The sequence below is a fragment of the Lipophrys pholis genome (genome assembly GCF_963383615.2).
Source record: "Lipophrys pholis genome assembly, chromosome: 5".
Lineage (NCBI taxonomy): Eukaryota > Metazoa > Chordata > Actinopteri > Blenniiformes > Blenniidae > Lipophrys > Lipophrys pholis.
This window is the reverse complement of record NC_137628.1, coordinates 29057151-29125380: the sequence shown is the minus strand read 5'-3', so window position 1 is coordinate 29125380 and position 68230 is coordinate 29057151. Positions and strand designations below refer to the sequence as shown.

The 68230-nt window shown below is 47.8% G+C and overlaps 8 protein-coding genes across 12 annotated transcripts in view; 2 read left to right on the top strand and 6 right to left on the bottom strand.

Moving 5' to 3' along the window:
- Positions 1-966, bottom strand: part of acyp2 (acylphosphatase 2, muscle type) — a gene marked incomplete at its 5' end in the record, with an annotated part of 1187 nt that extends 221 nt beyond the window's left edge. The window contains 3 exons of one of the 2 annotated variants that reach the window (XM_080464467.1): positions 390-499; positions 719-735; positions 831-891. In XM_080464467.1, coding sequence (XP_080320593.1) covers positions 390-499; positions 719-735; positions 831-885 — 182 coding nt within the window. Of the gene's footprint in view, positions 1-389; positions 500-718; positions 736-813 lie in introns of both variants that reach the window. The other variant, XM_080464468.1, reaches the window with a different exon arrangement.
- A 1556-nt stretch (positions 967-2522) lies between these two features.
- Positions 2523-6837, bottom strand: LOC308110332 (equilibrative nucleoside transporter 1-like). The gene is made up of 12 exons (XM_080464572.1): positions 6522-6837; positions 6200-6281; positions 5614-5786; positions 5361-5500; positions 5030-5164; positions 4825-4922; positions 4611-4674; positions 4461-4528; positions 4160-4268; positions 3978-4063; positions 3598-3797; positions 2523-2788 (listed from the first exon to the last, which is right to left on the bottom strand). The coding sequence occupies exons 1-12, from the start codon at positions 6545-6547 to the stop codon at positions 2677-2679; spliced, it is 1293 nt and encodes a 430-aa protein (XP_080320698.1). The 5' UTR covers positions 6548-6837; the 3' UTR covers positions 2523-2676.
- Positions 6838-9056: 2219 nt separating this feature from the next.
- On the bottom strand, positions 9057-14690 carry LOC308110254 (VIP peptides-like). The gene is made up of 7 exons (XM_080464444.1): positions 14624-14690; positions 14085-14219; positions 12985-13047; positions 11138-11242; positions 10497-10628; positions 9623-9711; positions 9057-9230 (listed from the first exon to the last, which is right to left on the bottom strand). The coding sequence occupies exons 2-6, from the start codon at positions 14195-14197 to the stop codon at positions 9645-9647; spliced, it is 480 nt and encodes a 159-aa protein (XP_080320570.1). The 5' UTR covers positions 14198-14219; positions 14624-14690; the 3' UTR covers positions 9057-9230; positions 9623-9644.
- Positions 14691-15929: 1239 nt separating this feature from the next.
- Positions 15930-30358, top strand: LOC308110250 (signal-induced proliferation-associated 1-like protein 2). 3 transcript variants are annotated; one of them, XM_080464439.1, is made up of 21 exons: positions 15930-16218; positions 21077-22263; positions 22733-22851; positions 22962-23150; positions 23245-23371; positions 24835-24923; positions 25446-25600; positions 25686-26286; positions 26383-26657; positions 26750-26944; positions 27199-27237; positions 27356-27423; positions 27612-27703; positions 27770-28032; positions 28268-28357; positions 28804-28873; positions 28946-29102; positions 29193-29306; positions 29584-29662; positions 29732-29813; positions 29908-30358. In XM_080464439.1, exons 2-21 carry the CDS (start codon positions 21213-21215, stop codon positions 30049-30051), a joined length of 3999 nt encoding a protein of 1332 aa, XP_080320565.1. In that variant the 5' UTR covers positions 15930-16218; positions 21077-21212; the 3' UTR covers positions 30052-30358. The 3 variants fall into 3 exon arrangements, with proteins under 3 accessions (XP_080320565.1, XP_080320567.1, XP_080320566.1); XM_080464441.1 differs by having other exon boundaries at positions 16083-16218; positions 29587-29662; positions 29908-30352; XM_080464440.1 differs by lacking the exon at positions 15930-16218 and adding an exon at positions 20615-20647.
- Positions 30256-34481, bottom strand: LOC308110251 (reticulon-3-B-like). Its single transcript, XM_080464442.1, has 8 exons — positions 34354-34481; positions 31834-31984; positions 31705-31761; positions 31471-31609; positions 31046-31115; positions 30923-30969; positions 30782-30840; positions 30256-30670 (listed from the first exon to the last, which is right to left on the bottom strand). The coding sequence occupies exons 1-8, from the start codon at positions 34439-34441 to the stop codon at positions 30622-30624; spliced, it is 660 nt and encodes a 219-aa protein (XP_080320568.1). The 5' UTR covers positions 34442-34481; the 3' UTR covers positions 30256-30621.
- A 438-nt stretch (positions 34482-34919) lies between these two features.
- On the bottom strand, positions 34920-58847 carry sos1 (son of sevenless homolog 1). Of its 2 annotated transcripts, XM_080463860.1 has the most exons (27): positions 58085-58802; positions 57168-57293; positions 55814-55945; positions 55569-55733; positions 55161-55370; positions 54916-55059; positions 54730-54840; positions 54330-54428; positions 52352-52479; positions 47927-48588; positions 47205-47286; positions 46959-47075; positions 46768-46871; positions 46475-46697; positions 46274-46393; positions 46031-46193; positions 45830-45947; positions 45572-45744; positions 44749-44865; positions 44398-44671; positions 37293-37473; positions 37026-37205; positions 35625-35711; positions 35468-35545; positions 35335-35388; positions 35212-35256; positions 34920-35109 (listed from the first exon to the last, which is right to left on the bottom strand). In XM_080463860.1, the coding sequence occupies exons 1-27, from the start codon at positions 58169-58171 to the stop codon at positions 35076-35078; spliced, it is 4014 nt and encodes a 1337-aa protein (XP_080319986.1). In that variant the 5' UTR covers positions 58172-58802; the 3' UTR covers positions 34920-35075. The 2 variants fall into 2 exon arrangements, with proteins under 2 accessions (XP_080319986.1, XP_080319985.1); XM_080463859.1 differs by lacking the exons at positions 34920-35109; positions 35212-35256; positions 35335-35388; ... (2 more) ...; positions 37026-37205; positions 37293-37473 and adding exons at positions 41340-43572; positions 43673-43794 and having other exon boundaries at positions 58085-58847.
- gemin6 (gem (nuclear organelle) associated protein 6) lies at positions 37273-39758 on the top strand. Its single transcript, XM_080463861.1, has 3 exons — positions 37273-37280; positions 38700-38942; positions 39053-39758. The coding sequence occupies exons 2-3, from the start codon at positions 38812-38814 to the stop codon at positions 39462-39464; spliced, it is 543 nt and encodes a 180-aa protein (XP_080319987.1). The 5' UTR covers positions 37273-37280; positions 38700-38811; the 3' UTR covers positions 39465-39758.
- Positions 58848-59856: 1009 nt separating the features above from the next.
- On the bottom strand, positions 59857-65547 carry tmem178a (transmembrane protein 178a; the record flags this gene model as incomplete). Its single annotated transcript, XM_080462698.1, has 4 exons — positions 59857-61902; positions 62125-62262; positions 63112-63225; positions 65010-65547. 4 exons carry the CDS (start codon positions 65545-65547, stop codon positions 61661-61663), a joined length of 1032 nt encoding a protein of 343 aa, XP_080318824.1. The 3' UTR covers positions 59857-61660.
- Between the last annotated feature and the right edge of the window lie 2683 nt (positions 65548-68230).

The window sequence follows — 68230 nt, the reverse complement described above, 5'->3', positions numbered from 1 at the left end:
GTCTTCTTCAAATTATATTTCTACTTCAGTGTCTTCACAGAGCAGTTGTGCTTCACTTTCTTGTCTTTTTTTTTTTAAAACTGATCTTCATATATTTAAATTGATAAAGGTATTCAAATGTGTTTATATGTCTGTTTATTGTCAGTCTTAATATTAGTGATGGTATATTAATATCTTCATGGTTATATTTTATAATATTTGATGAGTTGTCAATGTAGTTGTTTCTGTTTTTTAGCATCAGGTTGAGCGTGCATTTGCCATTTTGTTTTTACTGTTTTATAATCTTTATTTGTTTTTCACATTTTTTAGTCAGTCTCAGTTGAGCTGAAGTGTCTCCTCTCCTGGTTGGTTCCTGTGCACTGGATCGTTGCTGACGGTGTCAGACTCACATCTCCTCCACCCGGTCCTCAGCTCCCTGCATCTGACCCACAACAGTGCCCTGCCGGGTGTTCTTCACCCAGCCGCTCAATCCCAGGCTGCGACCGTGATCCTCTGTGTACTGACACACACACACACACACACACACACACACACACACACACACACACACACACACACACACACACACACACACACACACACACACACACACAAAACTTTGATATTGTCCTGGTTGGAATTTTGTGTGTGTGTGTGTGTGTGTGTGTGTGTGTGTGTGTGTGTGTGTGTGTGTGTGTGTGTGTGTGTGTGTGTGTGTGTGTGTGTGTGTGTAGCTTACCATCCTGAAGCAAACACCTGGACAGGTAGAACAATAGAACAAATTCACGATCAGATCTCGTTCATAAATATGACATCGCGCGCACACACACACACACAGTCATATGACCTACCCTGCACATTCCCAAATATCTCAAAGTCCACTGAGGTCAGTTTGCTTTGAGCCATGAGGCTGCAGACAGGCAAACAAAATAAAAGCAGAGACAGAAACATGTCACTCAAACTGCACTTTATTTTTAACTCTGACATTCAACACTCCGGCACCTCCCACCAAAATAAAAGCTGCTGGGCTCAGCCGAGGCACTGAGGAACACCCAGAGGAGTTTTTACTTTGAAGGTGAGACATTCTGCTGTCATTAGACTATGACACTGTGGATTTCCTGTATATACTTGACAAAATAAAAGTCAATCTCAAAACATGTTATAAAAACAAAACAAAACAATAACAAAGAATGAAAGAAGAAGGTAAACATTTTTTATTGGGAACAACTTGTTCTCACTCCATCAGCTTCATGCTTCGTTTCCACGACAACATTTCAAACCAAAACACATAATTTCTGTGTTTTGGTTTCAGAAAGTTTTTGCATTCACACAGCAATTTGAAAACGATGTCCATTTCCACTGAAATGGCAGAAATACTAAAAATGGTGTTGGCGCTGGTGGCTGTTTTCATACTGAAAGCACACACATGCAGCAGAGAACAACGGTCTCTAAACATTAACAACAGGAGAACCCGGACATTCTAGTGAACGGACCACCAAGTTCGATTGTCATTACGGTGACTGTCAAAATAAAACTACCATGTCGAGGAGAATACACACTGGGAGTCATGAAACCACGGAGAAACTTTGTTCTGATTGGCTCTACTGAGCATGTGCAGAAGAACTTGTTCCTACGGCTGTGGTTAGCATGAGCAATGGCAGTGTTTCAGAAAAGCTGCATTTTCCCAAGTTTCCAACGAGATGACGAGTCAGAGCGTTTTCAAAAAGCTCCACCTTGAAGCCACTTTCGAAAGAGTTTCAATTTCAGTGGCTCCGAGCACCGCCATCGTGTAAACAGACACACAACAAACGTTTTCTCCTTTCAGTTGTAAATTATTATTATTTCAACAACGCATGAGGTCTCACGGTGGTCTAAAGCAGCTATTCCATTAGTGGAAGAACAATCCAGCGCTGGAGAATTCTGCTCCTCCGTGAGAGGATGATCCACCGTCGTGAGGCAGGTTAGTTTCACCTGCTGGTCATGTGTTGTTGCTATAGTAATCGTACGCGAGGCCTCAGTCTTCTCCCACTGCCCTTTCCCAATGAAATGTTTAGTTTATATTCCCTCGTGTGTGTAAGTTTCTGTGTGGCCTGCAGGAGGCGACGGTGAGTGGATGACGTGTGTGTGTGTGTGTGTGTGTGTGTGTGTGTGTGTGTGTGTGTGTGTGTGTGTGTGTGTGTGTGTGTGTGTGTGTGTGTTATACATATGATAATGTCTATATACATTCTAACACTTTGCCTATTCTCTGTCTCACACCAAGTATAAGACAGAAAATGTTTTTCACAAAAATATATTAGTTATTGTTAACAGATATTAACGTCTGTCCTGCCCGTTAAAAACGTTTCATGTGGTGTGTAACTGTTTGTTTCTGTATCTGTTTGTCTGGTGATTTTACACTGAAGCTTATGAAAACCTTTCATTTGTCTCAAAACATAATCAACAAAAATTTAATTATCTATAGTTTTATGTTCAACTTATTTCTGTTTGTCAGGATTCATCATCAAAAATTAAAAGGGTAGAGAATCATGCCCCACCGCCACCACCCCCACCCCAAAAACCACCCATATATTTACTGCTGCTGGCGCCCCCCAGAAGAGCCTGAACCACACTCCCCTGTAAAACTGAATACAAGAACATGGACACACAGATCTGATGACTGCTTCCAGGTCCAGAGGTGAGTTCACCAGCTGCTTCTGGTCAGACCAGCGCTCTCACGAGGAAGGACAGACCCGCCCCTAGAGCCAGGCCCAGAGACAGGAAGAAGGCCATGATCGCTCCGGCTGTTTCAGCTTCATGAGGAAGGACGTTCCTGGAAAACAACCAAATGCTCATCAGTTCTTTCTCATTAAACATATTTTAAACTCTGTCTAGTGCACACTGAGCCTCCACATATATGTAGTCTGAGAATTTATGGAACCAGGTTCATGTAAATAGTCATCATTGATAACAGTCAGATGCAGGAATGCTGATTGAATAATCTGACACATGGTTATGGACCATGAGGCCGCCATGTTGTTTTGTGTCCCCCTGGTAGTACAGTCATAGTTCGGCTCTCCGATGGTTGGTATGAGGGCTCTGTCTTATTCACAGCAGTAAAACTAATTTCTTTCAAAGCTTGACAGGTTGTGTGTTTACAGCTGAGTAAGGAGAGAAATACTGAGTCAGCAATGAGATGCTGAATCAGCTGTGAGATGCTGAGTCAGCAGTGAAATGCTGAGTCAGTAATGACACGCTGAGTCAGCAATGAGATGCTGAATCAGCTGTTAGATGCTGAATCAGCAGTGAAATGCTGAGTCAGTAATGACACGCTGAGTCAGCATTGAGATGCTGAATCAGCTGTGAGACGCTGAGTCAGCAGTTATACGCTGAGTCAGCAGTGAGATGCTGAGTCAGCAGTGAGATGCTGAGTGGGCAGTGAGATGCTGAGTCGGCAGTGAAATGCTGAGTCAGCAGTGAGACGCTGAGTCAGCAGTGAAATGCTGAGTCAGCAGTGACAAATCTGAGTCAGCAGTGAAATGCTGAGTCAGCAGTGACATGCTGAGTCAGCAATGGGAAGATGCTGAGTCAGCAGTGAGAAGATGCCAAGTCAGCAGAGACAGAGAGAGTTTGCTGACTCACTTCGGTCCGTAGCACATGCAGAGGCTGGCCAGGTATCCATTACTGAAAGCGAAAACCACCATGAAGGCGATGAAGATGCCATCATGGTAGAAGTAGACGGGCAGGTGGTGGCGAGGATGAACGTTACACAGCATGAAGAGCGGAATGAAGACCACACGACACGCGATGGACACTGGGAGGATCAGACTGTCTTTATCTGGCTACACACACACACACACACACACACACACACACACACACACACACACACACACACACACACACACACACACACACACACGTTAAATTACAACTGAAAATTTATAAATTCAAACACACTGTAATGCTGGGGCAGTGTTGGCACCCAGTAAATCAGATTTTTTTGTTTTTAACAAACTCACCCACATACAGAAGGCTGTTAAGCTCCGCCCACTCCAGTCACAAAGGTTGAAGAGCAGGAAGCAGCTGACGGGGATGAAGTACAGTTCTGCCAATCAAAGGCGAGAAGCGTCAGCCAATCACAAACAGCCACAGGTAGATCATGTGACCTTCACATGAGTAGAAGAAGAAGAACGTGACCCACCCCAGGAGCCTCCGTCAGCGAGCGAGGACCGTGTGTCTGCAGTGACGGCCGGAAAAGTCCCGATGGTGACGGTGAAGGTGAAGCAGACCGACAGGGCCAGCAGCCAGATCTGAGGGTCAATGGTCACACCAAGGTCACACAGAGAAACTGTCTTGATTTCTCATTGAAATGAAGGAATTTGATCAACAGTACTGATTCTATGTGATAAATGCGGTTTACTGTTGGTCTGCTGTTGACTGTATTTTTATTAAGTTCTAAAGTTTTGTCTGTTTTCGTCTGGAAGCTGCTGCACGTCTCCGACCTTCTGAAAGATTTTCAGCATGGACACCTTCTGTGGTCTCGTTTGATCGTCTGCTGGGTCCTTACCGTCTGAACAACAACAATAACAACAACAAACAACATCAGTGTTCGCACACGTCTGTCATCATCAATCTGCGTCGTCTGTTTTTACCTTTCTGCTTCAAACTGACGGTGTTCTGCTCCTCTTCAGTCCTCCTCTTCCTCTGCTGGTAGAACTGGAAGAACTCCTGCACACAACGGCATCGTGTGTGTTTGTGTGTGTGTGTGTGTGTGTGTGTGTGTGTGTGTGTGTGTGTGTGTGTGTGTGTGTGTGTGTGTGTGTGTGTGTGTGTGTGTGTGTGTGTGTGTGTGTGTGTGTGTGTTACCATTTTAGGCAGCATGATGTAGGAAAGGATGGAGAGAAATATGACCCCACAGGCTGTGATGAAATATCCAAATGCTGCATCATTAAGTTCAGATCCACCTGAAAGGAAGGAAGGCAAAGAAGTTACTGTTTGTTCATTTATTGATTGTTTATTGATTGTTTATTGATTGTTTATTGATTGTTTATTATTGATAAAACATTCACACTTGCGATGGCGCAGATCATGGCTAAGGCAGCAAAAGTGCCAGCGAGTCCTTGACCACTCATGATGGGAGTCGTGTAGGAAGCTGGCAGCAGACCGGCCATCCCAAACAGACTGCCCTGCAGCACCGCGCCGAAGGCTGTAAACAACAAACAAACAAACAAACCGGTCAACAAACAGACTGCCCTGCACCACCGCACTATGGCTGTAATGAATGAATGAATGAAATGTTTATTACAAAGAAACAAACAGACAGTTTGAGTTACAGTTCTATAGTAACAATAATGTTATGAACAAACAAACAAACAAAAATAAACAAACACTGCCGAGCTCACAGTTGATGATGATGATCTTCACCATGGTAACCGAGAAGAAGGACAGTGGCTCCATGGGGACTCTGACGAGGATGACAGTGACGATGAAGACCAACATGATGATGACCAGACTGCCCATCACACGGAGGCGCTGGGGGATCCTGATTGGACGACAAGCAGGAGCTCTGTGATTGGCTGAGAGCCGGCTGAGGCCGCAGGTTCGCAGCTCTGTGATTGGCTGAGAGGCGGCCGAGTCAGCAGGTGAGGTACTCACAGCGAGTGCAGGAAGGAGGTGAGGCAGGTGCACAGCAGCAGCGGCAGCATGGCGCACAGCGTCATCACGTTGTTGAACTTGGCCTCCAGAACGCCACGGGAGTCGCCCGCTGCCTCCGTCTGATTGGCTGATCGGTCCACCAATGAGGGCTCCTTCAGACGGCTAGTGAAGTACTTTGGAGGGGGAAGGAAGTAAAAGTCCTCAAAACAGTAATCTATTACTCATCACAAATCATAAACTCTTTATAGTTGAATGTAATCTATTACACATTGCTTAACACAAGTAATCAATGAATTGATTTATTCTCTTCATTTTATAACGTAAACTTACAGGTAATGCCAAGTCAGAGATCAATGATATCAACATACAAAAAAGTAATCGATTACACAATTTATTACAAGTAATAAATTACAACTGTACACATTGCTTTTTGTAAAGTAATATATAACATGTTCCTGCACAGAACATGATCTCTGACAGACTGAACGATAGAAGGTCACTGCACAGTTTGCAATCTTGACTTTCAAATGTAATCTATTACATCCTGGAGACTGAGAGGGTCACAAAACAGGAAGTGACGTCATACCGCCGTGGCCGTCATGAAGAAGTTCCATGGAAGCAACGTCCCCAAACCGAGCATGAAGAAGATCAACCAGACGGCCAAATACCTGTGTGTGTGTGTGTGTGTGTGTGTGTGTGTGTGTGTGTGTGTGTGTGTGTGTGTGTGTGTGTGTGTGTGTGTGTGTGTGTGTGTGTGTGTGTGTGTGTGAGAGAGAAAGAGCGACAGAGAGAGAGAGAGAGAGAGAGAGAGAGAGAGAGAGAGAGAGAGAGAGAGAGAGACACAAACACACAAGTTACAACTACAACTCACACACACTTAAAAGTAGTAATCAGTTGTTTGGACTCACTTGTCTTTTGGTGAACTGACTGACATTTTCCTTCGAAGGCTGAAACCTGAGAACCAGACCAGGTGAGAAGCAGACCAGGTGAGGACCAGAGGACCAGACCAGGTGAGGACCAGAGGAACAGACCAGGTGAGGACCAGAGGACCAGACCAGGTGAGGACCAGAGGAACAGACCAGGTGAGGACCAGAGGACCAGACCAGGTGAGGACCAGGGGAACAGACCAGGTGATGATCTGACCAGGTGAGGACCGGACCAGGTGAGGACCTGACCAGGTGAGGACCAGAGGTGTGGATCTGTGAGGGTCCAGGTAGATTCTGCGAATTTCTGTGGATTTTAATCAGGAGAAACGCTGAAATAAGTTTAAACATAAATAATTATTTCAGAACTAAAGTCCTTTCGACACGGTGACACTGTATTTTAGAGCTTTCAAAATAAGAGCAGAATATTCTGAAAGGTATCGAGCAAACCTTTCTGTGTTTCTTCTCTTTATAAAATGTAAACTGAGTCAGATCTTCCTGCTGAGTCAGTACGCAGTTCAAGGTCACTCAGACTGTTGACCCAAATGTCTTCAGAGGGAAACCAGGACGGCGTTTCAAGACATTCAGGCTTTAATGAGACGGACTTTATTGTCCTGGACATCTCAAAGCAACATACATAGCAGCTGTGTTCCGGGACAGTGGGACTGATTGTTAAATCACAGCTTTTCACAGATTTTAACACCTTTTTTTAATGGCCGCCTTCTTTTCAAAGCCCCCGCTCCTCAGACACTGAAGACTGCAGCTTTAAATGAGCCTCTGACTGTTGACAGATTTATTAAGATAAAACAGGACATTATTGGAGATCGTCTGTGTGTCTACACGTATATTCTCACAAAGTGACGGCAGTGAAAGTGAAATCTGCTGATTTGAGCTGAAACAAGCCTGACGCTACAGATTGAGCAACGTGGTGCGCTCCCCAGAGAAAGTGAGTCAAGTGTAGTGAGTGTGTGTTTGTGCGTGTGTGTGTGTGTGTGTGTGTGTGTGTGTGTGTGTGTGTGTGAGCCGTGAGACAACAGCAGGTTTACCTCCAGACGTCCTCCTGCCTCAGGGCTGCTTATCGGCTGCTATCGAGTCCCGAGTTCGACGTTTTCCCCGCTGGTTCTTCCTCCCTCAGTCACTTTGTCTGTCTCTCGGACCCTCTCCTCTCTGCCGTCTCAGCAGAATCACTTCTGCTGACCTTTGACCTCTGTCCTGTGATATCAGTGGCCGGGTGGACTTTGTTTGTGTGTAGTGGCGAGGAGGAAATTTCAGATCAGGACAACATGAAGCAGAACGGGGTGCAGCCGTCGTTTCACTTCCAATCACCTGCATTATTTGATGTGAACTAAAACCTGGAAACTCGTCAGATCCCCCACAGTTCTAAGTTGACGGCTCTCTGATCTTCCAGTGTGACCATTCACAGTGAATCAGAACTCTGTGTGCTCAAATGGAAAAGGATGTGAACACGTGTCCTAGTTTAGATGATTTTAATTCTTTTTGAAGTGGTGAACAGCATGTTTTTATTTCCTCTGAGAATACAGACCAGTGAAATGATTTGGTTAGGATTCACAGAGTGAAGAGTCTGAGTGAGGGGTGTCAAACATGTGGCTCATGGACCAAACCTGGCTCCACAGGGGGGTTCGATACGGCATCAGGTGGAATTCAGTCACAGATGCTGCTGTGCGTCATTTGTCCACTGGGGGTCGCTCTTTCTCATCTGTAGGACCAAAGCTGAACCACTCAGCTTTGGACGTCTTTGACAATATGGACAAGTGTGTGTGTGTGTGTGTGTGTGTGTGTGTGTGTGTGTGTGTGTGTGTGTGTGTGTGTGTGTGTGTGTGTGTGTGTGTGTGTGTGTGTGTGTGTGTGTGTGTGTGTGTGTGTGTGTGTGTGTGTGATTGTTCCAGAGCTGAAAGGTGGTTTCACAATAGTCTATTACTACCTATTACTATCCCTAATTGTAGCACAACTGTCGACCCCATATTCACCCCCAGTGGACTAACTTAAGTCTCCCACAAACTGCGCGATTCGCGGCCGTCTGAGACGAAAGATCGAATTAGAATCGTAAAAAAAAAAAAAAATCCTGAAATTGGTCGTGCTTTCAGATGGCCGAGATTGTGTTTGATATTTGAGGAGTCGCAGTGGCGAATCCGAATACGTCATCTTATAAGGAACCAAGCCGAGAATCGAGCAGTCTGTGGAGCCTTAACTTGGCTATGGTGGGACTCTCAGCTGAAGTGGGCAAATATAGAGATTTCAGCTTGTTGCTGCCTTTTTTTCTGATGGTGCTCTTGTCGAGAAGAATCATTTTAACTCGTCTTCGTTTCAAGAATCTATTAGATATTCCAATTGAAACTGCTTTCATGGATACAATTTCACTTTCCTCCTTTCTCCTCCAGATTGAATCAATAGGATAAGATACAGAGTTTGTTGGATTTGTGATCCTAATAATGAAATGACATCCTCTCAGATGTCTTATTTCAATCTGTGAGGCTTTACTGATCAGGATCAATCTGCCTGGACTCTGAATCACTTTATTCAAACACAACATTTGGGATCAAATCCAACATTATATCAGGATCAATCACAGGAACAACACAGAACATCTCAAACTGAGAGAAGATCAAAAGTCATCAGTGGAAGGTCACCGTCAGATACGACAACACATCTCCAGGAAGGACGAAGTCACGGGGCCTGAAACAAATGAAGAAACATTCATGTCTTTTGACGGCGAGACATGGCGTGACACAGCTTGACATGGCCTGACACGGAGTGACACGGCGCGACATGGTGTGACACGGCCTGACAGTGTGACACGACATGACATGGCGTGACACGGCGTGACACGGCGTGACACAGCCTGACACAGTGTGACACGACATGACATGGCGTGACACGGCCTGACACAGTGTGACACGGCCTGACACAGTGTGACACGGTGTGACACGTTGTGACACTGTGTGACACGGCCTGACAAAGCCTGACACAGCGTGACACGGAGTGTCGTGGTGGCGTGGTGGCGTGACACGGTGTGACACGGTGTGACACGGTGTAATATGGTGTGACATCATCTAAAAGTGACCTACTACAGTCAGCTTGCTGATAATGTCATGGATCCGAGTCTTTGGGGGTCCGGGCTGAGAAGGGGTCCTCCATGAGGGCAGGGTCCTCAACACTGCACGCACGCACGCACGCACACACACACACACACACACACACACACACACACACACACACACACCCACACACACTCTCATGGTTCAACTCAGTCACAACATTCAATACTTTGATTCTCAACGATATTAAAGCCTGAAGAGAGACGAGAACTTTCAGTGTCGCTCCAACATGTTCAGCTGAACAATCGCAGTTTGTGAGAGACTCCATCTGTATCACCATGGAAACTGTTTGGTTCTGATTGTGAGCAGGTACACACAAAAAGTAGTTACACACTGAAAGTTGGACTCTGAATCGTGAGGCAGTTTCTTGGCTGTAAATGAGTAAAGAAATAATTTGATTTCAAACCTGCACACAATACAGCTTCCATAACATAAACAAGTGGATGGTTTGAAAAGGGGATGGATGAAGCAAACGCTTGTTCAGGTGAGGAGACGTTCAGAGTCGCCGATTAGATTCGCCTGAGGATTGATGGGAGCTGTTAGCAGTAGCTGATTCTCCTGGACAGCAACAGCAGAGAAACATTGATTGTCTGCTTTTGCTGCTCAGTGAACTTCTATCATGGCCGCTCAGCTTCCCTCCAGCAATACAGCTGCTGAGCAAACATCTGGGAAGAAAGAACCAGCAGGGACCCAAGACTCTCAGTTCATTCTGTGAAGTCAGATTGTGTTATAACATTATCACACACTGACATCAATATTGTTTCCCTACGCTGATATATGATATTATATGCATGATAAAATGTGCTTTTCAAAAGTTGGATGTTTAAACATCTGAGTGTCGTACCTCCTCTTCCCCTGCAGGATGAAGCTCAGGTACTTCTTGGCCGCCATCTGTTTCCTGAAGCGACTGTACTTGTTGGTGAAGACGGCGTCAGAGTGGCGTTTGACAGGGAATTGGTTTTCTATCTGGTCATCGCTGCACAGAGGACACATGCAGTACAGTGTTATACTCAGTTAAACTTCAAGTGGTGAAAGTGTTTCTCCATTAAGGAACAAGGAAAGTTTCCTCTGTGGTACAAGACTAACCTGCTTTGTGAAGATTTAGACTAGTTTCTCTGCATATGAGCCCCAGATCGACCCTGTGGTCTAAAATTAAGTTCTAAATGAAGTAAATCTAAAACCTCTTCATACCATGAACATTTCTTTCTCCACCTTTAATGACCTTGGAAACAAGTTGTCCCACAAAAACACTTCTTCCTCCTGCCTTCATTTTGGACTCTGAATCTGTCAACAAACTGTGTTAGCGTGTTAGCATGTTAGCATCTCAGAAGAGTGTTAGGCTGTGTAGCTGTGATGGCGCCTCCTGCAGGTCACACAGGGACTGACACAGGAAGTATTGCCAAGAGAAAATACAGGACTTGTTTCAGCTTTTTATTCAAATATATTTTGGATCAGATGTTTGAGGAGATACTTATCATGTCGTACTGGAGTCGCTTGGTGATCATTGAGTCCAGATAATCTTTGGCCGTCATCTGACTGAGCAGCCGACTGTAGCCGCTGGTAAACAGTCCGTCTGCGTGACGAGTCGATCTGAGAACATAGGAAGGATTTACTCTCCTCAGATTTGATCCCTTCTTTCATTCATCGCTTCCTGCAGATGATTTAATTCAGTGACTGACTTTTTTTGGTTCACTTCTTGACCCACTGAACCGACACACACTCAGTCAGTGAGCTGGGTGGATCAAAACAATCTACTTCATGATGAACGCATCAAACTCACATTCAAAGATTATCAGTGAAGTACGATTGCCTTCAAACAGACTGCCTCCGACAATGGACTGACACAAACAGCTGCCTTCTGACAGCCTAATGCTGTGGGCTACCTCAGACAGAGGAGTAACACAGACAATGGACTGTATTAGATAATGAGCTACCTCAGATTGCCTTAGGCCCCGTCGACACGACAACTATTACAAGTGTATCCGCAAATCTTTCTTCACGTTTGGGGGGAGGGTTTACACGACACCGGTGTGCGGTTGCACTGTATCCTGAAGTTTTAATCCGGCTCCCAAGGTGGAAAGATTCTTTCACGGTCGTGATTCCCTCCTGCGCCCTCCTGTGGCCCGGCAGACTAACTACATCGTTGTTCGTGTGTCCGCTGCTGCATTGGAAACACTGCTTATTTAACGGATTATGCGTTGTCACATGAAACGTTGTCGTGTAAACGGGGCATTCGACCTTTGGCTGCCTCGGTATGAGGACGGTCTCAGACATTGGATTACCCCAGGCAATGGATTATGTTCGACACTACCATGGACATTAAGTGTCCTTAGACTGTGGAATTACTCAGTAAATGCAAGACTTACACAACGGATAATATGAGAAAATACCTCAGGCAGGGAATTCATTGATATTAAACTTCCTCTGACAATTACTGTAGGCAGTGGTTTGCATCGGGCAGTGGATTACATCACATCCCTTTTTTCAGACACTGTACCCCCTCGAGTTGTGGAATGATTCAGACAGTGAAATGTCTTGCACTATGGATGTTTTTAGACAATGAAATCCTCCAGAATGTAAATTCAGAAATGGAAGTCCTTGTGTAATTAAACTGCCTCGGATAATGGACTTCCTCAGACAATGGACTGTTAAAAAGCTTGAGGAGAAAATGTAAAAAAAATAATAAAATCTGAAGCCGAAAATAATTTGACTTAGTGTGTGATTCCAAGCACAAAACATGCACATGTTTGGTTTGACATAAATTGTTGAGCTTCTTTTTCAACTTTTAGTTGTGCTTCTCATGAAATGTTCTCCTCACTTAGTTCCACGACCTCTGACCTTCTCCCGCTGAACGCTGATAAACAATCTTCTCCGATGCACATTGGATATAAATCCGTAGTGAACCCTGTGGTGAACAGGCTGCGTTAGAAAGAGCATCTGTGTGTATTTTTCTGACGTGAAACAGACTGACTGCAGAACACAGCATTGATTTACACTCAGAGTGACAGCGAACTGAAAGGCCAGAATCAAACCTGAGGGGCCGTTCATGTGCTGGAGCAGTGAGTCAGAAGGTCAGGAAACAAATATAACTTTATCATTAGACATCATGAACCCGCCCAACATCCACGGCACTTTGAAGGAGACCACTTCAACCGGTGCCATTGTTCCTCTGCAAACTCTCAGACATGTTTAATCTCCATTATATGATGATGAAGAAACTTAAATCTGTCTCAGCTTCATCAGCAGTCATCTGAGTTTGTCTTCATTTTGACACGGAGTGAAAAATATGAACCAACAAAAGTTTCAGTTTTTTCTAGAAATGGAAAGTTTACCGAGTTAACTCCGGGATATTTTTCAGGTTATCCTGAGCACAGCGACTCTCGTCTGTCTGAGATCTGTAAGGAATCACAGAAGCTCTTCCGTTAACAGCAACAACAACAGCAACAACAGCAACAACAGCAACAGCAACAACAACAACAACAACAATAATAATAATAATAATAATAATAATAATAATAATAATCAGATACCAGAGCATGTTAGAGTTGAGAGATGCTGCAAGTTGAGCCCATATTACAAATGATTGACTAACTAACTAACTAACTAACTAACTAACTAACTAACTAACTAACTAACTCAATAAATAAACAAATAAACAAACAAATAAATAAATAAATAAATAGATAGATAGATAGATAGATAGATAGATAGATAGATAGATAGATAGATAGATAGATAGATAGATAGATAGATAGATAGATAGATAGATAGATAGATAGATAGATAGATAGATAGATAGATAGATAGATAGATAGATAGATAGATAGATAGATAGATAGATAGATAGATAGATAGATAGATAGATAGATAGATAGATAGATAGATAGATAAATAAATAAATAAATAAATATAAAACCATAACCCATTGTTTATCCATTGTAATTAATCGATTTGCAGTGACTCTGATCTGTCAGTGGAAAAATATAACAGGCATATCTAAAGAAAGACAAATTAATACAGACCACCAACAGAGTGATAGAGTGATGGAGTGACAGAGGGTTAGATTGACAGGGTTTTAGAGTGATGGATTGATGGAGTTATAGAGTGAGGAGCTCAGCCATCCGGAGAGACTCCTCCATACTGAGTTAAATGAAGGAGGTTCATCTGATCAGGATGTTATAAATATGGTGAAAAAGTTACTCTAAACATAATGTAAACACATTGTAAACACACTATAAACATAATGTAAATACATTGTAAACACACTATAAACATAATGTAAACACATTGTAAACACACTATAAACATAATGTAAATACATTGTAAACACACTATAAACATAATGTAAATACATTGTAAACACACTGTAAACATGTTGTAAACATACTTTAAACGGACTGTAAACATCCTCTGCTTCAGGTGAGCAGGTTACCTGACGGAGGAGGCCAGTGGAGGCAAAGCAGAGCAGCAGAATCCACACAGATGGAGGAGGAGGAGGAGGAGGAGGAGAGGGTGGAGGAGATGAAGATCTGTCATCACTCTCATGGTCACACACAGCAGGAACGGTCTGTCAATAATAATAAACACACAACGTGAACTCCTGCCACTTCTCAACAGCGGAATGTTTTCACTGAGAGGAATCAGACTCACTTTGATTTTTAATCAAATTAAATATGACGTTTGTTCAGCAGGCGCAGAGAAATCTAACTTTCAGAGTTCATTCAACTCTTTTAAAAACAATCCTGCCAGAAGATCCTCCTCAAAGATATACTGTCAATATCAAACGTACATTAAAACACAAGTTTTTGAACAAAATCCGAAATCAGGAAACGACAAACTAATAGGAGGAAAATCAAGACAAAGACAAAGAAGAGAAAATATTTAAGTGAATTCATTCAAACTAAAGATAAAGTCGGAAAAGAAAAGCTCACAGCAGGAACCTGATGAAGAGGATAATTTGATGAAGAGAACCTGATGAAGAGGAGAAGCTGATGAAGAGAAGCTGATGAAGAGGAGAAGCTGATGAAGAACCGACAGCAGACTGGCTGACTCTCACAGCGCTGCAGCCTTTATATCACACCCACACAACTTCATACACACACACAAACAAGGGGTTCACGCACAGATACACAACTTTATACACACACAAACACTGAGTTCACGCAGGGATACACAACTTTATACACAAATAAGTTTGAAGGTGAAAAAATAATTTTTAGTTCGTGTTTATACACATATACAATCAAAATGCACAAAGATTAAAAAGTGTTGAAACCTCAGAGGATTTTTAAAACTGCTGTGATGTGATGTGAACCAACGTTTGGCCCAAACACACATTAATGGAGCAGACAGCTCGTTAACAGTAACGACTTCCTTCAGCCATCAGGCCTGTCGTCACTCAGGAGTCTGATGATGGCTCATTGACCATCATCATCATCATCATCATCATCATCATCATCATCATCCTCTTCACCATCTTTATCATCATCATCATCATCATCATCATCATCATCATCATCATCATCATCATCATCATCACCACCACTATCCTCCTCCTCCTCCTCCTCCTCCTCATCATCTTCATTATTCATCACCATCACCATCATCATCATCATCATCATCATCATCATCATCATCATCAGCTGTCATTCATTCATTCTCCACCACAAACAGAATCATTTTCAAACTACAAACACAAACTAACTGCCCACTTCCTGTTTCCTGTTTCTGGTCCCTGAGGCGGCACACACACACACACACACACACACACACACACACACACACACACACACACACACACACACACACACACACACACACACACACGCACACACACAACACATTGGGGTCAGGCACCCCAAGGGGCCTCGGATTAGAGACGCTCTGATTACACACCTGTTTCTCTTTCGAACTGTGTTTGTGTGTGTGTGTGTGTGTGTGTGTGTGTGTGTGTGTGTGTGTGTGTGTGTGTGTGTGTGTGTGTGTGTGTGTGTTGTGTGTTTGTGTGTGTGTGTAGGTTATTACTTGCCGGCAGCAGCAGACTCATTGGAACAGTAACCCCCCCCAACACGCACGCACGCGCGCGCACACACACACGCACGCGCGCACACACGCACACGCACACGCACACACAGAGGCACAGTTATGTGTGAGTCGCTGTTTGCTTTGTTTTTTAATATTTGATGAAGAAACAAGATACGAAGTCGTGACATTTCCACGAAACGAGCAGACCCGAAGGCAGCAGAGACAAAATGTCCGAGCTGCACCTGAAGGCAACACGAACCAGACTGAGCGGAAACAGCTGAAACACATTGTTTAAGTCCGGACCCTATATGAGGAACCCCGGACACCGAGATCGGGACCCCCGGAACCCGAGACAAAGACCACGGGACTCTTGAGACCAGGATCTAAAGACCAGGACCCAGAGCGAAGACTTCCAGCAGAGAGACCGGCCGAACTGGACTCAGAAACCAGGAGCTGCTGTGGAGCCACAAACAAAAAGTCCACCGGGTCCGGACCAGACCCGGGTCTGAAGTCAGTGAACCGGGTCCCCGTTCTGTAGGGAGGTGAGTTCATGTGACTTAAGGCAGGAGAAGAGATGGTACCTAGAACAGCCTGATCTGGGGTCTGGTCTGATCCTGATGTTGGTACTGGTCTGAATGCTGGTCTAGGTTCTAGTCTGTGTTCTGATCCTGATCAGCTTCCAAACAATCAGATTGTTACAGTAAAAGTATCCAGAATGTTGATTTACATGGAGTAACTAAGTACTCAGAGTAATGCAGTAGTGCTGCAGCGGTCGAGTTCAGGTCAGTAAGTTTGAAAAAAGTAAACTGGGTTAAAACAGGAAGCTGATGAATGTTTGATGGCGCCGCTTGTTTACTGTGTGTGTGTGTGTGTGTGTGTGTGTGTGTGTGTGTGTGTGTGTGTCACAGTTAATGTGAATATGAATATTTCATTCTCCAGAGTTGTATGGTTCAGATGTTGTTGCCATGGCGACGGAGGTAAACTGAAGTGTGGCGAGTTAACTGGCTGTAGACGATGTTGGAGATCACAGGGTCAGACATCCCTCACACGTGAAGGTCGAGCTGCATGTCACTCCTGACCAGGGATCATGTAATCTGATTACTATGTGGATGATTTTGGGGGGGGGGAAGTGAGTCTGAACACTGTGCAGGTCTGAGATAAATTTTTAATACTCACATACAGGTCTGGGGCTTTGCAAAGTATTCTGGGAGGGCACTGAGGGGAGGAGTGGGATGGAGGTCGGAGGAGTTTTATTATTCCAGATTAAAGTGGGAGACACAAACACACATGTAATGGTCACGTGAGCAGCTGAGGAGATGTGTTTGGCCCACCTTCTGTGTGGAGTGTGTTTGGTCAGCTCCTGGCCAGCACTACACCTGTTACAGGTGTGTTACAGGTCTGTAACAAGCATGCTGCAGCGGTGACAGTGTGTGACCATGTGTTACCGCTCTATTGTCGATCTGTTATAAATCTAACAGGTGTGTCTTGCATGCATGGTTCCAATGTGTTACTGTTGTGTTACATACCTATTACAGTTGTTAGGTGTCTGTCACAGGTGTGTTAGGTGTCTGTCACAGGTGTGTTAGGTGTCTGTTACAGGTGTGTTAGGTGTCTGTTACAGGTGTGTTAGGTGTCTGTCACAGGTGTATTCCGGGTGTGTTACTGTTACAAGTCTGTTACAGAGACGTTACAGTGTGTTGCGTGTCGCTTACAGGTGTGTTACACGTTTGTTAAAGAAATGTTACAGGTGACCTACAGACCTGACGCAAGTGTTTTACAGGTGTGTAACAGTCACGTATGTTACGGATGTTATATTTGTTGTACATGTGTTTTACAGGCATTTGCAAGCGTGTTACACGTTACTCGCATCAATAACATGCTACGTGTTATAAAATTATATTGAATGTTTTTCTGACCTGTTGTGATGTACACGTGTCACTGCCATGTTACAGACGGGTCAGATGTTACTATGTGATACCTGTGTCACATGTCAGTAATATCTTATGGCTGTGTGATGTCACTGAGGTGTTACACACATAACCTGTTACTCACATTCTATAAGTTACTGTCATGTCCTGTTATTATTTCAGATATGTTCTATGTTACAGTGTTACTGTTACATGTGACACGTCATAAACATGTTACATTGTACACACATGTCACTTCTTCCTTGTCTAAGTGATGCATGTTGGCTTGCAGGAATATTTAATGTGTTACGTGCTACAGATGTGTTGCGTGTTGAACACTACAGATAACGTGTTTATGGACGATGCTTGTTGAGCTGCTGCAGTTGAACATGTTCAACTATAAAGTGTCACACCTGATTTCTAGTCTGTGATATACCTGCAAATACCCTCAGGCCAGTCATGTCACACACACACACACACACACACACACACACACACACACACACACACACACACACACACACACACACACACACACACACACACACACACACAGCTCATATTTTTCCAACGGCACCGTGACGCCTCCAGCTGTCACTGCTCTACATGACAGAGACAGCTGCAGGAAATATCTCACACACACACACACACACACACACACACACACACACACACACACACACACACACACACACACACACACGCATAGTGATTTAACATAACTGTGTATAAAAGCATCAATGTTTTTGTGTATTTCATTTTTACTGCTGGTGTTGTTATTGTTTTTAATTATTTTCTGTTGCTATAAATTTTGTTATTTTATTGGTAATATATTATTGTTACCTTTGCTCCTCTTCTGTTAATCATGTTATATATTCTATATCAATGATATTATGTCTTTTTTAAGGTTGTGTCATTATTTCTTTTGCTTTGTTGTTGTTTTGTTGGTATTTGTGTGTTATTTGAGCTGTGTTGTGTTGTCTATGCTGTTTTTGTTATTGCTTGTTTACAAACTTTTTGCATTGTAGCTTTTGCCTTTGTTGTCATTGAGGTTGTTGTTTTTGATTATTACCCTGATTCTTTTGTTGTAGTTTTTTCTTCCCTTTGTGTTGTTAGTTTGTTTTGTTGTTGGTGTTTGTGTGCTCTACGGCTGTTGTTACCGTTGTGGGGGATTTTGCTGCATTCATTGTTGTTTCCACTGTGTATGTTGGTGTTGTTGCTTTAGTTGTTGTTGTTTTTCCATAGTTTCAGTGTGTGCAGGAGGGTATTCCAGAAAGGAGATTCAACAAACTCTGAGTCTCTCCTGAACTCTGAGTCGACTCACTTTGAGGTGAAACTCTGAGTTTCCGGTTCCAGAACAGCTGATCTGAATTAGTTCAATCAACTCTCCAGTTCTTTCACAGTAAAAGCCCCAGCGCTGCAGCAGCGGAGGAGAGAGACGAACTGGGAGGAAGTTCCTGCATGAAGCAATGTATAAGTTTCAATGATCTACGCCATTGAGTGAACTTTTAGCTTAAGAGAAATAATAAATAGGTATAAAATCAGAATTTTATTTCGGTGCAATCCAACAGGAGAAACGCGACTTGGAAGCAGCTAAACAGGAAATACAAAACCATAATTCTCTACCTGCTCTACACACTGTTGCTTTACCAATATTATAAAGAAAACTACTATTTCACAAAAAAATTCAAATAAAACGTAGTGCTGTGCATAAAATGTGCTCTGATGTTTGGCACGGAGCAATTCAGGAAGGAATTTCCCCAACGGAAGATTCTCTCATGACAAATCATCTCAAATTCTTTGTGAGAGCTTCAGGTGAGAGGAGCCAGTAGAAACTCTGAGTTTCCTCCACAAAACCTGTGGTGACTTAGAGCTGAATTCATCTCTTTATTTGGAACCAATAACTCAAGATTTCCCTCATTTCAGGGTTAACTTACTCTGACTTTTCACATAACCTGCTTCCTGGAATCCGCCCTGCTGGTCTTGTTACGTTGATCTTCAGTTTTCTGCTCTGTTGCTTTTTCTTGTTTTTATTGGTGTTGATGTTATTGCTTTTGTTACTGTTCCTACTGTTGTTCCTTCATTTGTTGTTGTTTTGATAGTTGTTTTTATTTGTTTTTTTATTTATGTTGCTCTACTTGCTTGTTGCTGTAATTGCTCTGTGGAGTCCGCTGATGTTTCAATCATTCTTCTATTTGATTTCAGTTTCTAGTGTTTTTGCTCCAGGAGCCGATACTACCACTCTGGTTTTCTATTTCTATTTCTGAGGTAACTTCAGGATTAACTCTGATTTTCTGTACTACAATGCTGATTCACTTCTTCCCGGGATAACTCACCATGGTAACTGACTCCGAATGTCTATCCTGCTCTGCAGCAGGTTATGTTCTGGATAAGAGGTCAAAGCTCCGCCTCCTGACCAATCAGAGCTCTTGCAAAATGATCTGCCCATTCTTAGATGATTCTGATTGGTGCACTGTTTCAGCGCAGTTAGGAGCATCGTGCTGAAGAGGGAGTTTTTAGAGCAATCTTTTTGGCTGAATAAAGTAAATCCTGGTCACTGAGGCTTTGAAGGATGTTTTTGATTCTTGACTTGTTTTGAATAATGAGTTAATAATAATGGTCGCACTGACAGAACTGCAGAAACAAGGAATTTATGGAAGCAGATCTGCTCCTGTCATCATGGTGAAGAATTAATATTAATTAATATTCCAACACAAAACACACTCACAAAAAGTCAGCCTCAAATCAACTTGATGTAAAAGGTAAACTAAAGGAAAAGCTGTTTATATTGTCACTATAATTAATCTGCTCTAATCTCACCAAGTCAGTATTAACAAGTCAGGAATGTTCTGGCTTTGGCTGCAGCAGCAGCGGAGTTGCTTTTAGCTGCTGGATGTGTTATAATTCTTCATAATCTCAGAGAATAACTGCTCCTCTATGGTAAAGTCAGCTGCTCTGCAGTGTGATTGGTCAGACGCTGCAAGCTCCGCCCCCTTTCATGGGTTGAACTAGTGAGTTGATAACCTGCTTTGTATTAACACTGATTGGGATCCAGAATGTCTGGGTGAGTTAATCTAGGTAACAGATATCCTGGTATGTTAATCCAGGTCGTCGGATTGGCCCGTTACTGTTCTTTTCTTGTTTTTGGTTTTATTTGTGTTCTTGCTTTTGCTTGTACCTAATTTTACAGTTGCTGTCAATGTAATTACTTTAATCGTTGGTAATGTTTTTTTGTCACTTTTTACATTTTAACCCATTATTGTTTTTGTTTCTTTCATTGTTTCTATAGATTTTCTTTTTTCTTATTACTGGTTTTTGTTGTTGTCGAGCGAACAGGAAGGTTTAAAATTGTGTGTGTGTGTGCGGCTCTGAGACATGACGCCTCTTGTTTCTCGGAGGTTCACATTCACACGTGTTCTGACAGCCTCCCAGACGACATGAAGAAGTGATGAGTCAGCAGACGAGACTGTGACGTCGTGTCTCTGTGTTTCAGGTCTGGGCAGATGAGGACTGGACCCGGTCTTGGACACGGATCTGCAGGACGGTGGTGATTGTGATCCTGATGGATCTCGGACATTCATGACGTCTGCCAGTAGGACCAGCTGAGAGGACTTCTCAGGATCAGGACTATGGGGCCTCCTCTGGTTCAAGGAGTTCCTGCCGTACCAAAGATGGGGGTCCGGTCTCGGGTGTCAGACTGGTCCCAGAGAAGAAGTGACGGGTCTGTCCAGCCCCCGGCCAGGAGTGACAGTCTGATCCCCGGCTCCCTGAATGAACGGCTTGGTTCTCACCCGCTACTGGAGACAAACCTGGACCGGCAGACTGACTCCGAGACCAGACTCCTGGTGCGTGACGACCGAGGCTCTACCCCACCCACCAGGAGGACTCAGTCCACGATGAGGAGGAGCAACAGCGAGGCGGCGATCAGCAACGCTGGAGACCAAGGTGTGGATCCCGCCGCCATCAGCCCTAACACGAGCGCCAGTCTGAGGCGAGCGTATGGCAGCTCCTCCACCCTGGACGCCTCCAGGCTGGACCCCTCCACCCTCCACCCCTCCAGCGAGACGCTGAGGACGCAGCAGGAGCCCAGTGCTCCTCCTTCTGAACCACCACTCCGGCATGCCTCCGTCCCGGTCGCTCCAGACCTCCTCCACTCGGAGGGCCTGGACCACCAGGAGGCGTCGGTCTACAGAACTGTCGGTAGGAGGAGCAGCCAGGACTCTTGGTTTACGGTGACCCCTCACAAATGTTTCTCTCACTACGATGTTCAGAGCATCCTCCTGGGCGTGGGTGGGGCATCGCCCCCCTGTGGTCGGAGGACAGACCTCCAGGCCTGGACGACGTCGCCCTGCTCAGACTCGTCTCCACGGACTCTGGACGGACGCCACGATCTCGGCACGTCAACTGATGCAGACGACGGGAAGAGCAGCGGTCTGGTGCTCAGCAGTCCTTTCTTCTTTACCGAGGTGGGAGGAGAGACCGAGAGGACTCTGGGTCTGACCCGGGTCCTCAGCTCCAGCAGCGAAGCGCCGCATGCTGGGCGACGCACCAATGCAGGCGTTTCGGTTCTGGAGGGCTGCAGAGAGAAGCCAGCCTTCCCCCTAAACCTGATGAACAACTGGAGCATCGAACACGTTGATCACGGAGCCGGTTACTACCTGAAGTATTTCTACACCAGAGGTTTGTGTTTTCCTTGTGTTCTGACTCTGCCAGGTCAAAACCATGAAGTGAAATATGATCCGTTTTCTACAAGTTGCCAGTAATCATGATGCCTTCAGGGTCTGGTTCAGTCTCCTCTGAGGTAATAAAGTCGTTGTTGCCTGTGGAGCCGCTGCATGTAGAAACAGGATCATTGAATCCAGCAGAGAACTCAAAAACACATTTAGAATGTTTAACGTAAACTGTCTTGTCTCACAGCTCAAGGAGGAAAAAGTGAACTTTAATGTGCGAGCGGTCCTCTGTCTCGGCGTCCCTCACTCCGGGTTCCGTTTTCTTCCTCTGCAAGACGAAGTTCAGGCTCCATAGTGGAGCTCCGGCTCTGAACCCTCCGACATCGTACAGATTTAGAGTCATTCGGCTGCACTGGAAGAGGACAGCTCTTTGATTACACCTACATGTGTGACCTTTGACCTCCCTCTCTTCCCTCCAGATCACCAGAATTATTTTGGCTTTGATGAGACCTTTGGTCCAGTGTCTCTGAGCGTCCGGCGAGAGAAACTCCACAAAGGGACCCAGTACAACTACCGGGTCATCCTCAGAACCAGCCAGGTGACGTGTTTACCTCAGTCCACTTCGGTCCACCTGGGTCCGGCCTGCTGGTCTCTCTCTGACCCTAATCTGCCTCAGTCTTGACCAACCATGTCTCTGCCCTCCTGCAGGTCTTCACCCTGAGAGGATCCATCTTGGAGGACTCAGTTCCATCTTCATCCAAACGCGGGACGAGTCGAGGTCTCCCACTGAAGGACGTTCTGCAGTTCATGGTTCCTGAACTCAGAGTTGAGAGTCTGAAACGGGCCAGCAGTTCTCCCAGAGTCCCTGACCTGCTGCTGCAGCTGGACCAGCAGGAGGTGAGCTGAACTCTGAGGTCACCATGGTAACCACAGGCCCCTCCCATCTCCACTGACACGTCCCATCCCTCATCCCTTCATTTTTGGTCTCCAGCTCAGCTCCCAGTTCAGTGTCGACGTCCAGTTCTGTGCTGAGGACCAGACCGGAGGTCCTGCTCTGGAACAGTTCCTGAACCTGCTGACCCTTAAAGTCCCACTGGAGGGTTCCACCAACTGCCAGGGTAGGTTGGGCCCGATCCAGAACCAAGATCACACCTGATACAGATTCCTGACTCCAATCAAAGGATCAAGTCAGATCTGAATCAAAACCACATCCTGATACTAACCCAGAACCAGTATCACACCTTAAAGGGGACATATCATGCTAAATCCACTTTTTTAGCCCTTAAATGCATTTTGTTGTATATTTAGAGTGTTTAGAAGTACAGCAAAGTTCAAAGTAGTCTCTTCAGGTGCTCCGTTGATATCTTTATATTCTGTTTTGGTCATATTTTGCGATCGGTTTCGATTTTTCTATTCTCTATTACGTTTTTTGAACAATGACGTCACAGTATTCGCAGCGGAACTGCCAAATTAGGACATCGACATTTCGAGCAATCCGCCATTTTTGTTTCTCGCTGCGATTTTGTAGTCCAACCGAAGTTACGAGAGGATAAGTCGAAATGTTCGGTTGTTGGATGTAGTAACCCACAAGCTTCGTTACACCGTCTCCCAGCATCAGAACCTTTTCGAAGTGCCTGGTTGAGTTTTATTTTTCACAGAAATGTACCCACATCTGTGGGTAAGGTCATTTTTGTGTGCGCGAATCACTTTAAGGACGACTGCTTCAACAACCTCCGCCAGTATAAAGAAGGATTTGCCGAAAGACTTGGTCTGATTGAGCGGTCAGTTCCTTCTATCTATGGAGACGACGAACAGAGCACTTTGGTAAGCTGTATATAACGCTAAAAAGTGTGATGATAAGACGTCCCTGTCATTGTTTTGTTAGCATTAGCAGTTGCACCGTCTTCATATGTTAGCGCTGTGTGCTCGTTTTAGATTATAATGTAACTTCTGTGTTAAATAGTCGATGTAATACAGGCAGTATTGTAGTAGTGGGCATGGATGGAGAAGTTAGTGTAAATATAGTAACACACCATTGCGTTACATCCATATGAAGACGTTGTTCTGTAGGTGCATCATCGTCATTTTCATCTCGCTCCGCCGGGTCCGACTCTGGCTCCAACATGTATGGCTGGATGGACAAATCTTCCGTTGTTGACATTTTGTAAATAATGTGTGAATATAAAGTTTCTGCGCCGCTAGATAATTGTATCTGTTCTATCAAACTACAAAGATGGCCGAACAGGGTGACGTTGAACCGAGTGTCACCTCTGCAACCTGGAGAGGAGGCGGGGTATGAAGTGTCTCATTTGCATTTGAAGAGACCGCCCCAAAACGAGTTGCTCTCAGAAGCACATCAGAAAAGGGGTAGAAAAGGGGCCTGTGGAGCTCTAATAATGAGGAATTCAGACCCAAGCATTGCAGTTTTGCGTTGTATAGACCACAACTGTATGATTTATATGTAAAAAGGAAGGATTTAAAAGCATGATATGTCTCCTTTAAGAAGAGCTTGAGCCAGGTCTTCTGTTGATTGTTTACTGACTCGCAGTGACGCAGTAAACATGTTGTTCTGTGTCAACAGGGAGTCCGTCAGTCTTCACAAAGTTTCATGATTTCAACCTGAAATTCAACGTTTCTGTACTGAAACCCAGAACCAACGATACTCAACAGGTACTGTTACTACTACTGCTACTACTAATACTACTGTTTATACTACTACTGTTAATATTACTACAGTCACTATTGCTACTCCTGTTAATACTACTACTGTTAATACTTCTACTGCTGAAACAACAAAGTTAGGATCGTAGCAGTAACGGGTTGTAAACGTTGTATGTTTTTAAAATGCCAGCTGGAGTTTTGCTCTCGGGGTTGATCTTCACTCTGACATCACGACTGTTATTGATCCTCACTCCGACGCCACGACTGTTATTGATCCTCACTCTGACGCCACGACTGTTATTGATCCTCACTCTGACATCACGACTGTTATTGATCCTCACTCTGACGCCACGACTGTTATTGATCCTCACTCTGACGCCACGACTGTTATTGATCCTCACTCTGACGCCACGACTGTTATTGATCTTCACTCTGACGCCACGACTGTTATTGATCTTCACTCTGACGCCACAACTGTTATTGATCTTCACTCTGACGCCATGACTGTTGACTACTCTTGTTGTTTCCCAGCTGCGGCTTGACGGTCACATCAGCAACACCGTCACGCTCGTCTTCCAGCAGCCTGAAGATCCCCCTTTCAATCCAGAAATCATCCACTCTCAGTTCTACCGGGTCTTCATCATCGTCAGAGTCCATCGGCCCTGCAGCCAGCACACCTGCTACAGGTGTGTGTCACCCACACAAGTCACGTTGCACCTGAGTGTGTTGTGTGTCCACCTGCTGACGTGTGTGTGTGTGTGTGTGCTGTAGTGTTGCCGTGTCCAGGTGCAGAGACGTTGCCTCGTTTGGCCCGTTGATTCCGTCCGGTTGGATGTTTCCCGCCTCCCCCGCTTTCAGAGACTTCCTGTTGACGAAGATCATAAATGCTCAGCACGCCGTGCGCAGATCTGACACTTTTGTTGCCATGGTGACATGCAGCAGAAAGCGGCGCCTGGAGGAGCTGGTGGAGAACTTCAGCAGCCCGACGCCAGTGGAGTCCTCATCCTCCACCAGGTTTAGCTTCATTCCTTTCAGCGGGAAGAACAAGGAGCGCAGCACACGGGGCGCTCATGCTCACCTGCAGAGTGCTGGTGCACTCACCTGGGCCGTGGCGGTTACGGACTTCAGCCGCTCTGCCGCCGCCGTCGCCTGCAGACTCGCCATCTCCAGTGAGCTGGTGGTGCTGATCGAGGAAGACAGCAGACAGGTGGTGTTCAGCTGCCACTGCAGAGACGTGATCGGTTGGAGCTCCGCAGACCGACACCTCAAAGTCTTCTACCAGCGTGGAGACTGTCTGCTGCTTTCAGCACAGGACGGACGGCGGGAGGACGGATGGTGGGAGGACGGGCATGAGATCACACACAGGCTGCAGGTGAGGAGCGTTCCCATTGGTCCAACCACCCTGCTAATCTTAAAGTGGGAGGAGTTTGGATCTGATCTCGGGGTATTTGTGATTTCACGCCCCTAGGTGGTCACCAGCGGCGCTGCGGCAGTTGAAATGACACTGAGGAGGAACCTCGCGGGTCAGCTCGGATTTCATGTGAACTTTGAAGGCGTCGTGGCGGATGTGGAGGCCCACGGCTGCGCCTGGGAGGCGGGGCTTTGTTCTGGCTGCCGATTGGTGGAGATTTGCTCAGTTGCCCTGGTAACGTTGTCTCACGAACAGATGATTGAGCTTCTGAGGACGTCAGCGATGGTCAACATGGTTGTCATCCCGCCACACGAGGACGGCACGCCACGCAGGTCACCGACACTCGCCTTGTTTCTCTCTCTCACTCACTCACTCACTCACTCACTCACTCACTCACTCTTTGTTCAATCTGTTTTGCTTTCAGGAGTTTTTCAGAAACTTTTCGTGTCCCGATGTTTGAGTTCTCTGACGTGACATTCTGTCCCCTCCAAGTGGCCCCGCCCACATGGCACCCTCCCACACCCAGAGTACCATCCAATCACAGTGCAGGCTGTGTTCCTGAGCAGCAGCTGAGTGCAATCAAGCCGAGATCCATATTCAGCTTGACAGAGGGAAGCAGGTGAGAGAGCAGCCGTGAGTCACTGAGTGTCTGCTTCTTTGCTGTTTCTCTCTCATTGACAGCAGGTGGTGACTCACTGCACCATCCTGTGGTGAAATGTGGGATTACACCACTGATCCAGCAGCAGTTACCTGGCTAGCTTAGCACCATCATTTTTCTTCAGACAAATGTTTACAGACTGTGTGAGGAAACCGGATTCCCTGCAGAGAACCAGAACACCTCCGCTCTCTCTCACCTTGTTTCTTTCTCTGCAGTCAGTCGACTTCCACTGAACCCCAACTGATCCACAGGAGGTAATCTGATTACTGTTAGCACTACTCATCTCCGGTCGCATAGAAATTATTTGAATTACTATTTCTTTCCTCTACGCAGAGTAATCTGATTACCTGACCTGTTAATCTTGGCCCTCAGAGCTTCCGATTGGCCGATCAGCTGTGATGAGTCCAGGGTGGAGAGCAGCAGAAGGTCGAAGTCTGAGGGTGAGTCGCTCACACATCATCACACCGTCAGTGGCAATGTAGGAATCAGTCCAACTATAAAATTAAATAGTTCAAAGGTTTCAGGTAGGAACAATGAAGTGTATAAGATGTAGAAGATAAAGTTGCTAAATATGGATAAACACCAGAATGATCTCTCTTCATCGTGACGTCTTCATCATGTCCTCCAGAGAACAAGAACCTTCTTCAGCCTCCTGTGGTGATGAAGGTCCCGATGCAGTTTGAGCTGTGTGACTGTGAGAGCAGCGTTGCGCCGCAGAGAGTGAGTCCAGTGTGGAGAAGAATCCTCTGCTCCGAGCGTCTGCTGATCTCTGATCTTTGTCTGTAGGTTTCCGGGAAAAGTTTCTCCAGTTGCTCCACCAGCAACACGTTGTCCAGCAGCAGCAGTGACACACAGCCCACCCACCGCACAGGGACGTCATTGGACAGTGGCATAGACTCCGCCCTCTGCGTGTCCTCAGCCCCGCCCCCGGTTCCAGCCGGGACGCTGGTTTTGAGGGATGTGTGGGGGGAGGAGCGGAGCAGGGGAATCCACCGGAACGCCTCCACCCGTCACCTGATGGAGCGGAGTGAGAGCTGCTGTCTGTTCAGGTGAGACGGAGGTCAGAGAGGGTCAAAGTTTAGATTTATGCTAGAAATCACATCCAAGGCTGATGTTCACATCCAGCCACACGCCGTTTCAAGCACTTTTCTCAAATGTTCCCAGTTCCCAGCTGGGAACTATCCCATTCATTTCCCAGGAACATGGAGACTTGTGAGATTCTGCTCTGATTATTGTTGTGGAAATAAAACCTAAAAGGAGCTCACGTGGCTCCATCTGTTACAGAGACTCACCTGAGGCATCCTTCACCTCCACCAGAGGCTCCGCCCAGGAGAAGCTCCGCCCACAGGAAGTAGAAAGTCTAGAGGTCAGCAGGTGAGTGAAAAACCTGCAGAGAGCCGGGAGGCGATGGGAGCACAAGATGGCACAGGAGAGCGTCGATGACATGCGAGAGTGAAACATCGTTTGGAGAGCAAGAAAGAAAAGAAGCTCAGTGTCGCCACCTGGAGGTCGTAACATATAGCAGCTTAATTAGGAAATGATCCAAGGTGGCCTGAACCTAGATTTCACAGGAAGTCAATGAAGTTAATAGTTAATATCTCTAGCTTGCTCCTGTCAGTCCTGATAAATATGATTGAAACCAGATTTTCTGCTGGTTGGGATTCAAGAGGTTTTTTTTACATCGGTTACAAAGACCAGACATACATTCAGTTGAGTATGTGTTGTTATAATGAAATACAGAATATTTGTGTAGCTGGTATTTTTCTGTTTTTAAAATACTGTTGTTATATTCATGTCAGTAAAATCCAGAATGTTTTCAGACTGAGCTGCCAACCAATCAGAGAAGAGTGTGTGAAGATGATGCAACGTGACGTCACTGTGGGGTTGAAGGTGAGTCTGTTCATTGAAGCTGATTAATTAACTGTGACATCATCAGTGTGTGACTTCTGATTGGTCTTTCAGTCCTCCATCGTCCCCTTGTCTCCATGGAGGTCTCTAACCCGCAGCCTGTCGGAGGACAGTCTGTACCGGACTTTGTCCCGCCCGGGCTCCCGAACGTCGCTGCTGTCAGACCTGCAGACACCGAGTGCGCCCGGAGCGCCGCCCACTCTGCGCAGGAGTGAGACTTTGACAAAGAGAGCGTGTTGCTGAAGGTACTGGACATGTGGCGCAGATCCTGCTCACCTGTCTCACCTGTCTCACTCCACAGACAAACTCCATCGTTCTGACAGCTCATTGGCTGGTCGTGGACAGACGTCCCTGTCCCGAGGGTCTGCCCAGCTCCTCTGGAAACATCTGGCAGACGTCACTCAAACCATCAGAGGTGAGGAGAAACCAACAACAAATCGACTTCGTGGCTGCTGCTCGTATTCCTCAGTGGCTGTTTTTTTGTCAAGTTCCTGTTTGTTTGAGAATTATTTTTGTTTATTATGTTTTTATGTTTGCTATTGTTTGTGTGCCGATGGTTCATTTGTTGTTTAATTGTTTAGTTTCTTCTTTTTGCTTTTTTCTTCTATATTGATGTTCGTTTGTTTTCTATTTAATATTTTGTTTAGTTGTTGCATCTTGTTTATTTTTCGATGTTTCTTCCCTGTTTGCAGCAGCAGGTTTGTTCTCGGAGCTCCGGCGGCTCTCTCACGCTGCGGCGGCGTCATCGGAGAGTGCTGCTTTGCAGGACAGGTGAGGAACTACCTGACGACGTCATGCGACTTTCTGTGACATCAGTGTGACATCACCTCTACCCCTCAGTGGCGTCGCGATGCCCTCGCTCCCCGGTAAAGTTGACCAGCTGGAGGAGGTCCTGCGGCGGCTGCAGTTCGACCTGCTGCAGGTAACGCCCCCGAACATGATATCACACAGATGAGTGTGTGCTGTCATCACACTGACCTCTGTGTGTGTGTGTGTGTGTGTGTGTGTGTGTGTAGGAGCAACAGGACAAGGCGGCGCTGGTGCAGCAGGTGCAGAGTCTCCGTCAGGACAACCTGCGTCTGCAGGAGGAGAGTCAGACCACCGCTGAGCAGGTCCGCAGATTCGCCACCTGGATGCTGCACCAAGGGGCGTTACCATAGCAACCAGCGTCACTTCCACCAATGAGGGAGCACAATGTCACATGGCGAACTCTCAGGCGTTCGGCTGGTGAAAACAACCAATCAGAGCCCAGAGGACGCAGTGATGTCACAGTGAGACCAGACGTGTTTGATTCTTGGCTGATTTTAAACTGAAGGTTGTTTTGTTTTTTTTGGTCAGATTCAGAAACTGTTCGGTAGCATAGTGACATTCTGTTTCGTCCCAACACAAAACATTCAGTTTTATTTCTTATCAAACCAATTTTAACCTGCTTCACCCACAATAAAACATTTTCTTATTTGCATTTTTTATTTTTTTTTTTATTAAGTCTGGCCTCCAAGAGGCGCCATTACACACCTGCAGTAATATAGAGAGTATCCAGGAGCGATGCTAAAGGAGTTAGCCTTGAAGCTAAATGAGTAGCTTTGGATCCAGCATGAACTTTAGAGCTGAAGGTGAAGATACGCAGGAACTTTCTTTGTTTCGTATTTGATTTTATTCAAATTCTTTCAGAATCAGCAGGTTAGATGTTAAAAATGGACCAATCAGAGGAGGGGGAGGGGCCGCAGTTGTCATTCAGCCTTGGTTCTTTTCACAGCTCCAGGTAACCGGTCCTGGAGCCTGAAACAGACAGACGGTGTCATCAGATGATACGGAAGGCTGTATCTCCATGGAAACGGCTCACCTGCAGTGTTTACTAACAATAACAATGAAAACAACACCAAGACTCACTTCTGAACAGTTTCCTCCAGTTTGGTCCGAAGTAGCGCCACCTGGTGGTCAATCTGAGCCTGAACACACACACACACACACACCTCATCAAAAGCCCTGTTTTACAAAAAGTGAGAAGTTGTGTAAAACGTTCATGTCTACCTTTTTCTTCTGGTAGATCAGTGGTGTGGTGAAGAAAAATATATCCGCTGAGAAACACACACACACACTCACTGAATCACTGCTTTTCATCATGAGAAATATTTAAGTGAAAAAAAAACTTACCAAGAATCAAGATGGTGACTCCGTTAAAAATAGCGCCAATATAAGTCATCACCCACATGACTGCAGCCAGCTGAAATATGACCACATAAAGCTGAAACGTGAATGTATCATGGAATAAAACCATTTCAATATGACGATAAAAAGAACAAACATGATAGAAATACAAAATGTAACGATAAGCTGAAACAGGACAAAAAGCAGAAAAGTGATTGGGGGGGAGCTGAAAAATTACGGAAACGCAACATGAAACAAAACAAACGGCTACAAACACAACAAAAAGCCAAACATGATAAAGAATGAATCACAACAAGAATGAGCTGACCCTGTGACAAAGAGCTGAAACATGAGGACAAAGACGAAACATGATGATAAAGCGATGCTCGGGAGGCTGACAGGAGCTCAGGCAGCACGACGAGACCACCGACCTTCAGGGAGTCGACCAGGTCCTCCACCAGCAGCAGCCGGCGGCTCTGACAGGTGAACCAGTTCAGGTGAACCAGACTCTGATCAGCCAGAAGCCGGATCGACTCAGAGGACACCGAGATGTCCCGCTGCAACAGAGACCTGGGGGGGGGTTACTGTGTGTGTGTGTGTGTGTGTGTGTGTGTGTGTGTGTGTGTGTGTGTGTGTGTGTGTGTGTGTGTGTGTGTGTGTTTTACCTGAACGGGTGACCTTCGTCAGACTTCTGGATGGCCTGGATCACTGACTTGTAAACCCTGCAGACAGGAAGTACACGTGTCATCATTTCTCAGGTGTGACTGACCTACGTGACCAGAAGCTCTGCCCACCTGAAGGTGATGGAGACACAGAGGCAGGCCAGCAGCAGGTAGGACACCACACTGATGACTGACAGTGTCGCCACGGAGACGAGGACCAGCATCGATATGCCGAATGCCGCCGCAGACTTCTTGGGCTCCTTCCATTGGACGAGCTGTAAGGCTGCAGAGCGCCGGGCTGTCAGTCACTCAACACACACAGTTTCTCTCTCAGGACACGAGCGTCCATGTTTGGACGTGGAGGGACAACTGTGTCCACAAAGATGGCTGACATTTAAATAGTTAAACATCATTAGTCATGTTTGTAAACTTAAAGCAGTGACTCCAGAGGCGTTAAACCTGCAGGGGAACATGCAAACTGTGAAAAACAGAAACTCAAAATCCAAATAAATGTGATGAATGTTTGGATGCTGGGTTACGTATCCATGTCCAGAACTACTGATCTTCACCATCTGTTCCAGTCCAGGTTTTGTGAAGCTGCTCAGCACAAACACTTCCCTCTGTGATGTCACTCCATTTACATTTGTGCTTTGCTGCACTTTTTAAATCAGATTTGTGTGAGTAGTTTGAGAGAAGCTCATTCCCAAAGTGTAATCCTAGTTAAATTTTCAGATCAGATGTCATGTGGATTTGATTAACCCGGAGCTGCATTCTTCACTGAGCTCCAGACACTGCCAGATACTGAGCTCTAAACCCCGCCAGATACTGAGCTCTAAACCCTGCCAGATACTGAGCTACAGACTGCCAGATACTGAGCTACAGTTACAGGTACAGCCAGTTGAAGTACTCCAGTACCTGTTCTTCTGAAAGCAGCGTAAAACCTTGCCTCATCATGCTGAGGTTAGCTCATGAACGGTGATGATTTATGGTCGGGTTGAATAATTGGCCCTTTTTTAATTCTCACACTTATTAAGTTTAAAAATAAACTTTTAATTGTTTCGTCGTCAGTGAATAAAAAATAAAAAGTCTCATTGAAGGTAAATTACATGTTTTAGGACATATTTCAAGTCCCTGAGCTGCCTGCTCCTTCCCCTGGGGACAGTATTCCCTGTACTCTCCAGTATTCCCAGAGTAAAGTGGAGGAATGTTCTGGAGTCTTTCTATCTTTATAGTGTGTGTGTGTGTGTGTGTGTGTGTGTGTGTGTGTGTGTGTGTGTGTGTGTGTGTGTGTGTGTGTGTGTGTGTGTGTGTGTGTGTGTGAGAAACTCCATGGTGGGACGCCAGTAAATATCCTAAATAAAAGCCTCCAGGTTGGTTGTAGACCTGAGGGCAGAGCAGGAGGTTCACAGCAGACGACCTTCGTCAGTCGTCACTGAGGAAGAGGAGGAGGAGGAGACGATGATGTGTTCAGCAGATACAGATGTTGATAGTGTGACGTTCTGGAACGTTCTGGATGCTCGTCTGACCTTCAACCAACCCGTTACATCTTCCTCACATCAGAAACCAAGCAGCTCTGCTCCAACACTCCTTCACTCAGACAGTGGACTGGTCTCTGGTCTGTTCTGGTCCTGTTACAGACAGTGGACTGGTCTCTGTACCCTGGTCTGGTCCTGTTACAGACAGTGGACTGGTCTATGGTCTGGTCCTGTTACAGTGGACTGGTCTCTGGTCTGGTCCTGTTACAGAAAGTGGACTGGTCTCTGTTCTCTGGTCTGGTCCTGTTACAGTTGACTGGTCTCTGTTCTCTGGTCTGGTCCTGTTACAGTGGACTGGTCTCTGGTCTGGTCCTGTTTCAGCCAGTGGACTGGCCTCTGGTCTCTGCCCTGGTCCTGTTATAGGCAGTGGAACATATCGGGATTCAAGGTGTAAAATAAAACTGCCGTCGGTCATATTGATCAGACTGGTTCTTCATGTTAACGACTCTTCGACTCAGACTAAGATTAACCATGGAGTTCCTCAGGGTTCTGTGTTAGGACCCATACTTTTCACATTCCACACTTGGAAACCTTGAAATTCCATTGTTTTGCAGATGATCCACAGATCTATTAATTGATGAAGCCACGCTAGTGCTGAGCATCCCGAAGGTGATCTCGGTGCCGATTCATCTTCTGACGACCTGCGACGTCTGAGATGTGCAACAGCTGACATTTGATGGTCTGTTAATAGAAGCTGGAACCTCTCAGAGTGAGAAAATATTCAGTAATCCTCCTTCAGTCAGGAGTTTGTTCCTGAATCTCAGTCAGCTGATGGTTTTAACCAGCAGCCGGACAAAAGGGCTTTGTTGCTTTACCGCCTGCCGTCTTTAGCACAACCAGGATCAGCGGCGACGGCAACCAGGGGATAGATAGATCAACTTTATTGTCTGTCCTGAGGGGTGACAGCAATTTTTCTTTCACAAGGCCCCAAACAATGAAATACAACACATATTCAAAACCCACTTAAGACACAAGTACAGACATAAAGGAAATGTTAAACAAAAACAAGTTGACCTTCCGCCAATCACACGTACCCATTCAAACCGTTTCCATGACAACAGGCTGCTGTGTTCAGCCTGAGCGTCAGGTGAGTGCCAGGACCGGACAGCTGTCCTACCTGAGTGCTGGAGGTCTCGGAGCGAGGAGGAGGAGGAGGAGGAGTTAGATGATGGAGAGTCGGGGCTGCTGCTGGGGGAGTCGGCCATGTTCAGCTCCTTGTCCTGCTGCTTTTCTCCGACTCGACTCTGGAAGAGCTGCAGCAGCGGCCGGTGGCGATGACATCATCAGTGTGGGCGGAGCGTCGACGCAGGGCCGGGGCTAATGTTTAACCCTCCCAGTTCACAAACTAGAAAACTCAACATTTTGTTGGCAAGTGGAAACTGGTTTTAGTTTTTCCTCTCACGCTGATCCTCCATCGTCTCTCCTGAACTCAGGTTGAAGGTTGTTCACACTTCTGATTTCAGATGTTAATTCTGAGGTGAACAAATGTGACTTCTTGGATTCACTGGTTACCTTCTGGTACTGCTGAATGAAGAAAACTTCCACTGTAGTACCAGAATATCTCACTACTGCCGCCGTTAGCATCACGGTGGCTAACCGCTAACTCATCGTGATCATTTTCACAAGTCGATGTTTTCTACTTTTCAGAGTGAAACTGTGGCTCTCAACAATCGGGACACCAGTCGCTGTTTAAAAGTTTATTGAGAGTTTGAGAAATTAAACTGACACAACAAACCAGCTGGAAGATCGATCATCAATAATCGGGATTACAGGAGGAAACAGCCTGTTTATGCAAAAACACTGAAAACACTTCACAGCTACAAGCAAACAACAAGCAGGTCAGCCATCAGCCGGACTCCTGGAGGTGGAACCACTGCCAGACACACAGACACACACCTTTACTTCTCTTGTATGTGACGGGCGCTGCGCTCTGATTGGTGGAGGGCCTGGAAGCGTGTCCAGGCTCCGGACTCACCTCCTGTTTGCAGAACCGGAGCGAGAGCGACCCATGGAGCCGGACCTGCACATAGAGGGGGAGTCAACACCTACACAGGCAGGAAACCACCGTGACACCTGACCTGCTCAGAGGGAAACTGACCTGCTGCGGCGCCGGGACCTTGACCTGGACCGGGACCTGGACCGGGACCTGGACCTGCAGAACAGGTTGATCTCAGCTGAGTCATGCGAGAGACGATACAAGAGATTGTGTTCACGTCGACATCAGGTCTGACCTGGACCTTCTGGGCGAAGCCAATCTGGATCTTCTTGGCGAACCTGAACGAGAGCGGCGACCAGAGGAAGACCTGGACCTGCGCACAGATGACATCATCCACATGAGACACGGCTCCCCGTCGGCGACGTCACGCTTGAAGATTTCTGCTTACTCACCGTCTATCTCGACTCCGGCTGCGACTCCTACTGCGGGAGTACCGCCTCCCGCGGGACCTGGACCTGGACCGAGAGCGGGACCTGGATCTGGACCAGGACAGTGTTAGTGAGCGTGGAGCGCAGCTGGGGCAGCGGTAAAGTGATGAACTGATACTGGAACTTTACTCATGCATGGTACAACAGCTCAATACTCAGTAAAACATTAATGGTGGTAAATAAACCTTGTGCAGGTCGGCCCTCTTTGGACCGGGTCTAGCAGATCTAGATGATCAAGAAGGTTTCTAACGATGATCGTACTGACAGCCAAATCGCTTGATTGAGACTTGATAGAAGCGAGGAGGTTTTTCTAGAAGGGACCGCCGTCCAGCGGCTCGTTTCCTCGTTACATTAGGGCCGAATTAAAGGTTGGGCGCCGTCTGTCTCGGAGCCCGCTACAAGTTTAAGCAGAGCAGTTCAGCCTCAGCTCAAAAAAACCAACAAAAAAAAAAACTAGTCAAGACTAGGATATGAACCGATGACCCCTGGAAGTTTTGACCAGCTGTTAGAAAACATGTGACAACATGAGAAGAGCAGAGTCACAGAGAGCAGCCGCAGACCTGAAGCCGCAGGAGAGTCACAGTGAACCAGAGGCTCTACGGTTCTGGTTGGTTCATACGAAAACATTTAAAACCTGCTGATCCTCAAAATGTCCTCAGATTGTGCAGCTGTGAGGTCATAGCCCCGCCTCTGTGGTGAGGTCATAGCCCCGCCCTTGTGGTTCGCCCTGTGCTGTGAATCAGACGTCCTGCGAGACTCAGGTTTGACAGCTGCTGAGTTTCAATCAGAAAAAACATCTTTACAAACAAGAACATGGAAATCAGCTGAGCCGAGCCTCAGCCGGCGCCCTGGAGAGATCGTTCAGTTCTGCCTCACATCATCTGCTGCTGCGCTAAACCCATCTGCTGCTCCGCTAAACCCATCTGCTGCTCCGCTAAACCCATCTGCTGCACCGCTAAACGCTGCTCCACTAAACCCATCTGCTGCTCCGCTAAACGCTGCTCCGAAAACCCGTCTGCTGCTCCACTAAACTCGGCTGATCCACCCATCTGCTGCTCCGCTAAACGCTGCTCCGCTAAACTCGGCTTCTCAACCCGTCTGCTGCTCCGCTAAACCCATCTGCTGCTCCGCTAAACCCGTCTGCTGCTCTGCTAAATCTGCCTGCTGCTCCACTAAACCCGTCTGCTGCTCTGGTGGAAGGAGTCAGGCCAGAGGGTTAGGGTTGTGAGGTCAGACGCCATGTTGATGGGAGTGTTTCTCTGATCGTCTCTGAGTCGCCGGCTGAAGCTCAGCTGCACAAAAACATAAACTTCACATTGTGTGTCTGTCATGTGATGTCACCAATGCGGTCACCGTCATGGTTACCTGCTCCGTCGGCCCCGCCGGCTGTAGCGGTGACAGTCGTAGGCGTAGTGACCTTTCTCTCCGCACTCATAGCATTTATCACTGGGGTCAAAAGGTCGACGTGTCGGAGGACGGTCATGGCGAGAGCGGCGAGGCATCCCAGTGGAGAGCTCGACCCGCACACGACTGCCACAGATCATCCTGAAGACATGGAGGGGGACGCTCCGTTATGAGTGTGACCCGGTGTGAGTCGTGTGTGCGATGTGAAGCGATCAGGTGTGTACCGACTTTCCATCCAACCCTCTGACGGCGTCTTCGGCATCTCGCGTGTCTTCAAACTCCACGAAAGCAAAACCCGGAGGGTTTCTGGCGATCCAGACGGTTCGGAGTGGTCCATAGTGTCCGAAGGCTCGCTCCAGCTCACCTTTCCCCGCCCCCGTTCCTAAGTTTCCAACATACACTTTGGCCTCTGCAGAGCACACGTAAAAGGAATTAACAGTCAATCCGTGTTGTTGGATACTTCCTGCAGACAGGTGACAGTACTCAGAAATTACAAGGACCCTGAACTACACATTGTAACACCACTTAGTGAGTAAGTGGTTCATAGAACCACTCGTTACTGAGTCATTACCACCATATTAGGCCAACTCGTCTGTGTTCAATTTGGAAATCGGACAAATCTGAATAAAAATTATACTGTGGGCTGATACCTGCAGCACTATTTCCCTATAAATAGTATTTGCGGTTAATATTCAAATGGGTTGAGAATAAGCATGACATTAAATCATTTATAATAGTCCGAGTTATCGTCACATTAAAATACTGCAAATACAGCTTACAATTATTGAATTTCAGTGTTACGTTCCATTGATACGGTCACGGATGCCCGTTCCAATGTGGCGGACGCCTCAAACGTGAAGATTAAACTTTAACGGTGGTCTGCAGCGACACGGCACACAAACACTGACATGAAGAATCAGTCTGGACATGTTTCACCAGCTTCACCAACCAAAATATTAAAGTGAAGCAACGTGCAGCTGTAAACACACCGTGGAGGGCCGCTGTTAGCTCTGTGCTAACAGTCCTGACAGGCTAACACAGCTAACGGCCCTCGGTCCACTATAACACCGGCAGACGGTACCGGAACCTGCTCCTATTCAGTACCGATACATGACAGCAAAAAGGGGGTTACCTCCTCCGTGCCGCCCATGTCTGGACATCTTCGCCGCGGCTCCGCTGAGGCCCCGAACGGCTTAGCTTAGCCTAGCCTAGCAGCTGCGTGCTAGCACTGCCCACGCTACTTCCGCTTTCAAAATAAGAGCCACCACCGCGAAAACAAAAATTACTTTTAAATTACCTACATACAATGATCACACACCCAAAGATGCACAGATGTGGTTTTTTTCTTTTGATATATTCTTTTACATTTTCATCGTTAAATCTATGTTTGAATTGAAATGGTTTCCGGTTTGTGGCGTTTATTGTGAATGTGTCTCCTATCTTTTCCTGTGTGTTTCAACGCGCCTTTGCGACCTTTTCTAACTTTCCTGATCACGTTTTTTTTTTTTTTTTTAAATCACCTAGTTTCCGTTTTTCATCTAAACCTACAATAGATTTCAACTAAACCTGCCAGAAACTCGCTTCTATTCTGATCCAGTTTTCCCTCCGTCGTGTTGTTCTGTCTCCACCCTGCAGGGGGCAGCAGCGCCTCACGACGAACCATCAGGCGGAACCTTTTCTCAGTGTGCGACGTTTCTTTCCGGATGGTATTAAAGAGTGTTTGGATCTCAGAGCCGCGAGGACCGCGATGCAGCGCGACTGGTCTCTTTTAGGTCCGCTACAGTGGCTCAGCTACCTGCACAAACACGTGAGGGTGAAGGCGGGAAAAGATGAGGAGCACCGCGGCTGGTTGCTGACGGTGGACCCGGTGTCCGCCAGGTAACACACACACACACACACACACACACACACACACACACACACACACACACACACACACACACACACACACACACACTCATCGTGTCCTCTGGTTTTTGCCCCGGCAGCCTGGTCCTGGTGAACTTCAGCGAGCGGGGGGGACATGAGCCGGGGGCGTCGGTCCGGGTGGTGATGGGTCACGCAGTGGAGGAGGTGGAAGTCCTGCAGGAGGCTGAGGAGGAGACCACGGAGCTCCTTCGCACCTCCTTCCTCCCCCAGACAACCCCAAAGCTGGACCCTGAAGACCTGCGGCGGAGGAGGGGGGTGGTCCGGCGGTGGCTGGAGGAGAACCGGCTCCCGGTGGAGGAGGACGGGGCAGAACTAAGAGTGGCGGGGGTCCTGACCATAACCGCCCCCTATGGACCGGAGGACTGCTGCAGCTCCAACCAGATCATCCTGGACCGCATCCAGAGACTGATCCGGACCCACCAAGATTCCTCACGGACTGATCCAGACCCACCAAGACCCCCCACAGACTGATCCGGACCCACTGAGACACCCCACAGACTGATCCGGACCCACCGAGACCCCCCTGAGACTGATCCGGACACAGAGATCCTCCCACAAACTGATCCGGACCCACCGAGACCCCCCTGAGACTGATCCGGACACAGAGATCCTCCCACAGACTGATCCAGACCCACCGAGACCCCCCACAGACTGATCCGGAACCACCGAGACCCCCCACAGACTGATCCGGACCCACCGAGATCCTCCCGCAAATTGATCCAGACCCACCATTTTTTTCTTAATAAAATCAAAGCTTCCCTTTCATCCTCTGTTCACCTTTTGGTTACCATGGCAACAATGTTCTGCTTCTCCAGGCAGCTGCTAATTCTGGTTACCGTGGCGATTCCAGCCTCCATCATTAACCACAATCCAGCTCAGAGCCAGTCGTGTGAAAATCTCTGAGACTGAATGATAATTTACTCTCTTCACAGGAAGTACTTACAGTGGCGCCTCATTTATTTTCCCGTTTTCTCAGTGCAGCAGTATTAAGTTGTATAAAATTAAATAACATGTTAAAGATTACAGCTGAAAGCAGCCTTGAACGAGACCTCGTACTCTGACCCAATCATGGCCTCTGGCCCATTTAAATATTGATAAATTATATGTTTTGAAGGTTATAACAAAAAAGGACTTATTTTAAAAAAAGGTGGGAGGCTTTTATTTTAAAAGCCCCTAAACTTTATTCTAGCTAATCCCTAATCCCTTTTTTTTTTTTTTTTTTTTTTAAATAAACAAGGACTTTTATTTTGAAGGAGTTTTGGGCTTTTATCTTGAATGCCAGCTCACATTTAGACTAACAACGTAACATCAATTTCTAAGATTTTTAATGTCATTTTAATAAACAAGGACCTTTATTTTGAAAGTTTTTTTTGTCTTTCAGTCTGTGTGGATTTTGAAGCAGTCAGATGTAAACTTTGGACACTCGGAGGCGCAGTTTGATGCATTAAAATTGCGGGTGGAAAAATAACTGACAGCGTTGTTTTCTCTTGTCGAAATAGTCATGTTTTATGGAATTTTCCCCACATGTTACATCGTCTTGTTCGGCAGGTTCTTGTCGCGCTTCTGATCTGCTCGTTTTGTCAGTTAGAGCCACGGTTTAGTGCAGTCGCCACTTGTTCGAAGTGTTCTTTCACGGCTGTTTTTGAGGAGACATTTTGGTTTTCACATGTACTTGAATTAGAGGAGGGAGACAGCGGGAGTTGGCGTTTGGATCTTTGACGGCTAATAAAAATGAAAACTGCTCTACTAATCAAAAAGTTGAACAGAATTTTTGAGCAGGCGTGTCTTCTGTCTTTTAATCATGTTTTGAATCCGATCCGATTTTCGCGCTCAGAAGATAGCGTTTGTGTGAGGGCCTGTTTTGGGTGAAAATCTTATTTTGAAAGGCAAATTGTGGACTTCCTGTTGGACTTGGGTCAGGGGTATCAGTGTGTGATTTTTAGGTCTTGATGAGACGAACAATTGAGTTTTGGTTTGAACTTCCTATGACATTCCTACAGGCTGTTGGGGCCGTTTTAGTGCTTCTAGGTGGTGCTAGAGAGCACATTTTAGCACTCTACTGGTTTATTTTTACATTTTCATAAATTTCTCAAAAGTTTTGAGTGTGCCAAATTTGGTCAGCTTTTGAGCGTGTTTAGGGGGTCAAGTTTGGGTCTAATGATGCAGTGGAATAAGAAACAGAATAAACTTAAACAGTAGGGTCTGTGCTTCCTTTTGGGCTCGGTCCCCAATAAACTGCAAAAATATGGGTCATTTTGTTGATCTGAATGTCTGTAACAACTAAATCACAACACTGTTTCGTTGAGATGATCAAACATTGAACTTCACAGACTGATGGATGCAATCAGGAGAAAAAGGTTTTTAAGGTGGTGACATGGAAGAGTGGCGACATGAAATCTAGAAACAACTCCTGACCTGAAAACGAAGGTCGTTAAGGTTTGAGGGAAGGCTGCAGAAAGCTGCTGGAAAGATTTCACCTGGTGGTTTCCACTGAAGACAGTGAGAACATGGAGGGCTGCAGTTCTTGTTGAGGCCACAAGAGGCAGGCAAGAACACTTTGGGAGGGCAAAGTGACGAAACATGAGAAAAGTGAAAAACAACCCACAGGCCTCGTCCAATCAGCCGCAAGCTCATCCTGCAGCAGACTTGGGGTACGTCCGAATTGTCCCTCCTAACCCCTTAACTATCGACTTTCCCTTCACCCCGGAAGTCTTTGTGTGGCGGCCATGATAAGGACTGTCCGAATTCTCAATAAGCAAAGGAAAGGAGGCTCGTTGCTTAGAACCTCCTTTAGCTTAGAACCACTGATGCTTCCTTTCTTGAAGGAGGCGAGCTCATGCTGCCCCACAACTCCTTGCGGCGACATTTAAAGTTACTCGCTCATCCGAGCGTTCAGGGAAACTCACAATGTTGGAAAAAGGGAGCAGATCATGTAAGTTACCAAAGCAATAATCTGCCTTGAACAACTTTAAATCATATAAAATCCAAATGTGCTTTTTGTAGTCCATTTTTGAAACTTGTAGTTCTTTCCCCGCCACGGCAGACGTCACTAACTTGCGCCACCGTCGCATTATTATGACGTCACAAAGTGGAAGTGCGGTCCGACTGCCACAATAACGTGATCACCTTTCACTAAGTCCTTTAGGAAGCCTCCTAACACCTTTCCTTAACTCCTTCAGGAAGTCTCCTAACACCTTTCCTTAACCCCGTGAAGTCATCCAAGGGTTAAGGTAAAGTACATAGCTGTGGCAATAGGAGGGACCTTTGGGACGTACCCTGGGTCACTGTGGAACCTTCAACACAGGAAGCTTTTCAGTGACGCACAAGCTTTTCATTTGGAATAAGATATATAAGACAGTTCTTTGGTCATCATGGGATGTTATAGGAGGCAGTGGCAGTTTATATACATTCATCACTTTTACAACAATGAAATTTAATTTAGAATGTGCGACGTCCCTGCTAGATAACAAATACTTGTGAAATGATGGTTTGTTTTTGTGCCTTTTGGGGACAACAGAGACTTTTATTCACGTCTTGCACTTACTAGTATTGACCCCCCTGGTACACACACACGTACACACACAGTGCAGGTGTGTTAACGACAGACGCGGTGGTTTTCCGTTTCCGTCCCTCTGCTGGTGGAAACACGTTTATTCCCTTGTTTTTTAAAGAAGGTATCAGGACGTCTGTTTACGTTTCATCTGACATTCAGAGATGAGCAGGAGCTCCTCAGTACCTCTGCTCCTCACACACACACTCATACTCTCTCTCACACACACACACACTGTGAGAGAGACACAACCCAACACACACATACACACTCAACCCGCTTCACTCTGGACGACCACATTACCCAGCAGCCCCGGGGCTCAGCGGGACGGTCGGCTCACAGACGAGGAACAGAAAAGAAGAAGCGAGCAGACAGACGTGTTCTCAGGCAGACTGTCACAATAAAAGCACATGATTTGTATTTCATTAGTTTCAGTTCAGACCGGATCAAAACGTCCTGATTGGTCCATCAGACGTGGTTTTAAATCGGTCCAGTGCTCTGATCCAATCAGCTGTAGTGTTTACGTGTCCAGTGCCACCTCCTCCGCAGGCTGTCCAATCACAGTGCAGGGGGCATGTCCAACAGAGGGGCGTGGCTCAAAGACTCCCTCTTGTATGTCTTCGGGGGCAGCTTGGGGACGCCGTGACGAGGAGGCACAGGGGGGCCGTCCAGAGGGGGCAGGAGGGAGGGAGGGGGGGAAGCGAGGGGCATCTTTCTGGGGGTGGGGGTGAGAGGGGCTGAGAAGGGCAGGGCAGGTGGAGAGGAAGAGGCGGTGCAGGGGGCAGAGCAGATGGGCAGTGAAGCTGAGGTGGTTGGGGGGAAGAAGGCCTGGGGCAACAGGTCACAGCGGGGGCGACCCTGAGGAGGTGGGAGGAGGTGCAGCGGGGAGCTGAGCGGCTCCCGAGGAGGCAGCGAGGGCGGGCTGTCAGGAGGAGAGGAGGATAGCGACGAGGAGTATCGAGGAGGGAGGAGCTTACAGGTGGGCTGACGAGGAGGGACAGCGGGGGGGCTGTCCAAGTTTGACATCATCTACGGGGGGATGGGGAGAATTATAAACATCTTATCAAAGGTAAAAAAACTTAATGAAGGCTCAATGAAACAAATGAAAATTCTACTGGAGGAGACGAACCTTCGAAGGCGACGACTCAGCAGGAGCAGATTCTGGTCGTCTGCGAGGAGGAACAGGAGGAGGAACAGGGGCCTCCTCTGAGCCACGATTGAAGCTCACCATGGAGGAGACGGAGGACGATCCTGAGGAACGACACACACTGTGAGATACACAACCCCACACACACACACACACACACACACACACACAACCACACACCCCTAATCCATGACGTGAGCTGATGGTTTCCATGTAGACAAACTATGGAAGTGACACGTGCACGACTGTTCCACAGGTGAGTCTTGTTAGGTGGAGGTGGTCTGACTGGTGTGTGTGGGACAGGTGGAGGTGGAGGTGGAGCAGATGTGCGGAGAGTCAGGAGGGTCATACTAACGTGGACCATGAGGGAGAGAAACCACCGCAAAGATACTGTCGCAGGCTGCAGGGTGGAGAGGAGAAACACTGTGAGGAGGAGCAGGGGGAGCTGCAAGAGCAAGACGAGGAGGAGCAAGAGGAGCAAGACGAGGAGGAGCAAGACGAGGAGGAGCAAGAGGAGCAGGAGGAGCAAGAGGAGGATGATGTAACCTGACCAGTAGGTGATGTTAGCCCTAATTGATTAGTGGGAAGGGTCAGATTTTGGAGGGGAAGAGACAGAGTGTGTGTGTGAGTTTGTGAGAGTGTGTGTGTGTGTGTGTGTGTGTGTGTTTGTGAGAGTGTCTGTGTGTGTGTGTGTGTGTGTGTCTCACTGGAGTGGAAAGGGCTGCTGGGACCCTGCGGGGAGTCGAACACGCTGCCCACGTCAGTGGAGCTGGAGGCAGCAGACGCAGGGGGCGGAGTCAGAGGTGTGCGGGGGGAGTTGGGGGCGGAGACGGCCCCCCCTTCAGCTTCGCTGTCGGGGATGCGGCTGTAGCTGATTTTGCGCGGCTCGTTTTGCAGCGGCGTTGGATGTCGCATGGTGCCGGGCCGGGCCGAGGTGGGCCGGATCCCCGGAGACTTCAGAGGACAGGTGTATCTCTTCACCTGGGAGGGGGAGGGGCAGGTATTAGGACTGAACTCACACTGACAGAGGTGTGCGGGTGGGGGGTGCTGATACGTACAAATCGAGGTAGCGATCGAGCGTTTCGAGGTTCGATCTCCAGAGATTTGTTGAAAAGGTGATCAGCAAAGTCTTTTTCCGACAGGTCGTCCATCGGGTTCAAGTTCTCAAAGAACTTCTGCTCCACAAACAGAACCAGCGGTTAAAAGGAGCACAGACATCAGGAACAGTGAGTCTGGTTCTGCTGTTACTGTACTCGGCTGATATTTCAATCAGCTGGACACTGTATTTCATGGACAATCATTAAAACACTCAGACATGGTGCCTTTTCCATTATTACACTAGTTTATCTCTGAATGAAACAATTTGTTTTGCCTCCAGATACATTGTGACCCACAGGAACCTCTCGTTCACTGAACATCTCAGCTCCCTCAGCATCACGGTCACAAAATAACAGAAGTGTCTCTTTAAAGAAAATGTCAACACTCCCGTTAGACAGTGTCAGTAACACACTGGTCACCATCATGTACGACTGGTGGGTCGAATTCATTCAGTCAAAATGAACTTCCTCCCCAAATTTCTTTATCCGTTTCAAAATATACCAATTTCAATTCCTAAATCTTTTGACTCTCCAGACTCGGCGACATCATCCTACATTTGGAAAGGGAAACATCCTCGATTAAGTGAAGCATATCTTCAAAACTCTAAAAAGGACAGAGCTATGGTGCTGTCTAATTTCCGTTTTTATTACTGGGCGGCAAATATACACGTCTCACATTCTGGTCTTACTTTCACAAACAACCTGATTGCCCACTAGGGGGAGCAGTGGAGCTGAACTCTAATAGGAAGCTCTGCACCAGCAGGGGGCAGTGGCGTGCACGCACCCTGATGTCGCCCTCCACTCTCAGACAGTACGGCTGGTTCTGGTACTGCTGGATTTCTCCGGTGATCTCGGCGACTTTCCGCCTCTTGCTGAAGTTGATCAGGTCTTTGCCGTGCCGCCGCAGGAAGTCGGGGTTCCCCTCCTCCGTCTTCAGGATGTTGGTCAGATAGATTCCTGTCACAGGTACGGACACATGCTTGGTTATTTGCCCTTTGATCTGAGCGAATGACGTCCGCATGTGGCTGGAACTGGGCCGTACCGAAGAAAGGAACGCAGGGGGGGTTGATGGAGCGCAGCTTGGCGAGATACTTCTTGTAGTGGTCCTCGCTCAGCTCGTGAGCCTCCTCCAGGATCTTCCTCTGGCGACTTGGGATTTGCTGCAAACAAACGGCGACCCTGATTCAGTGAAACGTTTCAGCCGCAGCGGACCGAGGTCATCTGAACGAGACGACGTCTTTACCTCGAAGGTGTGGTCCAGTCGGTAGACGGGGGAGGAGTTCATGGCGCTGACCACCTCCAGGACGCCATTAAAGTTGTTGAGTTCCTGAAAAACCTGCAGGATCTCAATGATCCGGGAGACGACGGAGACTCGCTCCTCCAGGTTCTCCGTCTCCACGATGCACCTGAGGAAACAGGACACGCCTCAAGTAACGCCGCTGTGGCCCCACCCCCCGTCAAAAGTGATGTCAGAGCAAGGGCTCACTTCTCGAACCACAGGGTGAGGTTGGTGGTGTGTCGGATCATCCTCAGCAGGTTAGGCGAGTGGATCTCTTTGTCCTCTTTGGTCCAAACGCTGCCGACCAGCTCAGACGGCTGCACCGCCCTGCAGGGCCACACGGGGGCGTTACTTCTGGTCTCAAACTCACAAAAAAAAGACAAACTTTCCCGCTCCACGCAGGGTTACCTGTAGAAGTCAGACTCCAGCAGGGTGAGTTGGCGGGCGATCTCGATGGGGTGCAGCGTCATGAGGTCGAACTGCTCCGAGTTTCCCGGTTTACAGATGTGCCACTCGATGGGAGGCGGAGAATTCTGGAAGGTGATGCTGTGACTGGGCCCGCTCACCTGGACCTGCTTCTTCCTCTGGATGATCTTTGTGATGGACTCCACCCACTTCCTCATCGCTTTGCCTGCAACACACAGCATCTATCTTGCAGCCAGCCGCTCACACAGGTGCACAGGTATTTTTGGAGGCGTTACCTCTGACGGAGGAGATGAACTCCTCCAGCTGACTCAGCAGGTGAGCGTCCCGCTCGAAGTCGTAGAAGTGATGCTCCACCCAGTGGCGACACACATTCAAGACTCTGCACAACACAGGAGAAGAAGAAGCCATCAGGAGGAAGCAGCTCAGTGTGGAGGCGTGGCTCCTCCAGCAGGGGGCGCCGCCTTACCTGAGCTGAACAGGCTGAACAAACTCCTTCCGGAAGCGTTTGAGTTCGGCGCTGAGCGGCTGCTCTCCTCCCTCCATCTGCTCGGCATCGCTCGGCCTCGGCTCGGGAATCTCAAACCTGGAGACACAAACAAGTTGAGTCCGGAGAAGAAGAGGAAGTGAAGAGCGTCTGCAGGCGTCAACTTCAGGAAGCACCGACCGGAAGAAAGAAAAATCCGTTCTGATTGGTCGGTTAGGGTGACCTCACCTCTCCATGAGCAGGTCCAGCAGCTCCTGAGGTTTACAGAACGAGCGGTAGGTGGTCAGGAAGGTCCGCACAAAGTTTGGATCTGCAGGGAAAGACCGATTCAGAGACCAAAGGCAGGACCAGACCCCAGAGACCTTCCTGGTCCTGGATCAGGTTTTCAGATCGGAGCTATTTATGACTCCAAGTAGAAAAGTTCCATTTTGAGCAGAATTAAGTCCAAAGAGATTAGAAGTTATTTCATCACGACAGAAAATCCTCAAAACAATCTTGAAATTCGTTTTTGTTTTTGTAGGTTTCATATTTTGCCGGCAGAAGATCCTGAAAAGTTCCAGACATGAGATTTTTTGTGAAAGTTTGCTTCAGAAATAAATCATGAAACATAAATATAAATTTGAATGGTATTTATAAAATTAAACTGGAAACTGATTTTTCTCTGCAACTAGCCAAGAACCCCTTTAAAAAGGTAAAAAATTCTCCCATCTTTGTAGACCAGTATCTGCTCCTTCCTGGTTCCCCAGCCCCATCTCTTCATTCTTAATGTGACTCTGAAGCTCCTCCCCCTTTTCTCTGGAATCACCATTGTAACTAGTTTCAGCAGGTAAACTGATTGACTCCATTTTCAGTTTCGATTTTACAAATGTGATATCAGTTTTTACCTCGGCAGTCAGCGGATCACCTGAGTGTGACATCATCCCTCACCTGCGTGTGACATCATCACTCACCTGCGTACATGTGGAAGGTGAGTCTCTCGATCAGCTTCAGGACCGTCCCAGCTTTGATGATGGGGATCCCGGACTTGGACTGGACGTTTTCTTCGAACACAACGTTCTCCTCAGAGTCCGGCTCGGCGAAGCGGTACACCTCGGCGCCCGGCAGCCTCATCTGCTCCTCCTTCTCCTCCTGCAGCATGGCGGAGTCCAGCATGCGCTCCAGCGTGCTGCGGTACTGCAGCGAGATCAGTGCCGCCATCCAGCCGTTCTTCTCCTCAGCGGACTTGGCGGCGAACACCACGCTGTTCCCGTCCTTCAGAATGATCTCGAAGGCGTGCCGGTACTCTCCCTCCTTGTCGTCTTTGTCGTTGATTTGCACTTTCCTCATGAAGAACTTCTCTTTGAGGCGGTACTCGGCGGTGGAGCCGGCGCCGGGCAGCCGCGGCGGGCCGTGGTTGGACTTGCAGCAGATCATGAGGCCGTCGAATAGGAAGATGTGGCGTTCATGTTTAGCTCCTACACGAGTGAGCGTGCCCTCCATGATGAACTCGTTGCAGCACTGGCCAATGTCCTTCCCCTCCCAGCCATCGATGTTCTTCTGGATCTCGTTCATCTTCTTGATGGCCAGGTGCTTCCCCTTCATCTGATGGCTGTAGAACCGACACGCCGACTCGCTGCAGCAGGATCGAGGAGGAAGGAGAGGGAGAGGAGGAGTTAGCACGCCACAAAGCCAATCAGAGCAACACCTATCGCCCGTCTGCTCGCCTTCACTCAGGACTAACGTCCTGTGTGTGAGGGGGACGGCAGGGATACGATGGTTACATCGTCACCTCACCGGAAGACTGGTTTGAACTCCCCGAGTGTCTCCAACCACAAAAACGATGATCCGGTTACACTACAAGTCCTTTTCAACCAAAATCAAAGGAGACAGACTCCGCCCACTGTCAGCTTCTGGAAGGAGACGTTGGAGGGGGGTCAGAGAGGGTTCAGAGGGGGAGGGACCTCTGCTTGTTGCCCTGTCATACGTAGACTGCCGACGTCATGGAGCCAGATCTGCAGACTGGATGCAGGTCAACAAAAAAGGTGGAGTTGAAGTATTTGTGTGATATTTGGAGTGATGGAGGAGGGACTGAAGCTTGGCTGCTGATGTTACTGGGACATCTGATGAGGAAGCTTCGTAGGGGGGCTCCCATCAGGGGGAGCCTGCAGGAGCAGGACTGGACCCCCCTCAGAGCGTTATCGTACCATTGGGAGGAGACCCTGAGGTCAGACCAGGACCAGCTGCAGAGTCTCTGGTTCAGTCTGAGAGCAGCTCAGGGTCCATCAGAAGGTCTGGAGGAGGTTAGAGAGGACAGACGTCACACTGCGGTGGATCGACCTCTGAGGTCAATCAACTAGTAATTTTTGGCCACTAGGAGTTAGTAGATCAGGTACATGAATCAATAAATCAGACTAATGATAAGGTCTTTGTTCCTCAGCTCCGCCTCCTTTATCCCATCATTGGGTTGGTGTCTACTCTCATCATTTGACAGCAAGGTGAGTTCTGATTGGACGAGGCGGTCGAGCTCAGTACAAACCGGTTGCTGTGGGGACAGCAGGAGGACGTGGGACCTCAGCGAGGACGAGCAGCCGCTCTGTCACACACACACACACACACACACACACACACACACACACACACACACACACACACACACACACACACACACACACACACACACACACACACACACACACACACACACACACACACACACACACACACACACACACACACACACACACACACACACACACACACACACACACACACACACACACACACACGAGTCAGCAGCTCTCTAATCAGTTTACAGCATAAACCCCTGAAGTATGCACTGTTAATGGGTTTCGCAATGCCAAAGCAACAACTGCACTGCCTCCAGGACAACAACACACAGCAAACAAATCTGAATAAAACTGTTAACTGAAACTAAATGCATATCATAGATGCTAAACATGCCTCAAAAGAGTTCAAACGAAGAGAAATGTGGCCTAAAGAGAAACTGCGAGGGTCAGAAATAATAAAATAAGCAGTGGTTTCTCGTGATGGACGAAGACCTGCTGAACCAGGCAGTCTGAGGCGGTAGACTTTGTGACTGCAGTGTGAAAACAACCCCACCAGGGGGCGCACTGACGGATTCCCTTAAGTTCCTTTAAGTCTTTAAAAACTGGACTTTGTGAAAATGGCTTCCAGAGTACAATGTTTTCCAAATACCGAAACTTTCCTGAAACTCTGAGTTCTGCTCAAGAGCTCCACGGTTCCAGTAAATAATGTGAGGAGATGAAGGACGACAGAGGAGTCGGAGTGTTTTCTGCTGCTCACTCCTTAAGAAGTTAACAGCTCTTCAACAATGTGAACACTTACGACAGTTTTCCTTCGTTCAGACTGAGTGGATCTCTGCCACGAAGACGCAGAGAAAAGCAGCTGAAAGATTTACTTCAGACAGTCACAACTAAACAGAACAACCCTCCGGCCTGGTGGGATGACCCAACGTCACCCTGCAGCGCCGGGTTCAACAATCCTGATCAAAATGCTGCCGTTTCCACATGAAAATCTTCTGGAACAAAGACAGAAAACAAAGCAGGTGGTAGAGCCTTCGTGTGTGAACAGGGTCTAAAAAAAGCTCCTGGAATCCAAAGAGCAATGCATTGTGGGTAGTTGCGAGAGCATAACAAGTGGAAAACAGAGTGAATGCTGCAGCAAGGAGCTTCATCACTCTGAGGATCCGGACACAGAAAAGACGCCAGAGTCGATTACAACCTTATGAAAACAGGAAGTGAAAAAAGCAAAGTTCAACGAGCCACATTGAGCAGCGGGACGACCCCCTGCTGGTCTGAGACCTTAAAACAATCCACCAGAGCAGGTGAAGTCGGTGTGAACACAGAAACCTATCAGATTTATACGTGGAAAAGCAGAGCAGGAGGAGCTCCTCCTTCACCAAGCTGAAGCTCTGCTCCTCCAGACAGGAGCCGTTACATCCACTGAAACCTTCTTCTACAGCAAACTTTCCTCTCAGTTCAGGAGAAGCTGAAAAACCATACAGAACCTCCCTGAGGAGTTCCCCCTCCGCCAGGTTCATCTGTTTGATGGCTTCAGACTCAAAGGTTTTCCCAGTCGAACATAATCTATAATCTCACTCCTGCGGCACAAGGACATGTGAACAAAACCAGAAACACCATATTGAACTGAAAGCTGCTCTCAGGTGACGTGTAGAACCAGTCCAACTTTTCCGTCCCGGTTCATGTTGGTCATTTCCAATAAAAAACCCGCAGGAAGCAGAGCTGAGAAGAACCTTCCTCCTGATGGTTCACACTGCTGTCGTCCCACCAAGAAATTAAATGATCCACTGCACTTACTCCAAGATCCTTGGACTGGTGCTGGTCTGCAGTGCTGGTCCTATCTAAAAACCTGATTCTGTTCTGATCCTCAGTCCTAGTCCTGGTCTACTGTGGTGCTCCTCCACTGGACTAGTAGATCTAGTCCCGAGGACCTCCTGCAGTTCTCTCTCACTGTGTGGTTCTGGAGCAGCAGGACCTGAAGACCAGTGTCTTGGGTGTGGGGACCCCCCACGGTGAAGCAGCTTCAGTCTGGCATCAAGCAGGAGACTCCAACATCTCCCTCACGTGCTGCTCCAGCGTCTCCTCTGCTACACCAACTCTGGGTTCTAAGAAGAGCTAATGCAGCTCGCTCAACATTCGCTGTCTCAACTTTTCTGGAATCACCAGAGTTTTGTTGCGTCAATCTCAAAGCCCCCCAGCAGGTCCTCTGCCTAACCCTAACCTAACCCTAACCAAGCCATAACCTAACCCAACCATAACCCTGACCCCCCAGCAGGTCCTCTGCCTAACCCTAACCTAACCCTAACCGAGCCATAACCTAACCCAACCATAACCCTAACCCCCCCAGCAGGTCCCCTGCCTAACACTAACCGAGCCATAACCAAACCCAACCATAACCCTAACCCCCTAGCAGGCCCCTGTCCGGAGGACAAGCAGACCAGTCAGACACACAAAGACACGAACCAGTGAATCACCTACGTCCTCATGTCCACCTGCAGGTCCTCCAGTCATACACCTTTCTCCCCCTCGTCGTCGTCTTCTCTTCCAGGTAATCAGAGTAAGTGTCGACTGACCACACAGCTCAACTTCTTCTGTGTGGCGTTGAGCTGCTTTCTCTCTAACTGAGAACAATAAGCCGTCCAGCAGCGACGCCCACAAATGACGCCATTTCCTCCCCCAACCTGTGACCCTGACGACCCCCCCCGCTCTATTTCTGTCCAACGGAAACACAGGGGACGACCAGTCCCACCCAGAGTCTGACTCTACTCACCCTGTGTGTGTGTGTGTGCGTGTGTGTGGTTCGTAGTGTGTATACTAAATTGTGTGTGTGTGTACCTGAGCCTCCTCTTGGCGAGGCTCCGGGAGCAGATCCTCTCCATGCTGCTCTGCAGGTTGAGCAGAGCAGTGATGGCCTGTTTCAGACATTCTTTGTCCTCCTCATTGTCGCTCTTCTCCTCCAGTTGCTATGGGAACACAGGGAGAGGGCGGGGTCAGTCACCACAGACACCTGTTCAGGTGTTCTCAGTAAGCTCTACCTTAAGTGTACAGATGAAGCTGAAAAATCATGGAGCTGGGACTTTTCAAAGACCAGAACCCAGTTCACCACCTGCAGCAGAGACTGTGGCTGCAGAGTCCTGGTCCAGCAGAGATCCCTGCCCCCCTCTGACCCCCTTCAGCTGGAGAATAATCTGCACAACATGACTGGAGGTATTTCACAGATTTAACCTCAGCAGGGACAAAAGAGCTTACAGCTGCACAGCGGAAAGTCCCGGAGCAGGACCGGTTCTCCAGGGTCCCGGTCCGGAGGAGGTGTGTGTGTGTGTGTGTGTGTGTGTGTACACACAGTGTGTATCCTGTATGATGACCCGCTGCCCCCGACAGGTGCGACCTCCCCTTCACACAGTCAGCTGGTACAGCCTCCGTCCCATGTAACCAACATTACTGGGAGAAGCGTTAGTAAAGAGGGATAATAGTGACCCCAAGTGGTGTAATACTGAACTGGAACTAGCTAAACTGGTGCTACGCTGGCCCCAATTGGTTGCTGGGCCAGACCGGGGCCAGATGCGCCATCAGGTGGGGGCGGAGTTAGCGCTACCTTCAAGGCGGAAGAGAGGTTGAAAAGGCTTTCTGAAAACTACAGTGAACACAGAGCCCCGGAGTGGTTATAGAGAAAAAAATCAAAAATAACGCGTGGGAACGATTTAATAAGTCGTTCCCTCAAGCTAATAATACGAGGGAACGAGATAATTTAATCTGCAATCGTGGAGCCGCGGCTCTCAAGAGTGCTGCAGAGCTCCGGCGCTGTCAACTGCGTTAGATATATAATCGAGAAGCAGTTTTCATGGTAACTTCATTGTAACTAACTTTACTTTCATGTCTGGTATGGTGTTATGACCGCAGGCTGAGGTCTGCAAGCTGCATTGCACTCCGCTACAACATGCTCCAATATTATTTTCTACCCACAGAACTTTTTAATAATGAAGCGATACTTTTGGTTCATCAGCAACTTAAAAACAAACTACATACTACTGTAAATGAAAGCTTGGATTTTTTTAGTCATAAAATTAGCCTTTTAATGACTTCATGTGAAAGAGAACTTTATTCAGAGTGTTTAGATGGGTTGGTATTGGAAACGGCAGAAGAGCGACATCACTCTCCACCTCCATTCCTCCATGTTGAAGCATTTGATTCAGACACATCCAGAAATAAAGTGAAAGGAGCAGAAATTCACTATGAAATGCCCAAATGTTGAAAAATAAGCCCCAAACTCGAACATGCGTTATTTTTATTTAGTTCTTCTCAATGGCCACTCCGGGGCTCCGGACTACAACAAGACGGACGTGAAAAAACACCAATAGAGATACAAGGAGACTCGATGTTTTCTGGCTCTTTGGTCTGCATCCGAGGTTCAGGCCAGACTAGATGGAGCGACCCGGACCAAACCGATGGATACAGTCCGTCTCCTGGTTCTTGTATGAGCGCGGTTAGCGCTACATTGGTGAGATCAGTGACGTATCACATTTTGGAGTGACGCAATGACGTGGCTTTCACTTGGCTCTGTTAACGGTGGAAAAAGAACCAGTTCTTTGGTGGTGCTCATTTAAGAACCGGCCCTGAACTGGAACTTGGTTCTTTTTGGTGGAAAAGCTGTAACAGTGACGGACACCTGCTGAAATTCTCTAAGGTCACTCACAACCTCTGCTAACAACAACGTCAGGGGCAGCTGTTCGTGGCTGTTGGACAGGTGTTTGGTTGTTGGACAGGTGTGGGGCTGGTGTTTAGCTGTTGGACAGGTGTGGGGCAGGTGTCTCACCTTGAGGATCTCGAACAGGTGCAGACAATGGTAAACAGGAGTGAGCAGCAGTCGGGGCAGAACGTACTGAACAGCCTCTTTAAAACCCTCACAGATGGACTGAAGGCAGAGACAGAAAACATCTTCATCACTATCATCATCATGGAATGTTATTACAATCGTTCATTATCATTTGCTTTTATTTCTACAGAAAGCTCAAATGTTACACAAGATACACACATTCATTTAAAGTCTTGCTATTTTAAACCATCAGAAAGATCTGGTCAGATGTAAGAAGCTCAGTCCGACTGTAGGTTTAGTAGAAGGTTGGGACAGAAAGTCACAACAGGTCTTTTCTTTTGTAAAACACACTCCATCTTCAGGGCTAACCCTGTACCTGAGAGGTTGGGGCGGAGCTTACCTGCAAGTGGAAGGAGGCTCCTGGTTTGGTCACCTGACCCAGGAAATGCTCGTGAAAACCAGAACGCAAGATGTCCTGAGCGTAAGTCTCATAGGGGTCAAAGGCCAACTCCTGCAGAACAGCCCACATGTCACAACACACAACATACAAAACCCCACCACACACCACACAACACAACACACACACCTCAGCTAGGTCCTCGAAGCAGCTTCCCACCAGGGGGTGAGGACTTCCTTCATCGGTCATCTCCACGGTATCCTCAATCAGACCCAACAGCTTCACCGTCACCTCGTGGATATCCACAATCCTGCTGAAGATACTGTCCACGTCCTGCAAGATCAATCACACACAGGATCAATCATCTCACACGGTATCAATCACAGGATTTATGGGGTGACTGACAGGTGACTGATGCAGTCCTGGTTACGTACGTGCTGGGAGAAGAGCATGGGGCAGGAGTTGAAGGGTTCTCTGAACACCTTGATGAGCAAGTTTAGCTGTCTCACATACTGTCGCCCGTCGGCCATGAAGCTCCTCACCAACTCATAGTAACTCTGCTCCTCATTGGCTGATGGCTCCTCGTCCATCAGAGGGAAGCCACTGATGTCCTCCTCGTCCTGGTGGAACATGTCCATTAACACCTACACACAGAGGAGATAGACAAGTGAGACAGACAGGTGACGGAGTTTGTGTGTTGTCATGTATTGCTGATTCCATTGTTTGTTGTTGTGTATGGCTAAGTATGGTTGTGTATTGTTCAGTATGGTTGCGTGCTGTTAAATATGGTTGTGTACGGTTGAGTATGGTTGAGTATCATTGTAAGGACGGGGTCGTGCCACCTTGTCAGCACACATGGCCACAGTGATGTCTTGCTGGGAGATCTCGTAGTGTCGGATGTTTCTCACGTAGTTCCCGGCCAGTTTCAGGATGTCAGCAGAGATGTACTCCAACACAGCCACCATGTACACTGACACCTGGTGGTCCACCTTGTAACCCAGCACCTCCTGCAAAGCATCATGGGGGGGGGCGGAGTCAGACAACACATGTTTCATGACAATCATGATGACGGTGATGACAAAGTCACCTTGAGCAGTGGGTGGATCTTGTCGACGGGCAGAGCGAGCGGGTTCCTCCTCTTCCTCTTCTCGATGGCGGCCTGAGCATCACCAATGGCCCACTTATCGATCGGGTGTGGAAAACTCTTCTGAACCCGCTCCTGCAGAAACAGGCCCAGGTTTCAGCAGCTGGACTGGACCAGGTCTAAAGCCTCGTTCATAGGCCCCCCGTTTGATCCTAACCACAGTCTCTTCAGGAATCTTCTGGGAAAGTCCACCTTTGAGCGTCTGAACGCTCCCCTGAGCTCTGATCTGGATCTAACAACGAAGCTCTCGTCCCCTGGAAAACCTGGGTCTCGGTTCTCATGCAAGCCAACTTTCCAGGCGACAGCGACCCCAAACTAGCAGCTGGTGGAATTGCGTGACATTTTCCAGGCGGTTTGATCAAGTCTCAAAATGCAGCGTGAACATAAACCGAGCCAAATGAAGAGGTGAAAACCCTCCGAGTGACAGACTATCCCAGTGTGAAAGACCTGGAACAGGCTGGGTTTGAGATGGACTGGGGCTAAAGGCCCCTGCAGCTCCCAGAAACAACAAGAACACGGAGAACATTTGGATGCGACGTCAGCCAGCGGCTGAAAAAAAACCTTGTTCAGCAAGAGAGTCGATACTCTGACGAGAAGGTGATGAATCTGCAGGCCACGCCCCCTCTAACCCTCCCCAATCAGCTCCTGTTTGCATTCTGACATCAACCTTAGACTTTGTTGATCGTCAGGCATTCAAGACAACAGCTTGAAGCAACTCTGATTGGCTGTCTTGTCACCACAAACTATGGATACGTCACATGTAGTTGATATCATACAGGTCACATGATGGCGTCTGTCCTCTCATCAGCAGTGGGACACGACTCTCTGCTCCTGATTGGCTCATTACTGGTTTCATGTCCGTTAACACTGCTGAGCAACTGCAGACGACATCACTTTGAGTTCATGGTATCAGAGGTACTCACAACAACAAGTCAACACGCACAACATGGAACCAATAACACACACACACACACACACACACACACACACACACACAACTGTGTGAGGAGCAGCGAGGGTCAGAGGTCAAGGGTAAGGGGTCAGGGTAAAACACCAGCAGAGTGCTGTGTTTTTTATTTTCAAACTGCACCTCATCATCTCACTGCAGCCTCCATCCACTGCAAACAAGAAGCAAAGCGGCCAATCACATGTCAGCTTGACAATGATGTCGCCATTTGACAAAAAAAAAACAAAAAAAAACACATCTCTCAAAGTGCAGCTTTGAGTATATGTTCATAGTGAGGTGCAGCCGTCATCAGTGACATCACACCTGTGTGTGTGTGTGTGTGTGTCTCACCTCCACATCCTGCACAGTGCGTGGTTGAGCCTGACATAACATGTTAAGCAGCAGCAAGATTAACTCCTCGATGTACTGCAGCGCCTCCTGCTGGGACACCAGGTTAGGATGCACCTGGCTCAGTACCTGTAACACACACACCCAGAAAAACAAGCAGGTCGTCAACACACAACTAACACACACCCCTGCATCCTCTGATGTGTGTGAGGAGTGTGTACTGTAAAACGTTCACAACACGCAGGCTGTTTAAGGCAAACAACACAGGTGAGTTTTGTGTGAACACACTGACCTTTATCTTTCTGTTTGACCAACAACAAGCTGACGTCAATACACACACACACACACACACACACACACACGTGGTCCTGTTGTGTTACAGCCGCTGTGTTTCAGCGATGTTGCCTCGCTGTTGTCTTGCAGATATTGTGTTGAAACTATTGTTTTTGTTGTTGTATTACAGCTGCTTTTTTTCTGTTGTTGCCGTTACTGATGTTGTGTTGCCCATCCATAGCTGTTGTGTTGCTGATGTGTTAGTATTATCGTTGTTACTGTGATGTAGCTGCTGTTCCTCCTCGTTGTGTCCTGCCCTTTTATTGTTCATGTGTTGTTGTTTTTGAGGTTCATTAGTTGTGTTCAGTTACAGCTGTTGGGCAACACCTGATAACCTTCTGTTTTTGTTGTGTGATCACTATTGTGTTCCTTTTGTTGTCCTGGAGGTCACAAAATCAGAAAAGAGAACGTTTTATTTCAAACTGTGTTTCAGGAGTAACAATGTAATCGAATAACCAGAGTAACCTACAGTAACGGGTTGTGTGCCTGGATGAGCTGCATGATGGGTTTTACTTACTGCGTGTGACTGCACCTGCATGCCGTGTGTGTGTGTGTGTGTGTGTGTGTGTGTGTGTGTGTGTGTGTACCTTCTCCAGGGAGGGCACCAGCAGGCCTCTCCACTTCGGAGCGTTCTCTTCGTTGAAGAAGTCGTACTGCAGCTGCGCCGCCTGCATGGCTGCAGCTGCGGGTTGCGGGTCAGAGCGCCGCGGCCGGACTCTCACGGTCGGTTCTCCGGTTTACATGAGGCGGTGACCGGGTCCAGCGGCACGGGCGAAAGCCTGAGCGCGTCCAGGCCGATCCTCCAGAGTAGCCGCTGCCACTGCGACCATCCTCGGCCGCTGCACGGAGACCCAGCCGCGGCCAGATGCTCCGCGGCTACCTGTTAGCTACCTGCTAGCAGCTATCTGCTGGGTGTCGCTCGGTTCACCGGGAGCAGAGCATGGTGTCCGGCAGCCACTCCGTTCCCCGCCGGGGCACTGCCCGGTGTTAGCCTCTTAGCGGCCCTGCTGCCGTCAGCAGTGGCTGGCCTCCATCCGCGGGTCGGTGAGCGGTGACCGGTTACCAGCTGCTGGTTATAGCCAGCGGGAGCGGCGGCGTACTGGCGGTTACCGGGCGATCGCTCACTATCAGCCAGCTCCCGGTGCTCCGCTGCGGACGTTTCACCGACTGTCCAAAGGGCAGGTCTGGACTGGCGACCCCGCTGCTACCGCGCTCGTATGAGACAGCAGATCTGGCCCCGGGGCCGCGACAGACGGACACTCGCCGAGCTAACGGCGGGCGGTTGTTGTGACTCCGGTGTGCGGTACCGTAGACAGTGGTGCTGCAGCGCATGCGTACTGGACAATTCCTGACGTACGTGGGCGGGGCAGCCAAGTGGGAGTGTGTGCATCAGTGCGCGTGGCAGAGTGACGTATACTTAGCCTGCCGGTCAGCGGGGGTACTGCGCCCTGCCGGTCAAAGGGTGGTACTGCATCCTGCAATCTGTTTATTCTACTTCAAATGAATTGTAAAATGTTAATACAGCAGCAGAAATATAAATTTTATTGAAGGATAAAAGTAAATTATTCCTCTGTATTCAATCAGAGTAAACTAAGCTCCCCATACAAGAAGCATGGCCCTGCTCAGCAACCCAAGATGGTAATTTATCTGCAGTGGAATTAGAACTGCGTCGTAGTGATTAGCTCTCTGGACTCCCAGCGAGAATCCCTGGGTTCAAATACTGGCAGGGCCTTTCTGTATGGCGTTTGCATGTTCTCCCTATGCATGCACGTGTTTCTTTACGGTTCCCTGGCTTCCTCCAACAGTCTAAAAACATGCATGTGAGGTTAATTGGTGACCCTGAATTGCCCCGCGGTGTAAATGTGGTGGTCTCTCTCTCTCTTTCTGTTTGTCCTGCTGTATATCTATAAGCCCGTTAGTATTTTCAGGGGTGGTTTTCTTTGTGAAGCTGCCAGTCTACTTCACACTGTAGTCAAGCAGTTATCCGTTCACCACAGTGAATATTAATAACTCATATCCACAGGGAGTGAATGGAACTAATGGACACTAATTCTCAGTTTAAATTACCTGTTCATGTTTTTGCTTTGCCTTGTTAAAAACACATACATTTTATGTGTTGCATTTGTTGATCATTTTGTTATGAGGAAAATAAGAGTTATTGAGTCTAATTATGATGAAAAAAAAATCTATATATCCTGATAAAAAAAATAGAATGAACATGAGAAGTAAAAATGGCTTTAACTAAAACTTAATGACTAAAAACAGTAATAACACATATTGAGTGTGATCAGGGTTATTCTTTGAATCGTATATTATATTCTAAGCACTATAAACACAGCAGAGCCACGGCACACAGGCAGTCTGAGATCAGGATATTTATTTACAGCCTGACGTCAGGGAACAATACTGTCGGTGCCCAGCAGGGGGCAGGAGAGAGACGGATGGGGCAGAAGGGCCAAGGGAAGGGAAAAGGGGCAAAAGAGAGAATTTGGGCAGTATCGTGACATCAGAGGGCAATAAAAATGTTGAGGTTATGAGAAGAAACACGGGGTTTAAGTAATCACCCTGGGGTATTTGGTGTATCCAAAGATTTGATGGGATATCAGAATGACCAGAGATACCAGATCTCTGTGGAGTCCATTAGGTGGGGTCACGGGAATACGATGGGTAATGGGGTCATAGAGGTCAAGGGGAGGAGCTGAGCTGGGAGGCTGGGTGGAGAAATGTGCTGCCATATGGGGGGGGGGGGGTAAATGTTCTAATACAAGAGCAGATATGAGACTTTCAAAAGGTTCAACAGTTCAGTTTGAGAACAAAAAACCGAGCAGCCGAACACGTCACTTCTCTGGAACATCTGGAACTCCTGGAACACTTGTCCAACATCTGTTCTGGTGTCGCAGGAAGTGTAGGATGTGAGCTGGCATCGGAGTAAGGACACTCTTCTGGTTCTTAAATCACATGGACTAAATGTTGTGGACCAGGTGTTGTGGACCAGATGTTGAGCTGTGCGTTCCATGAGTTCTGGTCCGTTACAAAGACCAGGTGCTCCACTTCAACTGTTATCAGCAGAATGACCCAGACCTGCAGATATGGATCAGCTGTGTGTGTGTGTGTGTGTGTGTGTGTGTGTGTGTGTGTGTGTGTGTGTGTGTGTGTGTGTGTCTGGCTTCTAACTGGACTAAACATTTTCACCTTTAAGGTTCTGGTACTGGAGATGGATCCAAACAAGTGAAAACCAGATCCAGGTCTCCACTCCAGGGGCGGCACAGCTCGGTTGGTAGAGCGTCGTCTCTCAATCAGAAGGTTGCAGGTTAGATTCTCCTCTCCACCTGTGTACATGTCAAAGTGTCCTTGGGCAAGACACTGAACCCCAAACTGCTCCCAGTGGAGTGATGGCGCCTTGCATGGCTGCAGCCTCCATTGGTGTGTGAATGTTTGTGTCAATGGGTGAATGTGATGAACCATGTGAAGCGCTTTGGGGCTGCTCACGCAGCTGTAAGGCGCTGTATACGTAAGTGGAGTCCTGGAACCCCCTGAGAACCTCCTAGGGACTTGGACCTGCTCTGGACCTGAAAAGTCTGAGGACCCTGATCTGCTGAGGAGCTCCTGAGGACCACCCGGACCTGCAAAAGGCTTCCTCGGGACCGTCGGAGGACCTGGATCTCGTGAGGACCTGCAGGAGACCTGGGCCTGTTTTAGGTCTGATAGGGACCTGGACCTGCAGGCCTGTCAGTGTTTGGGTTCTGATTGTGGTGTTAATGTTCTGGTGTCTGATGGGTCCAGGTGGTTCTGGAAGATGCAGGTTCATATTTCCACAAATCAGGTGAAGCCGCTGTGGCAGGTGACTCGGAGGAGGCAGAGCTGATGAGCAGAGTAGTACTGATTACACTGGATAATGGAGGTGTGACATCACGGTGACGAAACGGTGACATCACAGTGATGTCACTGCCGGGACCGTAGAGCCCGGATCCGTCGCTGAGAGACATGGACTGGTTCTGATCTGGGCTTGTTCTCTTTTGTGTTTCCACGACAACCAGCAGCAGGAGGCGCCAGTCCTCCAGCATCCTGCAGAGGGCGTCCAGACCCGCCCGCACCCCGCCCGGATCCAGACCAGGCCCTCCGTCCACAGGATGAGTACCGCACCCCTCCCCCCCTCCGCTGGATCAGACCGAGGACTCGCGGGCCGTCTTGGACCGCAGCCGCCCGGCCCGACTCAGGAAAGGGAACGTCGTCCCGATGCAGCCGGCGGCCACGGCGAGACCCAGGCTGACCCAGGCGCAGCAGATGGACCAACCGTAGCCGTGATCCACGTCCGCCGGCAGACCGTAGATGAAGGGCGGGTTCCTGGAGAGGTCGTAGGTCACGCTGGCTGCATACGTGCAGAGGGAGATGGTGCAGAAGATCCCTGAGGAGAGACCAGAGAGACCAGGCCAGAGACCAGATCAGGGATTAGTTGAGGGATCTAAGAGGACACCTGAGGTCAGACTGCACAAAAGATGACACAAGGTCAAAGGTCACAGAACAAATCATAGAGCAGCTGTTTGGTTGGTTTGACTTGATGTGTAGTTCTGAGAGCCGCCAGCAGAGGGCGACAGCGACCTAATGGAAGAGGAGGAGGGACACCCACCTGCCATGAGGAAGAGGAGGCCGGACACATGCTGAGTCAGACTCTCCTCCCAGAAAAAACCCACAGAAGCTACGATGCTGCCACACAGCAGGACGGCTGCAGCCATGCCCAGGAACCCTGCCGTGATCCTCCGCAGGTCTGCACACACACACACACACACACACACACACACACACACACACACACACACACACACACACACACACACACACACACACACACACACACACACACACACACACACACACACACACACACACACACACACACACTTGTCAGACCTCAAATAAAACAAAGGAAACACGTTTATAATCATTTTAACAAACAGAGATCAATAATTCCGACTGGTCATCACGTCTTCTCTCCAGCAGCCCTTTCTCTTCCTCTTGAAGGCAGAATTGAACTTTTCTTTTCCCTAAAAAAAAACACTTTTCTTTTAAATTCTTTCGACATGGGCAGCAGTTCTTTAAGCAGCTGCTGGTGAGAAACACCGACGCTCGCTTCCATCCAGCTGGTCCGACTGCAGCAGGATGGCGATGAGCACCGAGTTCATACATTTCTTATTAAAAAAGTTTCAGGAGATCAGCTAATCAATACAAGATGAGCTTGTGTTGGAATCCCACAGACCCTGGACTGGAGTAGCTGAGGTGTTTGCCAGTGTCAAGGTGACCAGCGGCCTTGAACGCCTCGTGGTCACACGGACCCTCTGACATCACTGACCCTCAGCTCCGGAACGCCGGACTGCATTTCCTCTGCTGGTTCGACCTTTTGTGTCGTTTCCTTTAATGGCCACTTGCTGCTTTGTCACCTGTCACCATGGCAACGTGCCATGGCAGTTTAATATAAAAGTACAGTGGAGAGTCAGTTACCGTGGCAACGCTGTATGTTGTTGTACAGCACTACATCCTAGTGTGTGTGTGTGTGTGTGTGTGTGTGTGTGTGTGTGTGTGTGTGTGTGTGTGTGTGTGTGTGTGTGTGTGTACTCACGCAGCAGGTGCCACTCGTCCTGCTGGATGGTTCTGGTCAGGTTCAGAGGGATGTTCCTCAGTCTGATTGGCTGAGAGAAGTGATACTTAACAGCGGTGCAGCGATCGGCAATACCTGCAAGTGAGACATCGTTCATCACACACACACACACACACACACACACACACACACACACACACACACACACACACACACACACACACACACACACACACACACTGGGGTTCAGAGGTCACTGATGGACCTTGTTCGTCTCCAGGAGAATCAGCCAGTGTGGGTGAACATGTCCTCTCAGGTGAGGCTCAGTAAAAGACGTGCAGGTGCACCCTGGGAAATGTAGTCCTGTGAATGTTCATCCTGCTGGTGTTGCGTGTGTGTGTGTGTGTGTGTGTGTGTATGCTGCAGCGGCTGTCTGAGTCAACACTCTAATAAAAGCAGTAAACACGTCTGAGACGTGAGGCAGACGAGGACAAAGATCTGTCGAAGTGGGTTTGTACCATCAGGAAGTGGCGTCCTCCGCCTGTCTCCTGCTGGTCGTCCCTCAGGATCGATTCCTCTGATGTGATTGGAGCTCGGGCTCCGGCCTGATGCAGTGTAATTATATGTACTATAATGTAGGCTGATGTGATTTGGACTGCTGTAATCTGATGTGTGGTCTGAGTGTTGTCGGCGTCCGGCTCTCCTCCGATCGCCGCCGCTCTGACCTCCAGCTCTCCGGTCGGCAACCTGCCAGACACTGCAGAGAAAAACCTGCCGACGCCGGGACTCGGCGCTACGCTCAGCGCCAGGACTTGTCCTGCAGAAGCCAGAGTGAAGCAAAACCAGGGCCTGAGACCAGCCCTAAACCAGTCTGAGACCTAAACCAGCCAGAGACCAGTCCTAAACCAGTCTGACACCAGAGTGAAATTAGAGTGAATCCAGGGTTAAACCAGAGTGAAACCAGCCTGCCACCGTACAGAGAGCAAAATGAGAGAACGATTGTTTCCATCCAGTCACACCAACAGCGTCTGCAGGACAACAGGACGTGAAACACTGAACTCCAGAGAAGCCGTAAGAAACACAAATGAATGTGACGATGGTTAAATCGTTGAAAGTGGAGTCACTGCATGGACATAGAAACTCTCCTGAAAACCACCGTCAGTGAGCACATTCCAGGCTGAAGTGGTGAACAGACCCAGAAAAGCAGGCGGTGCTGCTCAGACTGCGGAGCCTCTCTCCCAGTGTCCCAACTTTTCTGGAAGCAGCGTTGGATGAAGAGTTGAAGTCAGCGATTCATGACTGACACCAAATCCCACAATCCTTCAGTGCTGCAACCACAGACCCGCTGATGGTGGTCACATGGCTCATCCAGCACCACCTCCATGATGTCATCGTCTCCAACAGGTGTGAGTGTGTGTTTAGTGTGGCTCAATCTTAGTGTCTATGTACATCTTAGTATGTGTGTGTTTAGTGTGTCTGTGCATCTTAATGAGTGTGTGTGTTTAGTGTGTCTCAATCTTAGTGTGTGTATGTACATCTTAGTATGTGTGTGTATGTGTTTAGTGTGTCTCAATTTTACTGTCTCTCCCAGTGTTGTGTGTATCAGTGTTTCTCAGTGTTTGTGTGTGTGTGTGTGTGTATAGTGTTTCTCAGTGTTTGTGTGTGTGTGTGTATCAGTGTTTCTCGTTGTGTGTGTGTGTGTCTGTATCAGTGTTTGTGTGTGTGTGTGTATCAGTGTTTCTCGTTGTGTGTGTGTGTGTCTGTATCAGTGTTTGTGTGTCTCCCAGTGTGTGTGTCTCCCAGTGTTTGTGTGTGTGGGTCTCCCAGTGTGTGTGTCTCCCAGTGTGTGTGTGTGTGTGTATCAGTGTTTCTCAGTGTCTGTGAGTCTCTCAGTGTGTGTGTGTGTCGCAGTGACTGACCCCGGTCGATCAGCTTGTCGATGTCCGGGTCGAGGCCCTGGAAGAAGCACTTCCTCCAGAGGCCGGAGTGCGTGGAGAAGAGCGGCCGGCCGCACTCGGTCTCCAGGATGCCCATCCCCAGGATGGCCCGCCAGTTCTCCAGCAGCTCTTCCTCCCTGCTGCCCACATGCACGGGCTTCATCAGCGCCACGTCCCGCTGCCGCGCTCCGCCGCTGCCGGTGTCCACCAGCGGCAGGTGGTAGATGGGCATCTCCCGGTTCTTCTGGTCATTGGAGTCGGACCCGTGGCGGTCGCAGTTGTCCTTGTGGCGGCGGGTGTCGGTCTCGTACCAGTGGTCTGTGGAGATGGCGGTGACCAGCAGCAGCAGCGACAGCACGCTGAGCGCCAGGCTCACCGCGGACACCGTCACCGTGGCCGGCCGCGCTCTCTCCATGGCCGGGGCATGGACCGAGCCGCCGCCGGTCCCGAGGCCGGTCCCGGGGAAGGTCCCGGTGCTGCCGTTCGCACAGCTCCCGCCGCTGTTCCCGTTACTGGGCATCTTCTGCTGCCATCCTCGCGCCCGTCAGCCGTTCCCCGGTTGCCCTCGAGAGCGCGTTGTCATGCCGACTGACGGACTGTCCGAGATGCGTCAAAGCGCACGCGGCTACCGCATCAGCACCGGAAGTCTCCGAGCCCCGCCTTCACAATAAAATCTACACCTGCTGCAGAGGAATTCAACAACAACATATAGTAATGATAATGATAATAATAGTAATAATAATACAAGTATTTCAACAAAATGAACACAAGAATCTAAAATATTCCACCTGAGAGAGAGAGAGAGAGAGAGATACTTTATCCCCTAGAGGCAAATAAAAACAGCCCACACTGACTAGTTCATTTAAACAGAAACACAAACCACATCATAAATACTTATCTTGAGTCCTCATATAAAGTGCATTGTGGTCGTGAGAGAGAGAGAGAGAGAGAGAGAGAGAGAGAGAGAGAGAGAACCAACAGCAGCAGCACTGAGAAAACGTTCCATACTGAACTAGAAGCTGCGTCAAAGAGAAAAGTTTGATGTCTGATCTTCACAGTCGAGACTGAGTTGGGAGTCCTCAACCCAAACTGAGAGTTCGGAAGAGTCCAATGACTCGAAGAAACTGTCGGAACCTGCAGGGGGCAGCACTGAGAAGCATGCGCTGCTGTCAAATAAGAAAGATTTAGGATTTATTTTTATAAAAACAAACTAAGAAAAGCCCTCAGCAGAACATTGAAGGTATTTTAGTTTGAAATGAGGACTTTTAATTTGAAATGAAAAAAAAAGATCCTTGCCAAACATTTTGAAGAAGTGATGGAGCAGCTGCTTCAGAGCTTTAGAGAAGAGGAGGAGGATTTTCCATCCTCAGGTGAGACGTGGTGTGTTGGTTGTGTGGTCTTTAGCTCTGAGCTTCTGTTACTGGTGTCCTGTCAGTCCAAGGTCACAGTGATCTCTTCCACCATGACTTCACACTCTGTTTTGTTAATATATTGAAAATAAGATCTTAGAAGTAAACCTATAATCGTAGCACTATTTTTCTTGAAGAAGTGTGTATGTTTTTTTCCACAATTTTCTTTTCCAATGCAACAAAATGGCATTTAGGAAATAGTAAGTAAATCAGAGCATGCAATTTGAAAAGTTGTTTTTTTTCACACTCTTGATTAAATATTAAAGAATTTCCCTCTGGGATTAAAAAAAAAAGTACTCTCCAGTCATCTCAAGGCATTTTCTAGAAAAAAAACCAACAATTCCACATGAGCAAGCATGGGAGACTGGAAGGACCCTGCAAAACCAGAGTTATGGGTTTTTTGCTGTTCTGGTAGGAGGACAGAGGCAAACAGAAAAATGAGCGAATTGCCACAAATCCAGTTCCGGCAGCTGGATTGAGGCTCGGATCAGGAATTTTTAGTCGCAATGTGAGAGAGACAAGTACTACTGAGGTGCAATGGAGGTTGCAAAATTCAAACTGCTTTTGCTAAATGCAAGCTGCATTTCACAAATCGCAAAAAGTGTTCCTTCATTAGAAAACAAAACAGGGAACATAGAGAGAGAAATGAATGAACCAAGGGAACATAGCAACTCAAACTAGAGAACATGGGGAAACATGTTAAGAACACAGACAAACAGCAACAAGACACAGAACTCGAGTCCGTTATAAACTGCTGGCACCAGGTGAAGACGATCACACACTCAGGCACAGGTGAAACACATCAGGCCAGGGAGCAGCAATCAGACACAAGGAGGGGAAGTCAAAGAACCTGAAATGAGAGACAGTGTGAGACTTTGGCCATGTTTACACGTACCCAGGTTTAAAAAAAAAAACCAAAACTGATATTTCCCCCGTAAACCTCCAGCAGCTGGACTAGAAAATGGTCCAGGGTCCTGAAGCAGCTTCACTGTAGCTTCATTAAATAAAAACCTTCACAGTAGAGGCTGAGTCGGCCTCCCTACTGAACCTGGGAGCTGCTTCCTCATGGGAGGAGCCTGAGAGCTGGAAGCTCCGCCTCCATGCTACTGGTAGAGAACCTAGCAACCTCCAGGGGGCAGCACTGAGAACCAAGTGTTCCGTCGAAAACCTAGGAACCTCTCATAACCAAGAGTTCCTCTAGGGAGATGTGTAACTATCAGTTCTTTAAGAGACGATAGAGCCTGGTTTTTAAGAGCGTTATTGATTAAGAGGAGGATTTTAAATTCTAGTCTAGATTTAACAGGGAGCCATTGAAGAGAAGCTCGTATTGACGGGATCTCTGATGCTGGTTCTTGTCAGGACTCTCACTGCAGCATTTTGCATCAATCAAGACTTTATAAACACTTATTGGGACACCCTGATAATAGAGGTAGAATGGTCTGTCTGGAAGGAACAACTGATGGATTCATTTCTCAATGTCACTCTGAGTCAACGTGGTCCTGCTTTTAGAAACATGAAGAGTGAAAGAAAACCGCCCTGCTGACCAGTGTAATGTGGGAGTTGAAGGATCAGTCCGAGTAAAAAAAATTTCCAGGTTCCTTGCAGTGGTACTGGAGGTCAAAGGTCAAAGTAATACCATCCAGTGTTGCTATATCTTTAGACAGTTTTTCTCTCAGATGTTTTGGACCAAATTAAATAACTTCAATTTTATCTGAGTTCAGAAGCAGAAACTTGCGGCTCATCCAGGATTTTATTTCCTCAAGACAGGCTGTAGTTTAACTAGTTGATCAGTAT

Excerpts from the sequence above, each read along its gene's own strand:
- LOC308110332 (XM_080464572.1), bottom strand. The coding sequence starts at position 6,547 with ATGTCAGTCAGTTCACCAAAAGACAA. Across the intron at positions 5,787-6,199 it reads TCTTCATGACGGCCACGGCG|TACTTCACTAGCCGTCTGAA; the intron begins GTATGACGTCAC and ends CCCCCTCCAAAG. Across the intron at positions 5,501-5,613 it reads ACCTCCTTCCTGCACTCGCT|GATCCCCCAGCGCCTCCGTG; the intron begins GTGAGTACCTCA and ends TCGTCCAATCAG.
- LOC308110254 (XM_080464444.1), bottom strand. The coding sequence starts at position 14,197 with ATGAGAGTGATGACAGATCTTCATCTCCTCCACCCTCTCCTCCTCCTC. Across the intron at positions 13,048-14,084 it reads CCACTGGCCTCCTCCGTCAG|ATCTCAGACAGACGAGAGTC; the intron begins GTAACCTGCTCA and ends GATTCCTTACAG. Across the intron at positions 10,629-11,137 it reads ATGATCACCAAGCGACTCCA|CGATGACCAGATAGAAAACC; the intron begins GTACGACATGAT and ends TCCTCTGTGCAG.
- LOC308110250 (XM_080464439.1), top strand. The coding sequence starts at position 21,213 with ATGGGGCCTCCTCTGGTTCAAGGAGTTCCTGCCGTACCAAAGATGGGG. Across the intron at positions 26,287-26,382 it reads AGATCACACACAGGCTGCAG|GTGGTCACCAGCGGCGCTGC; the intron begins GTGAGGAGCGTT and ends TCACGCCCCTAG. Across the intron at positions 27,424-27,611 it reads CAGAAGGTCGAAGTCTGAGG|AGAACAAGAACCTTCTTCAG; the intron begins GTGAGTCGCTCA and ends CATGTCCTCCAG.
- LOC308110251 (XM_080464442.1), bottom strand. The coding sequence starts at position 34,441 with ATGGCCGACTCCCCCAGCAGCAGCCCCGACTCTCCATCATCTAACTCC. Across the intron at positions 31,610-31,704 it reads GACGAAGGTCACCCGTTCAG|GTCTCTGTTGCAGCGGGACA; the intron begins GTAAAACACACA and ends ACCCCCCCCCAG. Across the intron at positions 31,116-31,470 it reads ACCTGGTCGACTCCCTGAAG|CTGGCTGCAGTCATGTGGGT; the intron begins GTCGGTGGTCTC and ends GTCATATTTCAG.
- gemin6 (XM_080463861.1), top strand. The coding sequence starts at position 38,812 with ATGCAGCGCGACTGGTCTCTTTTAGGTCCGCTACAGTGGCTCAGCTAC. Across the intron at positions 38,943-39,052 it reads GTGGACCCGGTGTCCGCCAG|CCTGGTCCTGGTGAACTTCA; the intron begins GTAACACACACA and ends TTGCCCCGGCAG.
- sos1 (XM_080463860.1), bottom strand. The coding sequence starts at position 58,171 with ATGCAGGCGGCGCAGCTGCAGTACGACTTCTTCAACGAAGAGAACGCT. Across the intron at positions 35,389-35,467 it reads GCTTCGCCCAGAAGGTCCAG|GTCCAGGTCCCGGTCCAGGT; the intron begins GTCAGACCTGAT and ends CCTGTTCTGCAG. Across the intron at positions 35,110-35,211 it reads TCCGGTTCTGCAAACAGGAG|TGGTTCCACCTCCAGGAGTC; the intron begins GTGAGTCCGGAG and ends TGTGTCTGGCAG.